At 37.1% G+C, this 72,089-nt stretch overlaps 2 protein-coding genes across 5 annotated transcripts in view; one reads left to right on the forward strand and one right to left on the reverse strand.

Moving 5' to 3' along the window:
• Positions 1 to 7,445: 7,445 nt before the first annotated feature.
• Positions 7,446 to 34,402, forward strand: LOC124233913 (zinc finger protein 484-like). Of its 4 annotated transcripts, XM_046651201.1 has the most exons (5): positions 7,449 to 7,674; positions 14,691 to 14,735; positions 22,425 to 22,551; positions 22,820 to 22,915; positions 28,630 to 34,402. In XM_046651201.1, exons 2-5 carry the CDS (start codon positions 14,721 to 14,723, stop codon positions 30,918 to 30,920), a joined length of 2,529 nt encoding a protein of 842 aa, XP_046507157.1. In that variant the 5' UTR covers positions 7,449 to 7,674; positions 14,691 to 14,720; the 3' UTR covers positions 30,921 to 34,402. The 4 variants fall into 4 exon arrangements, with proteins under 4 accessions (XP_046507160.1, XP_046507158.1, XP_046507157.1 ...); XM_046651203.1 differs by lacking the exons at positions 7,449 to 7,674; positions 14,691 to 14,735 and adding an exon at positions 23,333 to 23,456 and having other exon boundaries at positions 22,532 to 22,551; XM_046651204.1 differs by lacking the exons at positions 22,425 to 22,551; positions 22,820 to 22,915 and having other exon boundaries at positions 7,446 to 7,674.
• Positions 34,403 to 65,335: 30,933 nt separating this feature from the next.
• LOC124233893 (hippocampus abundant transcript-like protein 1) overlaps positions 65,336 to 72,089 on the reverse strand; it is a 56,922-nt gene continuing 50,168 nt past the window's right edge. The window contains exons 9-12 of the mRNA XM_046651168.1: positions 71,314 to 71,426; positions 69,727 to 69,824; positions 67,825 to 67,967; positions 65,336 to 67,124 (exon numbers count right to left, since the gene is read on the reverse strand). Coding sequence (XP_046507124.1) covers positions 66,873 to 67,124; positions 67,825 to 67,967; positions 69,727 to 69,824; positions 71,314 to 71,426 — 606 coding nt within the window. The 3' untranslated portion in view covers positions 65,336 to 66,872. The remainder of the gene's footprint in view (positions 67,125 to 67,824; positions 67,968 to 69,726; positions 69,825 to 71,313; positions 71,427 to 72,089) is intronic.

Raw genomic sequence — 72,089 nt, forward strand, 5'->3', positions numbered from 1 at the left:
GAATACTTACCCCATATACTTCAATAAGTGACAATCTCTTGTCACCTAGTTTTGAGAATTTTTTTTAAAATCATGAACAAGTGTTAGATTTTGTCAAATTATTTTTCTGCATCTATTGATATAATTTTTTTTTTAGCCCATTGATGTGATGGATTACATGAATTGATTCCTAGTGTTGAATCAGCCTTGAATATCTGTGATAAATCTCCTTTGGTTATGGTGTACAATTCCTTTTATATACTGTCAGATTCAACTTGCTTATTTTTTTCTGAGGATTTTTACATGTATGTTCATGAAAGATATTGGACTGTAGTTTTCCTTTCTTGTAATGTCTTTGTATAATTTAGTATTAAGGTAATGTTGGCTTCATATAATTATTTAGGAAATATTTCCTTCTAGTTTCTGGAAGAGAATATAGAGAACAGCAACAATTTCTTCCTTAAATGTTCATTAGAATTCATCAGTGAAACCTTCTAGATCTGTTGCTTTGCTGTTTAGAAGGCTATTAATTCAATTTCTGTAACAGGTATAGGACTATCCACATAATCTATTTCTCCTTGAGTGCATCTTAGCAGCTTGTGCCTTTCAAGGAATTGGTCCATTTCATCTAGGTTATCAAATTTGTGTGCACAGAATTGTTCATAAAATTCCTTTAGTGTCTCGAGAGATATTCAGAAGTATCTTGAACTAAATGAAAATGAAAACACAACTTATTAAAATTTGTGGTATGCAACAAAAGCAATGCTTAGAGAGAAATTTATAGCATTAAATGCACATATTAGAAAAGAAGAAAAATCTAAAATCAATAATCCAAGTTTCCGACTTAGGAAACTAGAAAAAGAAGAGCAAATTAAATCTAAAGTAAGAAGAAGAAAGTAAATAATAAGAATTAGAGCAGAAATCAATGAAATTAAAAAGAATATTAATAGAGAAAATCAAGAAATCAAAAGCTAGTTCTTTGAAATGATCAATAAAGTTGATAGGCCTTTACCCAGGCTAAGAAAAAACAAGAGCTACAAATAACTAATATGAGAAGTCAGAAGTGAAAGAGATGATATCACTACAGATCCCAGGGACATTAAAAGGAAATAAAGGAATATTATGAACAACTCTATGCCTACATTTGATAACCTAGATGAAATTGACTGGTTCCTTGAAAGATACAAACTGTCGAAACTCACACAAGCAGAAATAGACAATCTGAAAAGGCCTATACTTACTAAAGAAATTTAATCAATAATTAATAACCTTGAAATCAGAAAGCACCAGGCCTAGATGGGTTCACTGGGGAATTCTACAAAAAATTTAAGAAAGAAATTATACCAAATCTTTACAATCTCTTTCACAGGATACAAGCAGAGAGAATACTTCCCAACTCATTCTATGAGAAACAATATTATCCTAATACTAAAACCAGACAGAGATATTACAAGAAAAGAAAACTAAAGGCCAATATTTCCCATGAACATAGATGCAAAAATCCTCAACAAAATATTAACAAATCAAATCTAACAATGTATAAAAAGAATTATACAGCATGACTAAGTTGGATTTATCCCAGATATGCAAGGCTAGTTCAACACTAGAATATCAATGCATACAATCCATCACATCAATAGGCTAAAAAACATCCATGACTATATCAATAGATACAGAAAAAAGTGACAAAATCTAGCACCTGTTCATGATAAAGACTCAGTAAATTAGGAATAGAGAGGAACTTCCTCAACTTGATAAAGAATACTTATGAAAAACTACAGCTAACATCATACTTAATGGTAGAAACTGGAGGCTCTCCCACTAAGATTAGGTACAAGGGAAGGATGTCCCTTCTTATCACTTCTTTTCAACATTGTACTGGAAGTCTTAGTTAAAGCAAGAGACAAGGAAAGGAAATAAAAGTTATACAGATTGGGAATAAGAAGTAAAACTGTCTTTGTTTGCAGATAACATGATCATCTATGTAGAAAATATAAAAGAATAAACAAAAAAAACTTATGGAACTACTATGCAATTATAGCAAGGTTGCAGGATATAAGGTTAATACACAAAACTCAATCACTTTCCAATATACCAGGAATGAATAAGCGGAATTCGAAATTAAAAACACAATACCATTTACATCAGCACCCCCCAAAATGAAATACTTAAGTATAAAGCTAACAAAATATGTACAAGATCTATATCAGACAAACTACAAAACTGATGAATGAAATCAAAGGAGAATTAGATAATTGGAGAGATATTCCATGTTCATGGATAGGAAGACTCAATATTGTCAGGATGTTGGTTCTTCCCAGCTTGATGTATAGATTCAATGTAATCCCAATCAAAATCCCAGCAAGTTATTTTGTAGATACCAACAAACTGATTCTAAAGTTTATATGGAGAGACACAAGACCCGGAGTAGCCAACACAATATTGAAGGAGAAGAACTGATACTACCTGACATTAAGACTTACTATAAAGCTACAGTAATCAAGACATGTGGCATTGGTCAAAGAATAGACACATAGATTAATGGAACAGAATAGAGAGACTACAAATAGATCCACATAAATATAGTTAACTGATCTTTGACAAAGGAGCAGAGACAATAAAATGGAGCCAAGATAGTCTTTTCAACAAATGGTGCTGGAACAACTGGGCATCCACATATTAAAAAAATGAACCTATACACAGACCTTACTCCCTTCACAAACTTTAACTTAAAATGGATCAAAGAGCTAAATGTAAAATACAAAACAATGAAACTCCTAAATGATAACATAGGAGAAAACCTAGGTGACCTTGGGTATGGTGATGACTTTTTACATACAACACCAAAGTCTGGACCATGAAAGAAATAATTGGTAAGTTGGACTTCACTAAAATTAAACTTCTGTTCTGCAGAAGGCAATGTCAAGAGAATAAGAAGACCAGTTAGACTGGGAGAAAATATTTGCAAAAGACGCATCTGATAAAGGACTGTTATAACAAAATACGCAAAGAACTGTTAAGACCCAACAATAAGAAAGCAAACAGCTTGATTAAAAAATGAAAAGATGGTCCATATCATATGTCAGCAGGGAAATCCAAATTACAACAACAATGAGATGCGACTACACATCTATTAGAATGGCTAATATCCAGAACACTGAGACACCAAATGCTCTCGTGGATGTAGAATAAAAGGAACTCTCATTCATTGCTGGTGGGAATGCAAAATGGTACAGCCACTTTGGAAGAGAGTTTGACCGTTTCTTACAAACCAAACATACTATTACTATATGATTGAGCATTTGCATTCCTTGGTATTTACCCAAAGCAAGTGAAAACTTATGTCCACACAAAAATCTGCACATGGATGTTTATAGTGGCTTTATTCATAATGGCTCAACTTGGAAGCAACCAAAATGTGCTTTAGCAGGTGAATGGATAAATAAACTGTAGTGCATTCAGCCAATAGACTATTGTTCCATGCTAAAAAGAAATGAGCTATCAAGCCATGAAAAGATATAGAGGAACCTTAAATGCATATTACTAAGTGAAAGAAGCCACAAGCTACATATTGTATGATTCCAATTGTGTGACATTCTGGAAAGAGCAGAACTATGGAGACAGGAAACAAGTCAGTGGTTTCCAGGGGTTGGGGTAGGGGAAGGGAGGAATACGCAGAACACCGAGGATTTTTCACGGAGGATACTGTAAGGATCAATACACGTCATTATACATTTGTCCAAACCCAGAGAATGTACAACACCAAGAGTGAACCATAATGTAAACTATGGACTTTGGGTGATTATGATGTGTCAATCTAAGTTTATCAGTTGTAACAAATGTACAGCTCTGGTGGAGGATGTTGATAACAAGGGGAGGCTATACATTTATGAGGGCAGGAAGTATATTGGAAATCTCTGTGCCTTCCTCTGAATTTTGCTGTGAAACTAAAACTCTAAAAAATTAAATTCTTAAAAAATTCTTTTCTTGTCCTTTTAATATCCATAGGATCAGTAGTGATGTCCTCTCTTTCATTTCTGACATTAATAATTGTGTACGTTTTCTCTTTTTCTTAGCATTGCTAGAGGCTTATCAACTCTATTGATCTTTTCAAAGAACCAACTTTTGGTTTTGTTGATTTTTCTCTATTAGTATCCTGTTTCAATTTAATTGATTTCTGCTCTAATTCCTATTTCTTTTCTTCTGTTTGCTTTAGTTTTATCTTTCTTTTCTTTCTCTAACTTCTTAAGGTGGAAGTTTAGATTATTGATTTTAGCTCTTTCTTCCCCTCTAATCTATGCATTTGATACCATAAATTTCCCTTTAAGCACTACTTTTAATGAATCTCATAAATTTTGATAAATTATATTTTTGTTATGATTTAATTAAGAATGTTTTTAAAATTTGAGACATTTTTTGATGCATGTGTTTCTTAGAAGTGTGTTGGTTAGTCTCCAAATATCTTGGGATTTTCCAGCTCCTTTTCAGTTATGGATTTCTAGTTTAATTCCACTGTTGTCCGAGAACATGCTTTGTATTCTTTAAAGTTTGTTAAGATGTGTTTAATGGTCCAAAATGTGGTCTATCTTAGTGAATGTTCCATGTGAGCTCGAGAACAATGTATAGTCTACTGTTGGATAAATTATTTTTATAAACATCAATTAGATCCAGTGGGTTGATGGTGCTGTTCATTTCAAATATATCACTACTGATTTTCTGCCTGCTGGATCTGTCAATTACTGATAGAGTAATATTGAAGTCTCCAATTATAATAGTGGATTTGACTATTACTCCTTGAAGTCCTACCAATTTTTGACTGACACATTTTAGCTTGTTTTTTTTAGGCCCATACACATTAAAGGTTGTCATGTCATCTCAGAGAATTGACCCCTTTATCATTATATAATGTCCCTTTAGCCCTGATAATTTTCCTTCTTTTGAAGTCAGCTTTGTCTCAAATTAATAAAGCTACTCCAGCTTTCTTTTGATTAGTGCTAGCATGCTATATCTTTCTCCATTACTTTTAAACTCTGTCTTTTTTGGTAAAGATTTTAAAATTTTTAATCTTTTTTCCCTAGCTTTATTGAGATATAATTGACATATAACATTGTATAAGTTTAAGGTGTACAATGTCATGACTTGATATGTGTATATATTGTGCAATGATTACCCCAATAAATTTAATTAACACATCCATCATCTCACATGACCACAATTTTTTTTACTGAGATGTAATGGACATATAACATTATATTAGTTTTAAGTGTACAACATAATGATTTGATGTACAGTTGGCCCTCCATATTCTTGGGTTCTGCATCTATAGAGTCAACCAACTGCAGTTCAAAAGGCCTGTGATGCTTATGTCTGTACTGAACACGTACAGATTTTTCTATGGTCATTATTTCCTAACAACTGTTTACATAGCACTTACATTGTATGAGGTATTATAAGTAATTTAGAGATAATTTAAAGTACATGGGAAGATGTGTGTACGTTGTATGCAAATGCTATGCCATTTTATATGCAACTTGAGCATCTCTGGATTTTGGTACCCACGGGGTATGGGGGGGGGGGGTCCTGGAACAAATACGCCTTAGGATACTGAGGGATGACTGTATGTATATATTGCAAAATGATCACCATTATGAGTCTAGTTAACGTCCATCACCACGCACAGTTACAATTTGTTTTCTTGTAATGAGAACTTTTAAGATCCACTCTCAGTAACTTTCAAATATACATACAGTATTATTAATTATACATTATTATTATACATACAGTATTATAAATATACATACAGTATTATTACATTTCCAGGATTTGCTTATCATAACTGGAAGTTTGTACCTTTTGACGACCTTCACTCAATTCGCCCAAATCCTGTCCCCACCACACTACAACCACCAATCTGTTCTCTGTATCTATGAGTTGTTTTTTATCTTTTTAGATTCCAAATGTAAGTGAAATCATACAGTATTTGTTTTTCTGTGTCTGACATTTCACTTGGCTTAACGACCTAAGACCCAACCATGTTTGCAAATGGCAAGATTTCCTTCTATTTATGTCTTAGTAATATTCAATTATATATATACACCACATTTCTTTACCTGTTCACACACTGATGCACGCTTAGGTCCTTTCCATTGTCAACGAAAATAATCCATAACCAATCTATAAATGAAAATTTGGGAGAGTTTATTCTGAGCTAGAATGAGAGGACCATGGCCCAGGAGAGTCCTTCCACAAAGGAACGGAGCACTCCAAAGAAGTGGGGGTATACAGGGTGGTTATATACCCTCAAAGAGGGTGTTTCACATATGATTGAAATGTCCCTCTTACAATAGTCACAAGATTGCCCTGTCGGCACAGCACTTGATGGACACAGCAGGTTGTGGGTCTGCTATCTCCATGGGCGCAGCAGGAAGCAAGTCTATTGTCTCGAGCTGGGTGGTCACAGGTGAGCACAGCAATCAGTTCCTAGCCTAAGGAAAGATGCTGCATCATTAAGGAAACGCCAATGTTGGGGGGGCAGGGAAGTTGCACCTTTATCTCAAGGGTCTTTGTTCTTGCCATAGGAAATGTCTAAAGCAGATATACAATGCCTGCTCAACGGCCACAGTCAGGCCTTTTTGGAAAAACAAGGTCAGGCTGAATTAGGTTTACACCAAATGGCTTCCTCATATACTCCAATATCCTATTGCTTGCCATTTCTATTTGTCACCATGTTTTAGCCATTGTGAACATGGGGGTGCAGTTATCTCTTTGGAGACACTCATTCCAGCTTTTTTCTTTCCTCCATTGTTTTTCTTTTTCAATTTCATTGTTTTCTGCTCTTTACCATTTCCTTCTTCTTGCTTTGGGTTTTTCCTTCTTTTCTAGTTTATTGAGGTGGGAGCTTAGGTTATTTGAGAATTTTCTTCTTTTCTAATGTAAACCTTTAGTGGTATAAAACCTCCTCTTACCACTGTTTTAGCTGCAACTTACAAATTTTGATACGCTGTGTTTTCATTTTCACTCACTTAAATGTGTTTTTAAAATTCCCCTGAGACTTCTTTGACGCGTGGATTACTTAGACCTGCGTTGTTTAACTCCGGGCGTTAACTTCCCGCTGTCTCTCTGCTACCGACTTCTGGTTTGGTTCTAAGCGTCTAGAGCCCCTACGCGTGTGATTCTCAGTTCTGTGAACTTGGATGAGATGCGATGTAGCCCCGGGTTCAGGCGGATCTTGGAAAACGCGCGCGGGCGCGCGAACAGAGCGGGTCCTGAGGGGAGTAGCCGCCCTCGCCGTCCGGGTTCGCGGGAGCCGGGAGAGGCCTGTGAGCAGGCGGGACAACGGCCCCGGTCGTTCAGCGCTTAGTCCCAGGGAGCACGTCTTCCCGCCGCTTGTCTTCCCGACAACTCAGCGAACGGCCCCCACGTCACCTCAACATGGCCGCGCGCAGGCCGAGGGCCCGCAGGGCGCCGCCATGTTGGCGCCAGTGACGGCCTCCGGGGCGGGGCGGGGCCGGGCGAGGTTCGGCGGAGCTCGGTGCTGAGCGCGCGACCTCCGGCCTGAGGCCGCTGCTGAGCATGCGCAACCCAGGCGGCGCCGGCCGGGGTCCGCGGCGACCGGAGGGATCGAGAAAGAGGAAGTGGGTCGTTTCGGTTCTGTGACCGTAGTCACCGCTGTCAGGGAGCGCGGGTGAGCGGCAGGTGAGTGCGGCCATGGGCGCGTCCGGGCTGAGTGAAGAAGCGTCTCTGAGGTGCGTGACGAGCCGTCGGGTCAGTGACGGGGGCGGTCATGGATGCAGCGATGGGGTCGATGTGGTCTTGATGGTGGATCCGCGGGCAGAGAGGTGGGGTCGGTGGGGTCTTGGTGGTGGATCGGAGGGCGGAGACATGGGTCTGTGGCGTCTTGATGGTGGATCCGTGGAAAGAGATATGGAGTCTGTGGGGTCTTGATAGTGGATCCGCGGACGGAAAGATGGGGTTCGTGTGGTCTTTGATGGTGGATCGGAGGATGGAGAGGTGGGCCCGTGGGGTCTTGGTGGTGGATCTCCGGAAAGAGATAATGGGGTGTGTAGGTTCTTGATGGTGGATCCATGGAAAGAGATGTGGGGTCTGTGGGGTCCGTCGGGGAGGATAACTGTGGGGTCTGTAATGATGGATCTGAGGGGTGGGTGATGTTGTATCTTTATTGATTTCGTCTCTCTTTTATGCTTACTGGTTTGTTTCTATGTCTGATTTATTATCATCATTTGTTTTGCTAGAGATTTAAAAAATACAATGCCTTAGGGTTGCATATATTTCCATTTAGCTTATTTTGATTCCTTCTGTATCCAGATTAGTAGCTACTTTGTCATTCCTAATATAATGTTTATGTCATTCGTCTTTCTCTTTTTTATTGTCAGACATCTTAAGGTTTATTTTTTTTGACCATTTCGAAGTACCGGTTGTATTTATACTCCCTACTCTTTTTATGTTAATTTTCTCTTTTCCTTTTTAGATACTGTCCTTGATACTGTTTCCTTTTGATGTAAATTGTCATTCTTTCCCTTATTTTCCCAGTTTTATACTGGATACATTTAGGGGTATAAAGTTTTCTCTAAATACATCTTTATCTATGAAATGTATAAATTTCAACTTGATGTTCCACTTTGATCCTGAGTTATGTAGGAGAATTTCCTCATTTTCCCACTATTAAGATATGTTCTAATTGTTTAATTTTAATTTTATTGTATTTTCATAAAATGTGGCTTGCAAAGTCTCAACTTTTAAAAATTTATCGAGTTTCTTTGAAGCCAAGTTGCACAGTGAACTTTGTTCAATGGATATAAGAGAAAGTATATTTTCTGTTTGTATGGTTCAAAGTTGTCTTTATGTATATTAATGTAGGCTGCTTGTATTTTTCAAGTCTTCTTTCTCTTTCCTACTTGTACTCTACTTGATTCATCATATTCTGAAAGAGATATAGTAATAATCTGTCACTGACAGTTCTCTTTGTAGTTCTATGTGCTTTTTTGCTAGGTTGATTTGTGTGTTTGGGGCAGAGGCATACATACACCTAAGGATTAATGCATTTTGCATAATTTTTTCATTTATTGGTGCTATTATTAAAGGATTCCTCTTTTCAACAAAAATGCACTTTTAACCTTGATTTCACCTTGATGTTTATATTGCGATCCCTGCTTTCACTTTTTTTGCATTTGGATGATGTATCTTTGCCCAGGGCTTTATTTTATATTCCTGTTTGTCTCATTGTTTAGGTTAACTACTAGTAAATGATAGATACATTTTGGTTTTTTCAAATCCAACCCATAGTCTGTGTTTGTCAATAGGATAATTTTCCCTCTTCAATTTAGTGGAATAATGATTTATCTGACTTATGTCTTCCATTTTAGTGTTTACTATTTATTTTAGTTCATTATTATTTTCTGCTTTTTCTTTTTCGTGGTTTCATTGGATTGATGAAATTTCTGTTCGTTATTTCCATTCTATATCCAATATAACCTCTGTTTTTTCCTGAGATATTTAGAAATGTTTTGTCATAGGACATTATTAATTTTCCCTTTAATGGCCTCCATATCACATCATCGTTGTCCCTTTTTATATTTATATATCTCTTGCAAAAATTATTCCCGAACAGTATTTTTCTATTTGAGATTTGTTATGTGATTCATTTTACATTTATTTGGAATACTGTTTTAGATATTTTCCACAGATAAAGATAGAGATACTTTGTAAGTGCTTTTATTTCTGAAAATGTCTTTCTCTGGCCCTAACAGAGAAGTGGTCTTTTAGATGCTATTTCTGATACCATTCAGCTTTCATTGAGCAGATGAGGCATCTTGTTTCTTAACTTTCTCAGTAAATAATGTGTTCTTTCACACATGCTTTGGATTTACAAGTGTTTTAGATTTTTAAATTTATGTTTACAATTCAAGAATATCCCTAGATTTGTTCATTGGGTTCCTTCCTCCGTGTGTGTGTGTGTGTGTGTGTGTGTGTGTGTGTGTAACTTTGTGGGAAGGGCTAATGGTGCAGGCCTAGGGGTGTGAGTGATGGAGTTGTGTGTGAGTGCTTTCTCAGGGCCCGTTGCAGGTACAGGTGTGTCTGGGATTGGGGCTCTTGCGATTACTGATGGAGATGCACCGTGGGTAGTGGTAAAGGTGTGGAGGTCAGTAATGGAGGTATGTGATATTGTGATATAATGAGAAATATATATTTTGGTCTTTGTCCATGGTTCCCAGCACATAGTTCCTAAAACCTTTGTAATTTCTTAAGTGAGAAGAGCTATAAGGGCATCTTTTGTTCCTGGTTCCTGAGATAGCTCCCGACGGATAAAAGTGAAATAGGTGTTTTTCACTTTTCATAATAAGTTCCTTTCAACCAGACCTGAGTTTATGTTAATGAAGTGATTATTGGAAAGCCCTTAGGTAACCACTGGATCGGGGCTGGTTGCCAGGGCAACCAACCAAATGATTAGAGGGTTGGAACTTGAAACCCACCCCCTGGCTGGAGGTTGAATCAATCACCAATGGCCAATTATTTAATCAATCATCCGTATGTAATGAAGCCTCCATAAAACCCCAAAAGGATGGAATTTGGAGAGCCTCTGGATTGAGCACATGGAGCTGCTGGGAGAGTGGTCCATACCTTCTCAAATACCTTGCCCTATGCATCTCTCTCATCTAGCTGTTCCTGATTTGTATTCTTTTATAACACATTGGTAATCTAATAATAATAAGTAAAATGTTTTCCTGAGTTCTGAGAGCTGCTCTAGCAGATTAATGGAGCCGGCGAACAAGGTCCTGTGATCCTCTTATTTGTGCCTGGTTGGTCAGAAGCATAAGTAACAACCTGGACTTGTGATTAGCATCAGAAGATGGGATGGAGCAGTTTTGTGGGACTAAGCCCTTAACCTGTGTGATCTGATGCTAAGTCCAATAGTTGGGTCAGAATTGAGTAAAACTGTAGGACACCCAGCTGGTGTTGCAGAATTACTTGTTGTGGGGGCCCCTTCTCCCTTCCCCCCAGCACACAGCACACGTTTGGTAACCAGAAGTGTTGAGAGTAGAGGAAACAGGCAAGAGAAGTTTTTCCTTGGCAGGGCATGGGCTTGATTAGTGGAGAACCAGGACTGTCAGAGCAGAGGTATTGGAGGCTTTGTCTCCAGGGACTGTAGAATGAGTGACTTGGGGCCTGTGGGCAGCAGCACGTGGAAACCAGTGATTCTGAGGCATGAGTAATGGCTCTTGGGGGGAGGTCAGTGTGTAGCAGTTGCCAGTTGTAGCAGATTGAGGAGTGGGAGTGAGGAATTAGGTGCCCGAGTTGTTGCTGACTTGAAGGGCCTGTGAAGTCAGGTGATATTTGATACAGTAATTGCATTCTCTGTGGATTACTGGTTTTGTAATAATAGTGATAGCTAATATTTAATGAGTTCTTATGTGTCACACATGGGCTGAGTGCTTTTCAAGTTTTATAAAATAGATTTGTTTATCTAAAAAGTGTAAAGATGAGGAAACTGAGACTGAAGGTGGAAGAGTTGGGGTTCAAGTGTACATCGACTCGGCTCACTCCTTGTATCTGCCCCGTGCCACCCTGTTCCGTACTGTTCTGTGCACTCTTGGGAGGATGGCTGAGTGGCTGTCACTGTGGTGCTCTCTCTGCAGGATCCCTTTGTTTCCACAGAGCCCTGAGATCACTCCACCTAGTTGAGCCCTTCAGGATCTCTTTTCAGACTCCAGCCCACCTTGGCCCAGTATTGCTGGCAATCTTTGCATCTTCTCTCAGCTTAGGGGTCCTGGGAAGATTGGAGTTCTAAGATATACAGAGGTGAGGACTGTTGTGCACACACCAGCCAAGGAGAGCTTGTCCCTTGGGCCCAGACCCAGCTCATATTCTGGCTCTGCAGGAATGTGACAGCTCCTGTGATGGGGAGAGTGAGTCCCAGAAGCAGGAATTTTCTGGGAGCTGGACCTGCCTCACCCTTTTAACAAAGTGCAAGGTGAACAGTGTACCCCGAGACTGTTTCCTATAGTGGGAGAGATTTTATTTTCAAGTTTTTATTATAGAAAATTTCACCTATTCCTTCCCACTTACTTTGTTTGGGAGAGAATATTCTAAAACACATCTTGAATACCATATCATTTCACCCACAGATACTCAGTGTGCAAGTACAACGGATGTGGACAATGTTTTTTTTTTACATAGCCACCATGGCATTACCTGCCTAATAAAAGTTACAGTAACTCCCTAATATCATCTGATACTCAATCTATAGTCAGATTTCTCTGATTACCTAAAAAACAACTTTTTAAACTTTTAACTATGAAAATTTCAAAAATACAAAAGTAGAGCAAATAGTATAATGAATCCTCATATACCCCTCAGTCAACTTCCACAATTATCACTCATGCCCAGTTTGTTTGTCATCTGTACCTTCCCTTCTCCCACATTTTTTCTCATCTGATGGTTTATTTTGAAGAAAATTTCAAGCATTGTGTCATTTCATCCATAAATATTTCATTATATAAATCTAAAAGTAAGTGTTTGTAATAAAAATAGCCACAGTGCAGGGCCAGCCCAGTCGTGTAGTGGTTAAGCTCGTATGCTTCGCATCAGTGGCCCAGGGTTTGTGGGTTCAGATCCTGGGTGTGGACCTAGCACTGCTCATCAAGCCATGCTGTGGTGGCATCCTACATCATAAAGTAGAGGAAGACAGACATGGATGTTAGCTCAGGGCCAATCTTCCTAACCAAAAAAAAAAAAAAAAAAAAGCCACTGTGCTATTATACACCTAAAAAAATTACAGTACATTTTGAAATACCATTTTAGGTGGGTTAGATTGGTAGGTAGATTTAGAGACTTGATCAGATTCAAGTTCCTTTTTTGTTTTTTGGGGGCAAGACTACTTCCCAGGTGGTATTGTATACTTCCATCAGGAGGCACATACTGTCTGGTTGTCGCTTTCTGTGATGGAGCAGCCATTGATGATTGTTTCCTAGATCCACTATTTTGTTAAGGGTGCAAAATGGACATTTCCATTTCTACCATTCCTTCACTTATTAGATGGAATAATTATGTAAAGAGAAAAGGAAACTCCTTTATGAAGTGTCTGGTTACCCTAAGGTATAGCTATGTAAGAGAGGCCTCAGAAATGCTTGACTTTTTTTTTGCAAGTTTCAAAAATAATGATTTGATGCCCTAACACTTTCCAAAGGTCCTAGAAATGTTTACTGTCTTGATCTGGATGGCAAATGCACAGATGTGGAAAATAGGAAGAAATGCTATAATATTTATGTACTTTGTATAAGTTATACCACAATAAAAAAATTAACAAAGAAGTAGCCAAAAATATTGTTTGTATTAGAAAAGTATATTTAATAGGAATATTTCTAATATGAAAGTTCAAAACAAAAGTAAATTTTAAAAGTCCTTCATGAAAAAATGTTGGGGAGGACAGGTCTAGGGTAAAAGGGATGCAATGGCCAATGTGTAGCCTTGATTGGAACCTGCTTCTGAACCAAACAGCAAGAAAAAGTGTTTCTGAGATAATTGGGGAATTTTGAAGATGAGCTGAATATTGAAATGATAGAATTACTATTAATTCTCTAAATGATAGAAATTTACTCTAAATGATAGAATTTACTATTAATTTTCTCAGGCATGATAATGATCTTTTAGGAGATTTTTGTGATGTATTTAGGCATGAAGTGTCATGACATCTGCAACTTCCAAATGGTTCAGCAAAAAAAGTGTGTATGTATAATATATGTATGAGTTTACATGTGATTGTGTGTGTATAGCAAGATTAAGCCAATATGGCAAAATACTAATTGTTGAAATTAGGTGGAGGGTATATGTGTGTTTCTTGTACTAATCATTCAACTCTTTCTGTTCGAAAACTCATTAGAAAATTGGAAAACAATGGCCTCAGTCAGTAAGAGACTTGGCTCAGGTCTTACAGTTTGTTATTAGCTAGAACCAAACACACTTACTACATCGTAGCCAAAACAAAATTTCCACTGAAAGTTTCATTTTAAGACCTCTAAGCAAAGGAGAACAGTGAAAAAGCTAGAAAGCTCCCTTTTTGGTCTTTCCTATGAATATTCTCACTACTTGGGATGGGCTGGTCACAGAAGCTCAGAGCAACATCATTATATTCTTTAAAAGTGGTTACTTTGTTTTTTACTAACAAATGTGAATACAAACATCAAAATTACCTAAAATTTTACCATCACCCAAATATTATATCTACTAACATGTTAGTGTATTTCCTTCCAGATAATTTTCTCCATGTATGTGCGTGAATGCATTTGCATATGTGTATATGTGTGTATGTGTACATGTGTACATACACACATATTATTCAATGAAAATGGAATCATTCTGTTTGGTACATCTTTTTATTTTTACTTGGCATTTTAACATATTTTTCTACAGTAGTTTAACTGTACATAATATTATGTCCCTTGGATGTCCTATAAAGTATTTAAGCAGTCCACAGTTACTGGGTATCAAGATGGTTTAGCCCTATTTTTGTTATTCACTATTCTGTGGTGAAACTCCTGCGTTTAAGTCTTTGTGCAGTGCAGGGTGATTTTTCGTGATGCAGTTCTAGAAGTAAGCTTTTGAGTCAGGTGCATGGACACTAACTGATGTGTGTTCATGTTGACATTGGCACATTTCCTTCTCTCATCTGTCTCTCTGTCCCTCTGTTTTGTCAGTTCACTGCCCCCTTCCCAGAAGAGCCAGAAATGACCAAGTCCCTGGTGAGTACTTATTTGTTTATATATTTATTTGTTTCTTTATTTTCTAGTGGATTTTAGGAAGGATTTAATTACCCATGTAGTAAGATGGACAAGTAAGAATAAATAAAAACCAAGATCAGAGAAAATAAGGAAGAGACTATCAATTCCAAGTCAAACTTGGAAAATAGAGATATGTGAGTTGTGTGGTTTCACAAAGTTATGAACTTTGAACTGTAGAATTGTCTCTGATCTTCCTGAAAGGCATGGAAATGAGATCCATGGTTTATATTGTTGACAGATAACTTATTTGATCTATAATTTCCTGGTTCCTGATGTTTGAGAAAATCTTTGGTAGATCTTCAGAGGGATGGAGACAGGACAGTGTCTTCAGCAACAGCCCTGTTGAAGTGCGCTAACAGCTTTTCTGTTGTTGTCTTAGAAAGCAGTGCTTCTCACACTTGTACGTGACTTCAGAATCTGATTTAGTAGGGCTGGGTTCTCATGGATGTCAATGCTGCTCGTCCAAGGACCACCCTGTGAAGCACAGTTTTGAGGCTTTATTAGGAATGGGTGTTGAATTTTGTCAGATGCTTTTTCTGTGTCAGTCGACATGGTTGTGTTATTTTGCTTCTTTAGCCTGTTGCTATGGTAGATTTTCAGATTTTCAGATATTGAGCCAGCCTTGCAACCCCTGAAAAAACCCCACTTGGTCATGGCATACATATATTTCTTTTTATATATTTGTATTTGTTAATATTTTCTTAAGGATTTTTGTATCATATTTGTGAGAGATATTTATCTATTTTTTCTTTCATTATTACTATGTACGGATGAAAGCCCCAACTCTCCACTTGGCTTTTTCCCACATCACCCCTCTGGAGAGTGAAGGGGCACCTCTGTTCAACCAGGCAAGTGTGAGAGTCTAGGCTATCCCTGGGGTCTTTGCTCATGGGCCTGGGAGCAGGCCCAAAGGTTTTTGTTTGTTCAATCTGTTGTGTTTGGCTGAAGTATGTTTTCTCTAAAAGTTTTCTCTCTTTCTAGGTTGCCCCTTTCCTGGTCTTTTAGCTAGAGAGAGCAGCCCTCTCTGTGCATTTTTCTGTGTGCACTTATTGGTGTTTCTGGGTTGTAGTCTTTTCCAGCTCCTTGTTCAGAGCTGAATGAGGCAGCAGAGTTCAGGGAACTCATGCTGTGGAATTCCTTGGTTTCTGGGGTCCCTGGCCAGTTTGCCTTTTTCTCCTGTGACTTCAGAGTCTTCTTATGTTTATTTTATGGATAACGTCTATGGTTTGTGGATGTTCTGAGTGAGACGAATAGGGACAAGTGCATCTACTCCATCTTCCCAGAATTGGAAGTCACCGTATTGCTTTTTTAAGGACGACTTATTTATATATTAAGCGTAGTCTTATATATATATATTTCAATTGTTTACCTCTTTGTTCTTTGCATTTTAACTTTTAAAAGTAAGTATTTAGTTTTAGTGTCATGGAAGTTAAACTTGTATTTACTCATATAGTTCTTTGAGGCTTCATAGGAAAAAACAGCTGTCATCTACTCCCTTCCCCTCAAATTCCAACTTATCAAAACTTATCTCCCTGAGCTCAGTTGAACTGATTCTTTTTGTATTTATTTTCGTATGTCTGAATAACACGTTTATATGGGTGCCTCTTGGCTTTCAATTTTAGGTATTATCTACTGACTTACCACAATGGAAAATAAAGATTTAAGTCTCTTTCAGACACTTAGGTCCTCAGCACTCACATGCACATTTCTTATGTCCCCTCCTTCTAGTATAGGTATATCATAATTTTGGGTAAATCAATAGAGTGTGTTTATTATGATGATTATTTTAATTATATTTACAGCTGAACCGTTTACCTTTTGTGCACGACTTCTTGTTTTACCTGGAATTAATAACTGGTTTAATCACTTGTTTCATTTTCTGTATACATATCACTAATTCAACTCCAAATTCTTCCCAGGTGTATAAATGTCTTCTCAGTATGTCAAAATATGTTAGATGATAATAGGCCCGTAACCACAAACATTAATATAATGCTTACTGTATGCCAGGCACTATAAGCTCTCTCTCTCTGTTAACTAATTTAATTACAGCCTCTGTGAGGTATCTATAATCATTATCTGCATTTCACAAAGGAGGAAACAGATCCACAGAGAGCTTAGGTGACTTGCCCAAGATCACGCTGCCAGTAAATGGTGAAGCCAGGAGTGAAACCCAGGAAGTTTGGCTCCAGAAAGTAGGCTATTCATTTCAGCTCTAAAGAAACTTCTTATAGTCTTCGGTCGGCTTGGTTTCTCTCTATTTGGTACTCACTATTTATTGACTTGGGAATTCCCCTTGGCATGGTACTAGGAATTCCTTTCATGTCTCTCAAGTGTTAGATCTCTTGTTTTCTGTCTCTTTCTTAATGTATGCTTTTCATTTTTAGAGCATATCATCCAGTAGATCTCTAGAAAGAGTGTGTGGGAAGCAGATTTTTTGAGACCTTGCACATCTTGAAATGTCTTTATTTTACCCTCAGTAACTTCATAGCTTGGTTGGGTGTATAATTCTAGATTGTAAATCATTTTTACTCAGAATTTTGAAGTCATTCTTTTTTACTTCGACCATCGCGTTTTCTGTTACTGGATGTTGTAGGCAAAATAATGGCTCACAAAGATGTCCATGTCCTAATGCCTGGAACCTGTGAGTCTGTCACCTCACATGACAAAGGGGACTTGCAGGTAGGATTGAGTTAAGGATCTTGAGATGGGGAGATGATCCTGGATTACCTGGGTGAGCTCAGTGTGATCACAAGGGTCCTTATAAATGAAAGACAGAAGCAGCAGAGTCAGAAAGAGGGACAGATTTTAAGCTGCTACCCTGTTGGCTTTGAAGATAGAGGAAGGGGCCATGAGCCTCCAGATGCTGGATAAGGCAAGGACGTAAATTCTCCTACAGAGCCTCTGGAAGGAATGCAGCCCTGCCCACACCTCGATTTTAGCCCAGTAAGACCCATTTTGAACTTCCGACTTCCAGAACTGTAAGATAATAAATTTGTGTTATTTTAAGTTTGTGGTAATTTGTTACAGCAGTAATAGGAAACTTATAGACTTTGATACCCAGAAGTGGGGTGCTGATATAACAAATACCTAGAAATGTGGAAGTAGCTTTGGAATTTGGTAATGGGTAGAAACTAAGAATTTTGAAGCGCATGATAGCAAGAGCCTTGATTTCCTTGAGCCTGGTAGTAGAAATATGGATGTTAACCACTCTGCTAGAGGACTCAGAAGGAAGTCTGAGGAGCGTAGTAGAAAAAGCTCTGCATTGTTTTAGAGAATACCTAAATTATTGCAAACAGACTATTGATAGAAATATGGATGTTAAAGGTACAACTGGTAAAGACTCAGAAGGAAGTGGGGAACGTGTTACTGAAGAGGGCATCCCTGTCACACAGTGGCAGAAAGCTTAGCTGAATTTCTTCCCATGGTTATGTGGAAAGCAGACTTGTCAATGATGAACTTGGATTTTTCTCTAAGGAGATTTCTGAGCAGCGGCTTGAATATGCAGCCTGGTTTCTTCTTCCTGCATGTAGTAAAATGTGAGAGTTAAGACATAGATGGAGAGAAGAACTGTTGAGCAAAAAGGAACTAGACTTGAAGATTTGGGAAATTTTAGGCTATCAAGATACCAAAAGATGCTAAAATTAGTTTCACTGTCAGAAAAGTGTGCTCTTGAGAGAAAGCAAAGGGTGTGGATGGATGCTTTATGTATTTTTCTAGGTTTTTAGGTACTTAGCAGGAGGAATAGCGTGAAATACACTTACTGTATTTTTTTTTAGTACTGGAAGTCTGAATCTTTGCTTTTAACTTGAATATTTAGTCTATTTACATTTAATGTAATTACTGATATATTTGAATTTATATATACCACCTTACTATTAGTTTTATATTTGAACTATTTAATATTATTTTTCCATTCCTTTCCTGACCTTCTTTTAGATTACTGAAAATTTTATTTTTTCCTTTGTTAACTTGTCCATTATATATTCTTTTATTGTTACCCTAGATATTACAATATCCATCTTTAACTCAGTATTATTTTACCTCTTCTCAATAATTCTAGGATACTAAAACACCTTAATTCCATTTACTGCCTCTTACTTTTACATTATTATTTTTATCCATTTAAATTCTACGTACGTTTTAAACTTCACAAGATATTACTGTTTTGCATAGTCAGTATTTACAGTTTTTTAAAGTAGGATTTGAGGAGCTTCTTGAATGTTTGGGTTGGTGTCATTTACCATTACCTCTTCAAATATTGTTTCTGCCCCATATTCTCCCTTTTATCTTCTCAGACTCCAGTATGTTACTCCTTTTCACTGTCATACATGTGACACGTCCCATACTCTTGTGTTTATTTTCATTAAAAAAAATCTCTGTGCTTCAGTTTGGATATTTTCCATTTGCTTGTCTTCCATTTCAGTAATTCCATATTCTGCTGTTAACCCTATCTCAGTTCTTAATTTTAGATAGTGAATTTTTCAATTTTTGAATTTTCATTTGATTCTTTAGTATAAATTCCACTTGTTTAATGAAATTGTCCTTCTTTTATCTAACTCCAGTTCCCTGTAGGACTGTTTCTATTGAATATATTTTTTCTCTAGTTTTGGATATTTGGCCCTGTCTTTTGGTGTGCGTATAATTTTTTTTTTATTGTGTGAAACGGAGTGTAAAGCATTGTAGAGGATCTGGATGATGATATCTTTCCCAACAGAGGATTCATCTTTCCGTTTCTTAGCAGATAGAGTGGAGGATGAACACCTTTATCCATTCAGGCACTGTTGAGTTGACTCAGGGCTAAGTTGAGGCCCTAATAAGACTCAGTCTACCTCTGGTTCACCCTGCCCATCCAGGATTTTCTGCTGAGAGCCCAGTTTGTCCTCTGTGGATAGTCCTCCTGCTTTATGCCCAACTCTGTTTTCTTACCAGACTACTAAAATTTTGCTTTGCTTTTCAGAGGCTATCTGCGTAAGTTTTTAGTCTTCTGCCCACACAGCCCTAGAATTCTGCAGATGTCGTGAGGGGAAAACTTGCTGTGTGTTTGAGTTCCCCTTGTTTCTCTGTCACCCAGCTGCAGCCTTCTGCTGGTTCAAAGCTGGATTCTCACCTTTTGCCCACAAACAGAATTGGTGAATACTCCCAGTGTAAAAGTGGCTGCAGAAGTTAGCTTAAATCTTCAGTGTTCTCTCCAGAGTCTTAGTCCCTAACAGCTTTCCAGTGCTTTCAAATGGATGATTTCACTATTTCTTCTGGCGTTTATAGTTATTCTTGCGAGAAACGTTGGACTGCCACAAGCTATTGTGGCCAATTCAGAAATTGCAGTACCTCAAAAGAGCCCCCTTCACATACCATACGGTTCGCCCATTTAAAGTGTACATTCAATGATTTTTAGTATGTTCAGAGTTGTGCAACCATCATCACAGTTTTAAAACATTTTCTTTGCCCTTCCACCTCCAAATTCGTACCTTTTAGCTGTCACCCCCTGATCCTTTCATTGCTCCTTGCCTTAGGCAACCACTAATCCTCTTCTTCTGTTTTTTTTGGTGAGAAAGATTGGCCCTGAGCTAACATCTGTTGCCAATCTTCCTCTTTTTGCTTGAGGAAGATTGTTGCTGAGCTGACATCTGTGCCAATCCTCCATTATTTGTACGTATGATGCCATCAGCATGGCTTGATGAATGTGTGTAGGTCCGTGCCCAGGATCCAAACCCACAAACCCTGGACCACCAAGGCAGAGTACATGAACTTAACCACTATGCCACCAGGCCAGCCCCTAATCTTCTTTCTGTCTCAATAGTTTTGTCTCTTGTGGACATTTCATATAAATGGAATCGTACAATATGTGGCCTTTTGTGACTGACTTCTTTCACTTAGCATGTTTTCAAAATTCATTTACACTGTAGCGTGTATCTGTACTTAATTCCTTTTTATGGCTAAATAATATTGTATTTTATGGGTATACTGTATTATTTTGTTGTTGTTGAGAAACATTTGCCCTGCGCTAACATCTGTGCCAGTCTTCCTCTGTGTTGTACATGAGTCACCACCACAGCATGGCTAACAAGTGCACAGCATGGCTAACAAGTGCACAGCATGGCTAGCAAGTGGTATAGGTCTGTGCCTAGGATCCAAACCTGTGAACACAGCAGCTGAAGTGGAATGCACTGAACTTAACCACTACACCACAGGGCTGCCCCATACCACATGTTTTAATCCATCATTAGTTGACAGACAGTTGGGTTTCTGTTTTTGACTATTATGAATATTGCTACTATGAACATTCATGTATAAATTTTATGTGGATAAGTGTTTTCGTTTCTGTTGGGCATATACCCAGAAGTGGAACTATTGGGTCATTTTGTAACTCTTATGTTTAACCTTTTGAGGAATTGCCAGATTGTTTTACTAGGTGGCTGCACCATTTTGCATTCCCACCATCATTGTATGAGGGTTCCAGTTTCTCCACTTCCTCACTAACGCTTATCTTTTTTATTGTAGCCATCCTAGTAGGTCTATTTCCCTGATGACTAATGATACCGAACATTTTTTTGATTATAGTCATCTTAGTGAATTTAAAGGGGTATCTCTTTGTGATGTGAATTTCCATATCCCTTATGGCTAAAGATATTAAGGATTTTTTCAAGTGCTTTTTGGCTGTTTGTATATCTTCTTTGGAGTAATTCATATCCTTCCCCCATTTTAATTGGATAATTTGTCTTTTTATTGAGTTGTGGGGGTTCTTTATATGTTCTAGATATAAGGCCCTTAGCACGTAAATACTTTGCAGAAATTTTCTCCCAGTCTTCGGGTTGTCTTTTTCACTTTCTTGATTGTATCTTTCTAAGCACAAAGTTTTTAATTTTGATGAAGTCCCATTTATCTATTTTTTCTTTGGTTGCTTGTGCTTTTGATTTCATATTTAAGAAATCATTGCCAAATCCAGCATCACAAGATTTAAGTTTTGGCTAAACATAAGAATATTTATGCCTTTGGTCCATTGTGAGTTAATTTTTTTATATAGTATGAGGTAGGCGTCCAACTTCATTCTTTTGCATGTAGATATCCACGTGTCCCACTACCATTTGTTGAAAAGACTGTTTTACTGTTTTGGCACCCATGTTCATCAATTGACCATAAGTATGTGGGTTTATTTCTGTATTCTTGATTACATTCCATTGACCTATGTGGCTATCCTTACGCCAGTGCCATATTGTTTTGAAAAAAGAGCCTATTTTGATTACCTTTTTAAAAGAAGGAATTGATTTACTCTGGGTTGTTGAGTGCAAAATGAATGGCAGAGTATATATATATTTTTAAGTAAAATATTAATGAAATATGGCATGCATAGAAAAGAAAGTACAAATCATGTTTATACAGCTTGTTGAAGTTTTACAGCTTATCCTTTTGTAACCAGCACACAGATAAAAACAAAACAAAAAACTGGAATATTAGTAGTACCATAGAAAGAATGGCATGATATTTTAAATGATTCATTTTTTCCTTAAAAATAATAATGTAAAATATAGGTGTTTAGTGGGAACCATATATGTTGTATCATATTAAAAATGATTAAAAGTAAGTTCCTAAGTATCCTGGTCCCATTCTGCAATCCTGATCCTTCAAATTGAATAGGAGTGTGTTTTACAGGGATCTGTGTCGTTCAAGGATGTCACTGTAGACTTCAGCAGAGAGGAGTGGCAGCAGTTGGACCTCGCTCAGAAAAGCCTGTACAGGGATGTGACGCTGGAGAACTATTTCAACCTGCTCTCAGTGGGTAAGCACAGCCCTGCTGGGTGTAAGGCTGTGCCTAATTGAGAGTATCTTCTTTCTTAGTGGAATTTCTGAAATCTATGGGATTTCTGAGGTATGTGGGACTTCTAAAGACTGCAGGACATCTGAAGTTTTGTCCTTATTTTGTCCTATGTTCTTAATCATCTCTTTTGGGTATTATGAATACACTTCTGTGCCCATGAACTTTTCCGAAAAGTAAAGGGAGTGATTCATTGTATGGCCTCTGAAACCAAGTCTTCTATCGTTAATAGGGTGTCAAGTTCCCAAACCAGAAATCGTTTTCCACTTGGAGCACGGAGAAGAGCCGTGTCTGTTGGATGGTGAAATCTCAAGTCAGAGCTGTCTAGGTGAGTAGGGGATCAGGAGCATGGGGACAGTATGACTGAACTGCAGCTGTACTGGCAGAGGCTGGCAACTTCGAAGTGCTGTTGATAGAACTTTTCTGTAACATTCCAAAATTCTGGAACTGCATGGATAGAGTTGATATTGGCCCGTTGGATACCTAAATGCCTCTCCCCATATCAGTATCTTCTTTCCTTGACCTTTTAGAAGGGTTGTGCTACAATTACTGGTACTTTGGATCTAGGATCCTGCTTTTTGCTTTTTCTCCCTTTCTCTAGCTTTTTTATTCTTTTTACCTCCGTCACATCAAGGTCTTAGATCCGTTTCTTACGCATTCATGTACTCATAAATTTGCCTTTTTAAAAAGTTACCTTTGGTCACACTCCTACTGGTTTCTTTTCGTTTTCTCTCTGTTCCCTTAGTGCTTCAGACTTGTCATCTAAAGGTGGCCTCATTTTATCCTCTCCCATGCGTCTCCTCCAACTGTTGACCTTGAGGGTATCACTACCTACGTTAGAAGACAGATTTTTGCTGTATATGACATTGGTAATTTTGCTTCTTGACATTTTCATCCTACTTGGCTGGTGTAACACAACACTGAGTTGGTCTTTCTAACTAATTTATTTTGATATTTTACAAAAGTTTTTGTAACTCGTGCAGGAAATTGAGTTAGAGTCCTCAATTTGTAGTTAATGTCATCATCAATGTGTTTAACCTTCCTTCTTATTTTATTTCTTTATTGATCCCTTTTAATCCTCACTACTCATACTTAATTTTTACCCTTCCCAGAGGCAACTGCTCTAATATATTTGATATGTTTGCTATCTATCCTTGAATTTGTGGGGTAAAATTTAAATTGTTGGCATTTTTAATTTATGGAAATGGTACTGTGCTATATTTCCTTTTTTTCTCTGTGAGCCTGAAATTGGTTCAGGTTGCAATGTGTTTTTCTAGTTCATTGCTTCTAACTGATGCATAGCGTTCCGCAGATGTATACCGCAGTTTACTCGTCCAGCTTCCTAGCTCCTGCAGACAGTACTGAGTAAATTCTTCATGAACTGTTCTTATAGGAAACGAGGATTTCTCAGGGAGACTAGTGGGTTGCTTCATCCCTGGCTACACTCATACTTTATTTGACTTAAGTTTAACCACATTGTTTCCTAGATTGGATGTATCATTCTGCAATCCCCTCAGTGTACAAAGGGATCAGTTTCTGTACATCCCTGCCCATATTTCTAATAATTTGGCTAATCTAATGGATTTTAATTTCCAATTATTGTTTTAATTTGTGTTTCTCTAGTAACAAAATATTTCCAACATCTTATGATGTCTTTTTTTTCTCCCCCAAAGATTGGCACCTGAGCTAACATCTGTTGCCAGTCTTGTTTTTTTCCTTCTTCTTCTCCCCAAAGCCCCCCAGTACATGGTTATATATTCTAGTTGTAGGTCCTTCTGGCTGTGCTATGTCGGCTGCCACCTCAGCATGGCTTGATGAGCGGTGCCACATCTGCGCCCAGGATCCGAACCAGTGAAACCCTGGGCTGCTGAAGTGCAGTGTACAAACTGAACCACTCGGCCACGAGGCCAACCCCTATCATGTATCTTGTAATAGATTCTGACTTCATTTCTGACGTTTGACTGCTGATATCTTCTAAGATTCACCCCTCTTTCTTCGCCTTCTGCGCCATATCTGGGCAAACTGGTAAGAAAGCTGAGAGGCTCCCTCCCTTGCTGCTGGTGGGAGGTTGCATGGAAATGGTCAGCCTGGCCTCACCCCCAACCACCATAAAAAACCAAGCCAATCTCTTCTTCCTGCCCTCTCAAGCCCCTTTCGGATCTGCTTGGAGCTCTCCCTTAAAAGCTCGTTACTGAGTAGTGAACCTTTTCATATCTTCTCGGTGTGTGTGTTGCATCTCGGTCTTGACATCTGAACCAAATTTGGAATGGAGTCCATTCTTCCTTTGCAGGTGACTTTTGCAAGGCTCTGTCATTTTTATAACCAGCTGAAGTTGGAAGTTGTAATTGGCAGTTAGGGACAGATGTAAGGGATGGAACCCTCCTTAAAGTGGCCCTGGGTTGTGTGGCTTGGCCTGGAACTCTGTGTGTCTCACATTGAATCATGCATCTCAATTCCAGCACAAGTTGTGAGTGACGCCAGGCTCACAGGAACAAGTCTTACTGTGTCCCTGTTGTTTCTGTGTCTCAAGCAGGCACTGCCCCTGTTATGGACTCTCAGGGAAACTGCTGATACCTTACGTGTGTAAGGGCCCATCAGGTGGCCGCTGGTGGAGGAAGAGCAGTTACAATGCAGATGCCAAGCGCAGTTTTGTCATATTCTGCTGTGATTTTTGACTTTTCCATGTGACTCATCTTCTCAAACAGTTCTTTCTGCTCTTTCTACTAGTTTTTCTCTTTCTAGAAATATCTTTTAGATACCTTCCTCCTCTTACTTTCCAGTGATACCACCTAAAACCATGTCTGTATTTTCTCATGCCTGGATTATTCTAACCCTCTTTGGATATGCTGGTCTCTCTTTTTTTCCCAGTAGTTCATCTTAGATGCTGCTGATAGGTTTCATTGCTTAAAACATTGTGTTTATCCTGTCGTAGCTGTATGGAGCAAAACTGAAGTTACTTCCTGTTATCTAACACATGACAAATTCCTCTCTCAGTGGGTTTGTAAGCTACAGAAAGAAAATGCCTCATATTTGCAATTCACATTTGTCTCTGTTTAGTTTCCATAATCACATTTACTTCATTTTAACCTTTTCTTTAATAATCCCCCTGCATCTGACCCTCTGATTGTTTTGTGATTTGTCTGCCTATTCAGATAATATAGGTACTTGTCCTTTGTGCTCAGGTCTCCCTTGCTCCTTGAATTGGCCCTAATGATTACGACACACAGTGCTTTTTTCCTTTTCTAATTCTCCAACCCACAGAAGCTCAGAGAAAATTACCATTAAATTATGTGATAACTGAGTCTTTTACCCCTGTTTTTGGTTTTTAATGTTTCTGTTGAGAATGTTTAGTAAAATTAAGTCTTGAATTTATGTGATAGGCAGAGGAGGTTACTTTTTTTTATTTCAGAAGGATTTTAAAAAATTTCTGCTGAGAGCAATTTAAAGGGCCAATAATTGTGGAAAGGGGAAGATAACTGCATGAAATTTTAAAATTTCAGCCTCTGTGCATTGAGCATTTATTCTGGTGCAGGTCTGTGCCAATTAAGCATGAACAGGAGTGGCTCAGGATATCTAGTCTTTGTTTGCCTTTTTTAATTTAAAAGAAAAGAAAGCCTCTGTAGAGTTATGTTGAGATTTTGGATTTGTTTTTAGAGCATAAAACCGTAAATGATCTGTGAATAACAACGAATGTTGCTTAGGAACAGAGGATCAGAGAAAGGAAGCTTAGTGGGGAAAAGGAAAAAGAATATATGTTTGGATTCAGTAGTAAAATATCCTGTAGTGACCAGTGGAAAGACAGCTTACATATGCATGTTTTATTGGCCTGAATTATGATTCTCTATTTTATTGAATGAGTGAATCATTGGGGACAGAAATTATGTGTAATTAAACTTTTTAACAGCGCATTTTTTTACCTTGAACGTTGTTGGTAGTAATGTAAATGTTGTCAGACATAGCAATGGGTTTGTAAGCTAAAGAAAGTGAAAGCTTGTGAAAGGTCAAAATCCATGTTTAGGAATCCAGTATTAGATGTCCTCAGGATGAATGAAAAGCCATTAATATGTGTGAGTAAAAATGTAATATAGCAGTTAAAGAATGTGTATGGGGACATGACGAGGCTCTGGAGAGAATAAAATGGATGTGAGGTTGGACTGTCTGTGTTCAAGAACTCTAGTAGAATAAGAGAGTTGTATAATTTTTGTGTGTGTGAGGAAGATTTGCCCTGAGCTAACATCTGTGCCAGTCTTCCTCTGCTTTGTACATGGGATGCTTCCACAGCATGGCTGATGAGTGGAGTAGGTCCTCACCCAGGATCTGGGCCCACGAACCCCAGGCCGCTGAAATGGAGTGTGCAGTACTTTAACCACTCGGCCATAAGTCCAGCCCTGTATAATCTATTTATTATGTAAATATTTACTGAGAATCTACTATATCTTATACACTATTCCAGAGTATGGAACATTAGTGATTCTTACTCTGGGCAAGAATAGTATCTTGGAGTAAAGCCAAACTCCTGTCACTAAGAGACCCTGAGAAACCGTGACTTAGGGAACATAAACACTGACCCATCACATGACAGTTATAAGGTGAGTGGTCCAGGTCTGCCAGGCAACTCTGCTTCCAACGGCTATTCAGTGATGTTACTAGAACGTCATTGCACCATCAACCCCTGGAGCAGGGGTTGGCAAACATTTTCTGTGAAGGCCAAGAGGTAAATATTTTAGGCTTTGTGAGCTATATGGTTGCTGTCATAGCTGCACAGTTCTGCTGTTGTGGCCTTACAGCAGCTGTAGACAGTATGTCAATGAATGAGTGTGGCTGTATTCCAGTAAAAACTTTACGGACATAGAAATTTGAATTTTGTATAATGTTCATGTGTCATGAAGTATTATCATTCTTTTGATTGTTTTCATCCATTCAAAAATTTAAAACCTATTCTTTGCTTTTGGGTATGGGCCTGGATTTAGCCTGAGGGCCATAGTTTTCTGACCTCTGCCTAGGGCATTGCCAGCTGCGGAGAGCTAGGTGCTGCAAGTCTGGAATATAGCAGTGAGAAGAGCAGAGGGTTGTGGGAGACACATACACTTCCTTAAGACATTGGCCTTGTGACAACAAATATGATTTTTACTCCCATTTGATTGGTGAGAACTGAATTACTTGGCTTCACCTAGTGTCAAATGAGGCTGGACAGATCTGTTGTTCTGAGGCAGCCATATGCTTGGCCACAAGCTTAATACTGCTGAAGGAAGGGGACAGATTTTGATGGACAACTTTCAGTCTCTGCTTCAGATGGCTGACCCTTTCTGGTCTTAGATGCTTCCTATTAGATGCATGTGTCTGTGCACCCCAACCAGGGCTAAAGAATTCAGTCATAGACATCCACTTACTGTTTGGCTAAGTCAGGGTGACTGAGGCTACAACAGTTTTACTATACAGAGATGAGTTTGTATTTAGGGCACAGTGGTTAATAAGGAAAAGAGAAAGCAGGGAGATTAGTGAGGATTTATATGTGAAGGGTAATAAGAATCTAGACTCAGAAATACTTGTTTTAAGCCACAAGTTTGTCACTTTGTTCTTCCGGCACCTTACTGTGTAGTTCTGCTACATACGTAGACCTGATATGCTTCAGTTTGAGTCTTATCTTCCCCAATTACTGAACATTTGATTTTGGCAAATTACTTAACTCTTCTGTGGTTCAATTTCCTCATCTGTAAAATCGGGACAATAATAATACCAACAGCAAAGGGTTGTGATGTTTAAATGAATTAAGACAGAATTTAGAACAATGCCTGGCACATCTAAATGCTACTGTTTATCATATGGTAAATGTAACATAAGTGTTCATTTTATTACTATATATTATTACATATAAATAGATTATTACACTTATATGTTTACATATTTATATATATTTGTTATTTATATTTATATAGAGCCTCTCCTATTTTTCCATGTTCACCCTGAATCAGCTCTATGTATCATTCCTTCTGTATTCTGTTAACTGTTCGTAATATGTTTTATTTTTTCTTTCTGTTTTAGGTGGGAATATTGGCTTCAAAACTTCATTACAGGGAATGTCTGAAGAAGTTTCAGTCCAGTTTGAGAGAATTAATCTCTTCACAAGAGATGACCCATATTCCATTTTAGAAGAATTGTGGCAAGGTGATGAACAGACAAGGAGATATGAGGGAAACCAGAACAAACATTTAAGTCATGTCACCTTCATCAACAAGGAAACACTAACTAATGGGAGGGACTGTGAGTGTAAGGACCTTGGGAAAATAGTTCCTGTAAACACACACCTTGTTCCTTCAAGAAAAAGACTCTGTAGCCATGACTCTTTTGGAAAGAGTTTGAAGCCTATTGTAAGCTCATGTAATTATAATGAAAACAATGCAACAGAAAATCTTGATGAGATTGTGGGATGTAGTAATATTTTCACTCATATGAATTCTCATACAGAAATGAATGCTTGTGAATGTAATCAATGTAAGAAACTTCTGAGTCATAAGCAAGTTCTCATTCAACATCAAAAAGTTCATACTGGGGAGAACCTCTGTTTATTTTCTGATTGTATAAAAATTTTCACCCAGAAGTCACACTTCTTTGCACTTCAAAGTATTTACACTGAAGAGAAACAGCTTGATTGCAGCAAATGTGAGACAGTCTTCACCCAGAACTCCCAACTTCCTGTACCTCAGAAGGTTTATACAGGAGAGAAACCCTATATATGCGCTAAATATGAGAAGGACTTTTCCCTCAGGTCAAACCGTGAGAAAACTCATACTGAGGAGAATCACTATAAATGCAATAAATATGGAAAAGTTTTTATCCAGAAGTCAGATCTGTTTAGCTACCAGGGAATTCATACTGGAGAAAAACCCTATGAATACAGTGAATGTGGGGAAAACATCTCACAGAATTCAAACCTCAATGTACATAAAAAAAAAATTCATACTGGAGAGAAGCATTTTGGATGTACTGAATGTGGAAAAGCCTTCACAAGGAAATCAACACTAATTATGCATCAGAAAATTCATACAGGAGAAAAACCCTATGTATGCACCGAATGTGGGAAAGCCTTTATCCGGAAGTCACATTTTATTACACATGAGAGAATTCATACTGGAGAGAAACCTTATGAATGCAGTGACTGTGGGAAGTGCTTTATAAAGAAGTCACAACTCCATGTGCATCAGCGAATTCACACAGGAGAGAATCCTTTCATATGTTCAGAATGTGGCAAGGTCTTCACTCACAAGACGAATCTCATTATACACCAGAAAATTCATACTGGAGAGAGACCCTATATATGTACTGAATGTGGGAAGGCCTTTACTGACAGGTCAAATCTCATTAAACACCAAAAAATCCATACTGGAGAGAAACCCTATAAATGCAGTGACTGTGGAAAATCATTCACCTGGAAGTCACGGCTGAGGATACATCAAAAATGTCATACTGGAGAGAGACATTATGAATGCAGTGAATGTGGGAAAGCATTCATTCAGAAGTCAACACTAAGTATGCACCAGAGAATTCATAGAGGAGAAAAGCCCTATGTTTGCACTGAATGTGGGAAGGCCTTCTTCCACAAGTCACATTTTATTACACATGAGAGAATTCATACTGGAGAGAAACCTTATGAATGCAGTGATTGTGGGAAATCCTTCACTAAGAAATCCCAGCTCCATGTACATCAGCAAATTCACACAGGAGAAAAACCCTACAGATGTGCTGAATGTGGAAAGGCTTTCACTGACAGATCAAATCTCTTTACACACCAGAAAATTCATACTGGAGAGAAACCCTATAAATGTAGTGACTGTGGAAAAGCCTTCACTCGGAAGTCAGGCCTCCATATACATCAGCAGTCTCATACTGGAGAAAGACATTATGAGTGCAGTGAATGTGGGAAAGCCTTTGCAAGAAAATCAACACTAATTATGCATCAGAGAATTCATACAGGGGAGAAACCCTACATTTGTACTGAATGTGGAAAGTCCTTCATCCAGAAATCACACTTAAATCGACATCGGAGAATTCATACTGGGGAGAAACCATATGAATGCAGTCACTGTGGGAAGGCCTTCATTAAGAAGTCACAACTCCATGAGCATCATCGAATTCACACAGGAGAGAAACCATATATATGTGCAGAATGTGGAAAGGCCTTCACCATCAGATCAAACCTTATAAAACACCAGAAAATTCATACTAAACAGAAACACTATAAATCCACTGACTTTAGAAAAGCTTTAAACTGGAAGCCACAACTCAGTATACATCAGAAATCTGATACTGGGGAAGCTGAGTGCCCAGTGCCATGATCATGGTATGGAGATACAAAGTTTTGAGAGGCTACAGCTTGACCAAGAAGCAGGAGGTAACCAAAGCCAACTTTCCTCTATCTAGTCAGAAGTATGAATACCTGGATCACACAGCCAATGTCCAGTTACACATATGGAGAGATACTTTGCAGAGAGTCTTTAAGCACCGTATGATGGCCGTGGTTGCTTACTTGACAGATACTAGGGTCGTCAAGCCCCTGAAAATAGTAGTAAATATGCAAGGAGATGCCTTGACAATCTTTCTGGCTTCATGTTTTGGATAAGCAGCTTTATAAATTTAGGCCTGTTGAGTTTTTCATGCCCTGGGTAGCAAAAATATTCACTATTGACCAAAGGAATTTCTTAATGAGTAGAGTGCTAAGAAAATTTTTTGTTGTCTAGGCACCCTATGGACACTGAAATCAAGGAAAAAGTATAGACAATTCAGGTCTATAATGAAGAGAAGCCAGAAGTTTTTGTGAAAATTGACATTAAAGACACAAAGAAAGGACTCTTTTTTTTCTTTTCTTTGGGAAGTCACTATTATTTATTGTTTATAGTATTTATTAGCATGTGGAAACTTGGATTAAAAAATTTTAAATTTACAGTTTCACTCAGATTGGCAAATCAGGTCTGCAGGCTTACCTCAACATTCACAGACATCTTTAGGTAACCAGTATGTTCCCTCTTTTATTAATTCTCTGCCATGGCAGCAAGTAACTTCCACCCAAGAGGTAGAAAGTGCTCCCAGCCTGTTTCCCAAAAATGATCGATGATGTAGGCAGTAGCCCCATGGACTAGTTGTCACCTTAGAACTGGCCCTGAGATCCTGGAACTTAGCTACAGATTACAAATCTAGATATCAGCACTGGAGTCTCGGCCTGGTCCACAGAAACCTAGCTGTTTACTGATTTCTCTTTGAAAAAGAGACAAGTTATGAAAATGGGTTTCAAAACCTAGAATTCTTTCCTTCCAATTTTGTTAATACATTCTCTTCATATTCATTACGTGGTAGGTTATTATGGGACACAGTTGTCTTGCATTTGAGCTTGTTTTCTTAGAAGACAGTTGCACATTTGGAAGAGTACCCCTCCCATGCACTCCCAGTCTGCAAATTAATCTTATTTAATTGTGTTCTCAAATCCTCTATATTCTTATGGACTATTCTGCCTTTTATTCTATCAGATCCTGAAAGAAGTGTGTTATAATCTTCCAGGATAATTGTGAATTTGTCTCCTTTAGATCTACCAATTTTTGCTTTATATATTTTGAGTCTTTGTTTTTACATACATTCAAATTTAAAATTTTTATACTCTTCCTGGTTAATTGAAACTTAAACATTATGAAATGTCCCTTTTTATATCTAGTGATGCTTTTTGTCTTAAAATTTACTGTGTCAGCTGTTAATACAATATGCATACTTTACTTACTAAAGGCTAATATAAATTAGTATTCACCCCACTTCCTGGACAAGCTGAGGAGTTACAGCATTGTCTGTTTATTTACTTCTGGACGTGTATGGTATTGATGCCGTGCATTTGAATTCTGTGTGTAGTCAATGTGGCCATTGTTTCAGTCAATTTTTATTTAGATTAGTCCACACATTTATGCTTTTCATTACTTTTTTATTCCTTCTTGTCCTTTAGGTTTCCCTCTAGAATCATTTTCCTTCTGACTGAAGAACCTTTTAGTATTTCTTTTAGTATGTTTTTGCTAGTGACAAATTCTGGGTTTTTTTAATTTGTTGGAAAATGTCTTTATTTTGCCTTCATTTTTGAAGGATATTTTTACTGAATATAGAATTCTAAGTTGGCAGTTGTTTTCTATTAGTATTTTGAAGATATTTTGTTATGGTTTGTCTTCCATTGTTGTGTTGAAAAGTAAGCTTTCACTTTAATTCTCTTTGAAGGTAATGTGTTTTCCCCTCCCTTCTTTTCTCTCACTCCTTTAAAACTTATGCCTTTATCTTACGCTGGCAGCAGTTGCAGAATGATATGTGTAGGTGTGATTTTGTATGTATATAGCCTGTTTGGGGTTTGCAGTATTTTTTAAAAATCTATAGCGTAGTGGGGTTTTTTTTTTTTTCACATTTTGGGAAACTTCTAGCTATTATCTATTCAAATTATGGGTCTACTTCATTATCTTCCTCTGGTTCTAGAGAAAGCCCCATTATCTAGATCCCCTGGTGACCTTTTTCTATTGGTAGTTGTTTCTCTTGGGTTTTGGTGATGTCTTCCCATTTATCTGGTGATTTAAAATCAAGTAGCAGACACTATATATAAAAAAAATTGTAGAGATAATTAGATTGCCTGGATGATATCTTCCAGAGAGGATTTGCCTTTCCTTCTAACAGGTGACTAGGCCAGGAACACTGGCAATCCCTGATTACCAGTCCCTGTGAAGGTCTGTCTATATTTTTTCACTCTTATTCCTAGAGGATACCCTTAAGACTTAGGACTTTGGGAGACTTATCAGGCCCCTGCTCCTTGGAAAGACCTTAATTCTAGTACTTTTCTCTTTAGTCCCATAAATTTGTCAAAAACTGTCTTAAGCCTCTCTTGCCCAGTATTTGCTTTAAGAATTAACAAATACCTCTTCTTAGTAAATTGTTCCAAATTCCAGAGGTTAAGTCTCATGTCTAATCTTATTCCTGCAGTTTCTTACTTCCCTGGTAGTTCTTTAGTGCCATCCCAAAATTACATGTATTTAGTAGTTTCTTCCACGTTTTTTAGTTCTCAGGTGAGTGCTGGTCTGTACCACCCACCCACTTTGCCATTAGCAGAAGTTTTCAAATCACTGAGATATTTAAGATATTTAATAATTCTTATTTAAGGAGTATGGAGTCCAGAAATATATACTTTTTAATTACCAAAACTCTCCAAACTGAAAAATGAAAATGCTTTGCAACAAGTTTATTCCCAGTTTTCGTTGCTAAAAGTTAAAGACATTTACTCTTTTGTTAAAGACTTTATAAACTTTGATACATAAAAGAAAATTACGTCTGGTGGTGTCAAATTTTATTATGGTAGCTGCCAGACTTTAACACCTGGAGGAGATTGACTTAGAGCCTCTCAAATTTCTTCTTTAATAGTATGTTTTTTCCTTTGGATAATAATAGAAAATTAAGTTAATGAAGACTAGTTTAAGGACCCAGGAGTTTGAAAGTAAGAATTTCAAAGATTAATTTAGTAGGATTACTGACGTAGTGATTCTCAACCTTTTTATTCTCAGGCACATTTTAAAAAATATAATTCTACATTATCAAGCCAAAAAAGAAAAAGACAAAAGAGACATTTTACCTTTTGTCAACACAGTATTAATCTCTAGGAGAAAGGCAGACTTTCTTTTGTGGGCCTCAATGTATCTTAAGGTGTACCTGGGAATTGATTGAGGAGTGGATGATGGAAAATTATGAGTGGTATGGAAGAGCTCAACCTTAATTATGTTGAACTCTATGGTCAGTATAGATTGGAGGCATGTGGGGTGTAGACTTGACTTGGGAAAGTGTTGTGAATTAGCTGTATCTTTTTATGACAGTGCTGTAATACAGTTCATTTGTACTTAGAGCAAAACTGTTTTAAAAGTTTTACAATCTAGAGCCAACGCCAATGGCCTAGTTGTTAGAGTTCAGCGTGCTCCACTCTGGCGGTCCAGGTTTCATTCCCAGCGCAGAATCACACCACTCGTCTGTCAGCCATGCTGTGGTGGCGGCTCACACAGAAGAAGTAGGACTTACAACTAGAATGTACAACTATGTACTGGGGCTTTGAGGGGAAGAGAGAGTTTTACAATCTAAATTTTTAAATAAAAAATACACTTTAAATTTTTCAAAAAGGAATTTCATTCTAAGAATTCAGTAAATAGAAGAAAACTTTCACTCAAACCAACATTTAATTATACATTAGATAATTCATAGGGGAGAGTAATTTCCTGTCTTAGTAAATGTAGGTAGGGTTTCATTCACAAATCGTGCTCTATTACATAGCCTAGAATTCATGCTGGAGAGAAATCTTATGAATACTATAACTGTAGAAAAACATCCACTGAAGTCAACTCCATGAACATCAGCAAATTCACACATGAGAGAAATAACAGGTCAAATCTTTTACTCCAGGAACTCATTTTGGAGATAAAAACCTGTAAAAGAAGTGACTGGAAACCCTTCACCTGGAAGTTACCGGGAACTTTCTGCTAGAAGGAGACAAAATAAATGCACTTGATGTGAGAATAGCTTCATTCAGAAATCAGTTTTCAGTATTCTTCAGTATTTATACATGAGTGAAATTGTGTATTTCCTGAAAGTGAGAAATTCTCACACAAGTCAGAACCAATTATAAATTACTCATGTTACAAAGAAGCCCTATGATTATTGTATATTGTATAGTGTATTTTGAATGTCAAAAACTCTGTGTCCATGAGTTACACCTTACTTGACAGATAAAAATTGAGAATAAGTCTTCTAAGAATACATCATTTTCTTAAAATGTCATAAAATTCACTCTGGGAGGGAACTGTAAGTTTGATACAGTGAAAAAGTCTTCCTGTAGAAGCAAATTCCACAAGAAATATAATTCATGTTGTTATTTGGTTTAATTGTATGCCCATGAGTCTAGAATCAGTGGGGACAAATAGACCAGTCCAACAATTACCTTTCTTTTAATTAAATATATATTTAAACATACACACGTGCATACACATAAAACTTTGTTCAGTCAGGCGCTGCAGAACAATGTTTTGGTCAGTGACTGACTGCATATACCAATGGTGGTCCTGTATAGCCTAGGTGTGTAGTAGGCTATACCATCTAGGTTTGTCTGAGTACACTCTACAATGTTTGCACAAGGACAGAATCACCAAATGACACATTTCTTGGAATGTATCCCCGTCATTCAGTAATGCATGAATGTATAAATGTGACTTTTATAATATATTTTACCTCTTGAATTTTGTACTTTCTCCATTCTCATAGCACCTCCAGCTAGAGCAACAGTCTGTCAACGGACAAGCAATGCTAATCAACTTCATATTTTTATTTTTACTCACAATCACGTACAGACACATTAATATGTTATCTGTGTTCACATATGACTATGTTTTTATGGTCTTAAAATGAGATTATATACACTTTTTTTGCATCTTTTGTGCTCAACAATAACTAGGTGAAAAAGAGTCCATGGTGTAGATGTGCCATAATTTGTTCAAACACTTTGCCATTGTTCATTCACATTTTCTCAGTAGGAAAAATGGTCTGATAACCATCCTCAAGAGGTGGCATAACGTGATGGGTTAGTGGACAGACATGAGTTTCTTTTACCTACTAGAGCCTTTTTTTTTTTGCCCCTGTAATGTAATTCTGGCAGTGAGATTCATGGATTGAGTTGTATTTTTTTATTTTCATGGAAGTTGCCAGATTTCTTTGAAATGGGACTGTAGTGTTTCATCTTTCCAGCATTAGTGTATAAGTGTACCCCTGCCTCTCTACTAAAAGTAGCTGTTACTCTTTAACCTTGAGAAGTTTTATGATCTCAAACTGATAACTAATTTTATTTTAATTTACCTGTTAACTTACCTCTTTAAATGTTTCTTGGACATTTGATTTGCTGTTCTGTAGGTTGCGTTTATAAACCATTTATTCATACATTTTTCTTTTTGGATTGCTTGTCTTGTCAATTTTTAACAGCTTTAATATGTTAAAGGTAGTAACTCCTTTGAAAAAAAAACCAACCATTGCTTATTTGTTGACTTTGTATATGCTATTTTTCCGTTTGCATAATTTTATTTTTTACATGTTTAAATATGTCAGTCTATTCTTGTACAGTTTCTGAATTTCTAGTCTTATTTAAGCTTCACATATTATAAGATTTTTAAGTGGGGTTTTTTTTTAGTATATTTTGTAAATATTTTGGGAAATTGATTCATTTTTTTCTTGGACGTGGATAGCCACTTTCACAGTTGTAGATACTGTTGGTATGCGAGCACTTCCAGTACTCCTCTCTCACTACTTACTCACTTCATTAGCGTCTTTTGAAGCTGCTAGTGGTCAAGTGACCTGACTCAGGTCAAGAGAAGCAAAACACTGGTAAATGTGTTCTGACAAAACCTTTGCTTTCCTAAGAAAAAGGACAGACTTAGCTGCTGCCGTCAATTTACCCTTCCTCCTGCCTTGTACATGATGTCTGGGGCAGTGACAACCTCTCAACCACAGGGGAAAAGTCAAAAGAATCAGAGACACTGGTCCTGACAGTATTTAGTCAACACTAGCAGCAGGTTAACTCCAGACTTCTGCTATGTCATAAAAATAAACGTGTTTTGCATAAGCCATTCTATTCTAGGTTTCTATTGCACCTGAAAGTATGCCTACTTTTATTCAGGCATCAATATTTATAAAGTAATCCATCTTTTCTCTATTAAAATAAGTAGAAAAGACTTTTTTAAACCCCTGTAAACTAGACACTACACACAAACCTAAGTAAGGTAGAGAGAGAATAAAATTACACATTTGTAATAAGTAAAAAGAACCACAGATACGAGATCAATTAATAGGATCAGAAGAGATCATTACCTAGAGTAAATGAATGATTTTCCAGCAAGATATAATTGATCAAAATTTAAAATGATGAAAAACTGAAAAAAGTCGATAACCATAAAAGATGCTGTAAATGTTACAGAGCAACCATTTAAAATGTACCAGGACCATAGGAAAAGATTCCTTAGATAGGACACATAAATAATGAAGTATAAAATTTAAAAATGATAAATTTAACTTCTCAAAATTAAAAACTCATTCTTTGAAAGGCATTGTTAAAAAAATGAAAAGCGAAGACAGAATGTGGGAGAATATTTCCAATAGATATCTCACAAAAGATTCGTATTCTGAAAATATAAAGAAATTTACAACCCAATTGTAAGAAGGCGAATAACCCAATAAAAAATGGCGACAAATTCAAACAGACATCATGAAAGAAGATATGAAATGGCGACTAAGGACAAGAAAGGATTTTCAACATTGGGCCATCAGGGAACTACAAATTAAAATAATAATGAGACACATCTATACCCTCATTAAAATGACTGTAATTTAAATGATTGACAGCACCCAGTGTTGGAAGCTGTGGAGCAACTAGAACTCATACATGGTGAGTAGGAATATAAAATGACACAAGCACTTTGGAAAATAGTTTGGCAAACTTTTAAACAGTTAAACACACAGCTGCCATACAACCCAGTCATTCCACTTCCATTTTTAATCTAAGAGAAATGAAAACATGTCCATACAAAGACTTGTACATGAATGTTGATAGCAGCTTTATTCATAATAGCCTCAAACTGGAAGCAGTTCGCATGTCTGTCATCAAGTGAATAGATTACCAAAATGTGGTATATCCATAAATGAATACTACAGTACTATTCAGCAATAAAAGGAATGGACTAGTGACACGTTACAACATAGATGAATTTCAGTCATTTTAAGTACAAGAAACAAGACGAAAGTATGACATACTGAATGAATGCATTTATATGAAATTCTAGAAATGCGAACTAATAAATAGTGAAATGAAAAAAATCAGATCAGTGGTTACCTGGGGCTAAGGGCAGAGGGAGGGATGGCCCCAAAGGGGTACAAGAAATCTTGAGGATGGTGTTGTGTTGATTTTTTATTGTGTTGTATTTTTATTGTGTTGATTTCACAGATGTGCACAATTATCAAAATGCATTGAACACAATGGATGCAGTTAATTGTATGTAAATTCTATCAATAAAGCTGATTGTAAAAAATAACATGAAAAGATGGATTCACATTTGATTTTAGTTCATGTCTAGTTCAAATTATTCCAAGTCCTACAGAAAGAGTATTTCCCAATACATTTTGTTATTTCTTCACATTGGTCCATTGAAATTTTAAAACATGCCATCACTATAAGACCATCATGGTGGTCTAGTGGTGAAGACTCGGTGGTCTCACCACAGTGGTCCAGGTTCATTTCCCACTCAGGGAACCACACCACCCATCGGTCAGTTGGCATACTGTAGCAGCTCCCTATTGCTGTGATGCTGAAAGCTGTGCCACTGGTATTTCAAATACCAGCAGAGTCACTCATGATGGACAGATTTCAGTCAAGCTTCCAGACTATGACAAACTAGGAAGAAGGACCTGGCCACCCACTTCTGTTAAAATTGGCCATGAAAACCCAATGAATAGCAGTGGAGCACTGTCTGATATAGCGCCAGGTGAGGGGATGGCGCAGAAAGTCCTGTGGGGTTCACCCTGCTGTCCACAGGGTCACTATGAGTCGGAATTGACTGAAGGGCACTAACAACAACAAATAAGACCATGGTAGTAAATACAATAGAAAAATAAGGAATTATTGACTTGTGTCACGTAGGACCACAGATGCAAAAATCCTAAACATTTTAGCACATATAATCTTGCAGTATATAAAATTAAAATTAGTAATGATTTTAATTTTAAAATACAAGAGTGATGGAATGTCAAGAAACTAGAATAACTACTTTAAAAAAGAAAAGCAATATGTTTATATCAATATTTACTGAAAAGTGTTTGATTAATTCAGGATTCTTTACTAACAAAATACCCATGGTCGAAAACTACTTAAATATAATTATTTCTCTAATAGCAACAACAAATATTTTAAATGGAAATAAATAGAGGAATCAAAATCAGTAGTTAGGATTTTCCACTGGTACCATTATTATTTAACAGTATTAGAAAATATGGCATATGAAATAAGATGAGAAAATGTAAGTATTGATATAAACATTGGAAACAAAGTGTTAAGAATAGATTTCAGTGTCAGGAGGGTTTAAAACAACAGACATGTCATTTAATTCTGTGAGAAAATACAGTTCATCTTTTGCCAAATTTTTTCTGAGTCTGATATCTGAAAAAGGTAACAATGTATACATATTTTAATATGAATGTGGTAGAGTTTTTTGTGTTTAGAAGCCATTTTTTAATTCCTTATACAGTGAACTGCCTGCCCATTTCCTTTTCCCATTGTTTTATTGTTTCTTTGTTGATTTCATATATTTAGGAAATGATCCCTTTATCATATACCTTGCACATGTTTCTTACCAATCTGTCATTTCTCTATTGATTTTGCTTGTGATATATTCAGCTATGCGTTTTTTCTTTTAAATGTTTATTTTGACATAATTTCAGACTTAAAGAAAATTTGGAAGAACATCACCAAATTCCCGTATATTCTTTACTCAGATTCCCCAAATGTTAACTTTTAACTACATTTATTTCAACTCTCTACCCATTAGTATATGCATACATGCATGCACACACACCTCACTGTTTTGGGAACATTTAAGAATTAATCGCAGACGTAATTCTTTATCTCCAATTTTTCCATTTGTGTTTCCTAAGAACATAGGAAATTCTCCTAAATAACCACAGTACAATTACCGAAACAGCAATTAATATTGATTCAGTGCTATTACCTAATCCACAGACCTTCCTCACATTTTGCCACTTGTTCAGATAACGTACTTTATAAATCCAAGATCATGTATTACACTCAGTTATCATGTCTTTAGTGTCCTTTAATCCACAACAGCTCCTCAGTCTTTTTATGTCCCTCGCGACGTTTTTCACAAAGAGTATAGAGCAGTTATTTTGTAGAATGCCTCTCAAATTGTTTTTATCTGATGTTTCCTCATGATTAGATTCAGGTAATTTTCTTTCAAGAATACCATAGAAATGATTCTGTATTCTAAGTTCATCATATTAAGATGCATGAGATACTGATTTACTTCATTACTGGCTATATATTAGCGTTGATCACTCGTTAAGGGTGGTGTCTGCCAGGTTGTCCCCTGTAAAGTTTCTGTTTTCCTCTAATATTATAAGTTCCTTGGGGTGGAGATTTTTTGGGACTGTGTAAATATCCTTTAACTCCTCAAAGATTCATCCACTACGCTTAGCATTTACTGATGCTTCTTGCCTGAATCAATTATTATTCTGATGGCCGCAAAATGATAACTTTCTAATTCCATATTTCTCATAATATATTAGAGGATTTCCTATTTTTTAAAATTCATATTTTATTTTTCCAGCTTTATTGAGACATAACTGACATATAACATTGCATAAGTTTAAGGTGGACAATGTGATGATTTGATACACGTATATATTGTGAAATGATTACTACAATAAGGTTAATTACATCTATTATCTCACATAATGACCTGTTTTTGTGGTGAGAACATTTAAGAGCTACTCTCTTATCAACTTTCAAGTATATAATATGGTATTGTTAACTATAGTCTCCATGCTGTACATTAGATCCCCAGAACTTATTCTTACAAGTGGAAGTGGATACTCTTTGACCAAATCTCCCCATTTCCCTGCCCCAACCCCTGGCAACCACCGCTGTGCTCTCTGTTTCTATGAGTTCAGCTTTATTAGATTCCACATATAAATGAGATCATACAGCATTTGTCTTTCTCTGCCTGGCTTATTTCACTTAGGATAATGCTCTAAAGTTCCATCTATGTTGCCACAAATGGCAGGATTTCCCTCTTTTTTATTTGTGAATAATATTCCAGTGTGTGTGTGTGTGTGTGTGTGTGTGATGTTTTCTCTATCATTGATCTATTGATGAACACTTAGATTGTTTCCCTGTCTTAGTTATTGTGAAAATGCTGCAATGAACATGCGAGTGCAGATATCTCTTTGAGATACTGATTGCATTTACTTTGGATATACACCCAAAAGTGAAATTGTTGGGTTGTATAATAGTTGTATTTTTAATTTTTTGAGGAAGCTCCAAACTGTTTTCCATAGTTGCTGTACCAATTTACATTCCCACAAACAGTGCATGAGGGTTTCCTTTTCTCCATATCCTTGCCAACACTTATCTCCTGTTTTTTTTTTTTTTTTTATAATAGCCATTCTAACAGGTGGGAGATGATATCTTGTGGTATCAGTTTGCATTTCCCTGATGATAAGTGATGTTGATCATCTTTTCATGTAATTATTGTCCATTTGTATGTCTTCTTTGGACAAATATCTTTCAGAACCTCTGTCCATTTTTTAATATAATTGTTTTTCTGCTACTGAAATGTATGCCTTCTTTATGTAATTTGGCTATTAATTCCTTATTGGGTATATGACTAGCAAATATTTTCTCCCATTCTGTAGGTTGCCTTTTCATTTTGTTGATTGTTTCTTTTTCTGTGCAGAAGCTTTTTAGTTTGATGTAGTCCCACTTGTTGAGTTTTGCTTTTGTTGCTTGTGCTTTTGGTGTCATATTAAAAAAATCATTGTCAAGAGCTGTGGCAAGGGGCTTCTTCTCTCTCTTATCTTCTATGAATTCTATGGTGTCAGGTTTTATGTTTAGTCTTTAGTCCATTTTGAGTTAATTCTTGTGAATGGCTTGAGGGAGTGGTCCAACTTTATTTTTCAGTATGTGGTTATCCAGTTTTCCCAACACCATTTGCTGAAGACTATCCTTTGCCCAGTAAATATTATTGACTCCTTTATCAAATATTATTTTACCGAATACGCATGGGTATTTATTTCCAAGCTCTCAATTCTGTTCCATTGATCTATGTGTCTGTTTTGATGTCAATGTCATAATGTTCTGATTACTATAGCTTTGTAATATAGTTTGAAATCAGGGAGCATGCTGCCTCCAGCTTTGTTCTTTCTCAAGATTGCTTTGGCTATTCAGGATCTTTTATGGTTCCTTCACAAAAGGGGAAAAGGTTGAAAGAGAAAAAGCCTTCAACCTTTCACCATCGAGTAAGATGTTAGCTGTGTGCTTGTCATATATGGCCTTGATTTTGCTGACATACATTCCTTCTATACCCAATTTGTTGAGACTCTATCATGAAAGGATGTTAAATTTTTCAAATGCTTTTTCTGCATCTATTGAGAGGATTATATGGTTTTTATCTTTTGTTCTACTAATGTAGTGTATTACATTTATTGATTCTCATATGATGAACCATCCTTGCATCCCAGGGATAAATCCCACTTGATCATGGTGCATGATCCTTTCAATGTGTTGTTAAATTCAGTTTGCTAATATTTTTATAAGAATTTTTTCATCTATATTCATCAGGGACATTGGTCTTTAGTTTTCTCGTCATGTCTTTATAAGACTTTTGTGTTAGGGTAATGTTGGCCTCATAAAATGACTTTGAGGGTGTTCTCTTCCTATTCTATTTTTTGGATGACTTTGAGAAGGATTGGCATTAATTCTTCCTTAAATGTTTGTTGTGATTCACTAGTGAAACCATCTGGTCCTTGGCTTTTCTTTGTTAGGAGGTTTTTGATTACTGCTTCAATCTCCTTAATAACAAACTGCATTAGTTTGTTCAGATTTTCTATTTCTTGATGATTCAGTCTTGATAAATTGTATGATTCTAGAAATTTTCCATGTCTTCTAGGTTATTCGATTTATTGATGTATAATTGTTATAGTAACCACTTATAATCCTGTGTATTTCTTTGGTGTCAGTTGTAATGTCTCCTCTTTCATTTCTGATATTATTTACCTAGTCTTCTCTCTTTTTTCTTTGTTAGTCTAGCTAAAAATCTGTCAACTTTAGGCATCTTTTCAAAAACCAGCTCACAGTTTTGTTGATCTTTTCTTTTGGTTTTCTGGTCTGTATTTCATTTATTTCTGCTCTGATCTTTGTTATTTCCTTCCTTCTGCTAACTTTGGTTTTTGTTATTTCTTTTTCCATTTCCTTGAGGTGTAAAGTTAGGTCATTTATTTGAGATCTTTTTTTCTTTTCCCCAAAGCCCAAGTGCATAGTTGCATATCCTACTTGTAGGTCATTCCAGCTCTTCTACATGGGATGCCGCCACAGCATGGTTTGATGAGCGGTGTGTAGGTTCACACTCAGGATTCAAACCAGTGACTCCTGGGCTGCCAAAGCGGAGTGCGTGAACTTAACCACTCAGCCACGGGGCTGGCCCCCCTGTTTTTCTTAATGTTGGTGTTTCTTGCTATAAACTTTCCTCTTAGAACTGCCTTTGCTTCATCCTATTTTGGTATGTTGTGGTTTTGTTTTTGTTTGTTTGAAGATATTTTCTGTTTCCCTTTTGATTTCTTCTTTGGCCCATTGATTGTCCAAGATTGTGTTGTTTAATTTCCACATATTTGTGAATTTTTCAGATTTTCTCCTGTTATTAACTTCTAGTTTCATACCATTGTGGTCAGAAATTATACATGATATGATTTCAGACTTCTTCATTGCTAAGACTTGTTTTGGGACCTAACGTTTCATCTGTACTGGAGAATGTGCTTTGCGTGCTTGAGTAGGGTGTGTGTTCTGGTTCTGTTATATGGAATGTTCTGTATATGTGTGTCAGGTCCGTTTGGTCTAAAGTATAGTTCAGGTCCACTCTTTCCACTTACTGGATGATCTATCCATTGTTGAAAGTGGGGTATTAAAGTCCCCTACTTTTATTATATTGTCTCTTTCTCCCTTCAGATCAGTTAGTATTTGCTTAATATGTTTAGGTGTGCTGATGTTGGGAGCATATATATTTACAATTGTTATATCTTCTTGATGAATTGACCCCTTTATCATTATATAATGACCTAACAGCCATTCGTGATAAAAAATATTTAAACAATTTAGGAATAGATGGGAACTTCCTCAACTTGATAAAGAACATTTACAAAGAAACTTACATCTGATGTGGTGAAAAATTGAATCTTTTCCCCTGAAAATTAAGAATAAAACAATGATGTCTACTCTCACTACTTGTATTCAACATTGTACTGGAGGTTCTAATCAGTGCAATCAGACAGGAAAATAATAAAAGATATCTTGATTATAAAGAGGTAAAAGATTATATTCTGTATCTAGGAAATCCTAAGGAACATACACATACACTACTGAGATAAAAAATGAGTTCAGCAAGGTTACAGGATACATCAACATAAAAAAATCAATTGTATTTCTTTATAATACCAATAACCATCCATAAAAGTAAGAAAATAACCTCCAGGGGAAGGCTTGGATGGTAATTGTTACCCTTGGTCAATTTCAGCTCTTAGCACAGCAGCAGGTACTCCTCCTCTATCCCCACCTGGCAGCTGTGCATATTTTTCTACAGCAACTTGCACACAGCTTGTGAGAGCCAGGGTGGGCAAAAAAGACCCTGTCCTCCAAATGTTGGGAATCAGTGCTCTGATTGTTGATTGCTGCTTCTGATCACAGAGGTGCAAAGAGTAGGCAGGCATTGCTGCACCTCTCCTCGTTTGCAAGTCCCACCCCCTCTGGCTGAAATAACTTCCAAAGGATTTAAAGGGCTGGCACCCTTTTCATACCCCCTCTCCATTTTTCTTTTTCCCCTTTTGGGAGATAAGCACTAAAGACTAAGATTTTCAAAAGCAACTGCATTAACAGGAAAATTTAGAAGACATAATGCATGCCCAGGGAAAGGTACAGGCTCAAAAAAGACCTCAAAAGGCCTTAAGTTTACACCTCAAGCTGATCCTTGACACAGAGACAACATATAACAATAATAATAATAAACAATAACAAAAAACAGCAAACCTTTGGGAAGGGGGAGAGTCTTATCTCCAGAGTTACATATTATTTGATTCAAATGTGGAATTTTGAACAAAAAAAAATGAAAGGCATACAAAGAAACAGATCCTTGAAAAAGACCTAATGGCAAATCTACTAAACAAAGACTTCAAAAACCATCTGAAAGATGCTCAGAGAACTAAAGGAAGATATGGAGAAAGTCAAGAAAATGACATATGAACAAATGGAAATATCAATAAAGTTCCACAACTAGAAGGACCCACAAGTAAAATATACAACTATGTACTGGGGGGATTTTGGGGGGGAAAAGCAGGGAAAAAAAAGATTGGCAACAGTTGTTAGCTCAGGTGACAATCTTTAAAAAAAGAAAGAAAGAAAGAAGGAAATATCAATGAAGAGATAGGGAACCTAAAAGAAATTCTAGAGCCAAAAAGTACAATAACTGACATGGAAAATTCACTAGAGGGATTCAAAGGCAGATTTGAGTAGGCAGAAAAAAAAATCAGCAAACTTGGAGATAGGACAATGGAAATGATCATGTCTGAGGAACACAAAGAAAAAAGATTGAGGGGCTGGCCCCATGCCCAAGTGGTTAAGTTTGTGCACTCCGTTTTGGTGGCCCAGGGTTTCGCCAGTTTGGATCCTGGGTACAGCCATGGCACTGTTCATCACGTCATGCTGAGGTGGTCTCTCACATGCCACAACTAGAAGGACCCACAACTAAACATATACAACTATGTACTGGGGGCTTTGGGGAGAAAAAGGAAAAATAAAATCTTTAAAGAAAAAAGATCGAAAAAATGTTAACAGAGCCTAAGGGGCCTGTGGGATATTATAAAGTGAAGTAACATACTCATTGTGGGAGTCCCAGAAGGAGAAGAGAGAGAAAGGAGTAGAGAGAATATTTGAATAAATAATGGCTGAAAACTTCCCAAACTTGATGAAAGACATTAATATGAAATGAGGGAATAAAGAGCTATAAATCATATAGAAAACAAGCAGCAAAGTGACAGAAATGTCTCTCCTTGTCAGTAATTAGTTTAAGCGTAAATGATTAAACTTTTCTATCAAAAGACAGAGATTGGCAGAATGGATAAAAACACATGATCCAACTATATGCTGTCTACAAGAGGATCACTTGAGATCCAAAGACACAAATAGATTACTTGAATCAATTGCTCCTAAGATGGTTTCCAAATGGTGATTTTCTATTACCATCATTCTTTCTATCTTTGTTGGTTGTCATTCTACTATAACAATGAACTTTCCCTTTCTGCCTATCTATCTATCTTTCTATTTATTTTTATCAATATAGATCCATGGATTCCTATTATATTCAATGTCTGTAATCTATTACTATCATTATTTTGACGCTAAAATTTTCCTAATTTTCTTTTGCCAGTTTGAACCATTTCAAACTGGTTTCTCTGTCCTTTTTACTTGTCTTTATCATACTTTGAGCATTTATACTTTTTGGCACACATAAAACATCCAGACTTATTTTGTACTTTCTGTGCCACAGCCCTGGGAATATAGTTCCCTTGCCCCCCAATCATACTACTACCTGCTCCCACAGCTTGGTGGCTCTTGCAGTCTCTGGATCCATCATGTCCTCCTCAGGCCTGGTGGATCCTCAACCCTTGACCCTCAGTCTCATTGGCTACCGGCTCCACCACTGACTCTTTGGTCCCAGTGCCTCCTAGGCTGTGGTCATGGCCTTGCAGTTCCTGTGAGGGAACCATATCAGTTTCCCATTGCCACTATAACAAATTACCACAAACTTAGTGATTTAAAACAACAGAAATTTATTGTCTTCCAGTTCTAGGGGTCTAAAGTCAGGGTATTAGAATCTTCAGGGAAGAATCCATTTTCTTGCCTTTTTCAGTTTTTGGAGGTCACCTGCATTACTTAGCTAGTAGTCCTTTCCTTGTATCGCTCCAGCCTCCTGCTTCACTCCAACTTCTTGCTTCTGTCATCACATCACTTGTGTAGCCAAATCTCATTCTTCCTTCCTTTTATAAGGATACTTGTGATTACATTTAGGGCCCACTTGGAAAATTAAGGATAATCTTCCCATCTCTTTTGTCATATAAGGTCACATTCACAGATTCTGGGGATTAGGATGCGGAGATCTTTGGAGGCATTATTTAGTCTACTACAAGATCTTGAGGGAAATATGGAAAAGAATAGAAATGAAAAGGAAAGAAAGGAATGAGGAAGAAAATGAGTTTTTATAAACATTTAAGTATGGAGGTTTTCAAACACAGGGTAAAATAGAAGAGTACATTCCTAAGTACTCCCCATCTAAATCAGTGGTTCTCAATAGCACAATTTTTCTCTCAGGGAGCATTTGGTAATCTGGAGACATTTTTGGTTGTTACAACTGAGCGGGTAGGGTGGGGTGTTACTGGCATCTAGTGGGTAGAGATCAGGGATGCTGCTAAATATTCTACAATGCATAGATAGGATTGCCCCCTACAGCAAAGAATTGTCTTGCCCAAAATGTCAATAGTGCCAAGGTTAAGAAACTCTGACCTAGATCAACAGTTGTTAAAAATTTGCCATTTATTTATTATCCTCCAATTTCTATACATAGCTTTTCTTTTGGAGAGGGGCTAATATCACACTTCATCCCTAAACAGAAATAAGAAAATTTCCCTACAAACTTCAATACCATTACTTCACCCAAGATAATTAACAATAATTTCCCAATATCATGTAATATCTGGTCTGTATTTGAATTTCCCCTTAAATGTCTCCAGAATGATATTTATAGTTATTTGCTGTTGTTCAAACAAGAATCTAACCTAGGCATATACATTATCTTTATTTGTTACATCTCTTCAGTCTCATTTAATCTAAAATAGTGCCCTCCCCCAATAATGTGTGCTTGATTAGTTTCAAGTGACACTTATTTTTAAAAAAGAATGCTCTATAGGGGATGCTGTGAACTTTATCTTGCATCACAAAATTCAAAGAGTGACTGTTCATATCACCAATATTGATGCTAAAATTGATTATCAGGCTCAGGTGGAGTTATCACATGATTTCTTCATTGTAAAAGTGCATTTTTCCATTTTTGACCAAGAAATAAAATATCCAGGCCTCCATCAAACTTTCTTGTAATGATATTGCTTGCATCAGTTATTTCATTAGTAGTTATAAAGCAGTGAATTTGTAATTCCATCATTGTTTCTAGTTAGAATTCATCTAGCAAGAAGAGCTGTCATTCATCAATTGGATCTCTTCAATTACTCTCTAAAACAGTTATTAATAGGTAAAATAAAAGCTTGATAATTCCCCTTAAAATTTCTGGAATAATTTTAGATTCACAAGAAAGTTGCAAAGATAGTAAAGAGTATTCCTTTCACCCAGTTCCCTGTAATGTTAACATCTTACATAACTATGGTACGTTTGTCAAAAACTGAAATTAACATTGGTGCAATATTGTTAGGTAAACTATAGATTTTTAGATTTTACCACTTTTTCCACTAATGTCCTTTTTCCTGTCCCAGGATCCTATCCAGGACACCACATTGCATTTAGTCATCACATTTCCTTAGTCTCCTCTGATCTGTAACAGTTTTCCAGTTTTTCCCGGTTTCTCATGACTTTGAGACTCCTTTTTGAAGAGTATTAATGAAGCATTTTGTAGAATGTCCCTCAATTTGGGTTTGTGTGATGTTTTATTATGATTAGACTGGAATTATGGGCTTGGGGGAAGAATTCCACAGAGGTGTATTCCCCTTTTCATCACATGTGAGGGATACGTGATAACATGACATCACTGGTGATGTTGACCTTGATCGTTTGGTTAAGGTGGTATGCCAGGTTTCTCTACTGTAAAATCACTATTTTTCCCTTTCCATACTTTCTTCTTTGGAAGTGAGTCATTAAGTCCAATCTAGACATAAGGAGAGGGAAATTAAGTTCCATCTCCTGGAGAGAGGAATATCCACCTATTATTTGGAATTCTTTTCTAAGGAAAATTTGTCCCTTCTCACACATTGAACTCAAATAACCATCTTATTGTGCGTTATATTTGCAATTAGGCTTAGGGCTAGGTTTAGGGTTAGAGTTAGGTTTGTGGTTGAAGTTAAGGTTATGGTTGTTATTAAGGTTAGGTCAGGTCTAAAGCTAGGGTTAAGAGTAATCTTAGGGCTATTGCGAGTGCCAGGACTAGGGCTAGAGCTAGAGCTGCAGCTAGATGCAGGGTTGGGGCTATATTTAGGGCTAGGGCTATGTCAACTTTTGACGTTCAAGGTCAGGATCCGAGAGTGGGTCCTATTTCAAATTATAGTTCCTATATCCAGGTCAGGTCTAAATTCAGGTCCAAGATCCTGGGTCCAAAGAATAGTTTTAAGTTAAGGTCAAAAACCAGAGGTATGTCTAAAATGATATGATCATATGATTTTTCTCTTTTAGCCTGTTGATATGATGGATTTCATGAATTTATTTTTGTATGTCAAAACAGCCTTGCATGTATGGGACAAATTCCACTTGGTCACACTCTATATTTCTTTTTATACTTTGTTGGATTAGATTTGCTAATTTTTTTTGAGAAATTTTCATCTGTGTTCATGAGAGATATTAGTCTTTAGCTTGCCTTTCTTGTAATGTCTTTGTCTGGTTTCAGTAGTAGGGTAATGCTGGCTTCATAAAATCAGTTAGGAAGTATCCCCTCTGCTTCTATCTCCTGAAAAGGATTAAGAGAATTGGTGTGATTTCTTCCTTAAATGTTTGGTAGAATATACCAATGAACCCATCTGGTGTGGTGCTTTGTTTTTTAATGTTATTAATTATTGATTCGATTTCTTTAGTAGATATAGGCCTAATCAGATTGTCTATTTCTTCTTGAGTGAGTTTTGGCAGATTGTGTCTTTGAAGAAATTGGTACATTTCATCTAGGTTATCAAATTTGTGGGCATAGAATTGTTCATAGTATTCTCTTATTATCCTTTTAATGTCCAGATCTGTAGTGATGTACCCTCTTTCATATCTGATATTAGTAATTTGTGTTATTTCTCCTTTCTGTTAGTCTGGCTAGAGTCTCATCAATTTTATTGATCTTTTCAAAACAGCAGCTTTTGGTTTTATTGATTTTATCTATTTACTTTGTTTTCAATTTAATTGATTGCTACTCTAACTCTTATTATTTTCCTTCTGCTTACTTTGGATTTCATTTACTCTTCTTTTTCTAGTTCTCACATTGTTAAATTATTGATTTTAGATCTTTCTCCTGCTATGTTCATTTAGTGCTATAAATTCCTTCTAAGCCCTGCTTTCACTGCATCTCACACATTTTGATAAGTTGTGTTTCCATTTTCATTTAATTAACCATATTTTAGAATTTTTCTTGAGATTTCTTCTTCTATCCATGTGTTATTTAGAAGTGAGCTGTTTAATCTCCATGTATTTTGAGGTTTTCCAGTTATGTTTCTGTTATCGATTTCTAGACTAACCCGTCCTGTTCTTAGAGCAGATACTGTATGATTTCCATTTTTTAAAAATTTGTCAAAGTATTTTCTATGGCCCAGAATGTGAACTATCTTAGTGAATGTTCCATGTGAACTCAAGAAGAATATGTATTCTGCTCTTGTTGGATGAAGAAGTCTGTGGATGTCAACTATATCCAGTTGATTGATGATGTTGTTGAGCTCAGCAATGCCCTTACTGATTTTATGCCTGGTAGATCGATCCATTTCTGTAAAAGGGGTGTGGAAGTCTCTAACTATCATAATGGATTAATCTATTTGTCCTTGCAGTTCTATCAGTTTCTGCCTCACATACTTTGACTCTCTGTCATTAGGCACACACACATTAAAGATTATTATGTCTTTTTGCATAATTGACTCCTTTATCATTGTGTAATAATCTTCTTTATCCTGTTAACTTTCCTTACTCTGTCTGAAATTCATATAGGTCTTCCTGCTATCTCTTCTAAAATTATTTTACTGAGGTCATATTGGCTTATAACATTGTGTAAATTTCAGGTGTACATTATATTTCAGTTTATATATAGACTGCATTGTGTTCACCAATAGTCTAGTTTTTATCCATCACCATACATATGTGTCCCTTTATCCCTTTCACCCTCCCCCCACCCCCTTCTCCTCTGGTAACCTCTAATCTGTTCTCCTTATCTTTGTGTTTATCTTCCACATATGAGTGAAATCATATGGTATTTGTCTTTCTCTGTCTGACTTATTTCACTTAGCATAATACCCTCAAGGTCCATCCATGTTGTCACAAATGACACAATTTTGTCTTCTTTTCAGCTGATTAGTATTCCATTGTATATATATATATATACACACCACATTTTCTTTATCCATTCATCCATTGATGCACACTGGAGTTGCTTCCACATCTTGGCTATTGTGAATAATGCTGCAATGAACAATGGGATTCATAAATCTCTTTCAAATCATGTTCTTTGGATAAATACCCAGTAGTGTGATAGCTGGATCATATGGTATTTATATTTTTAATTTTTTGAGAAATCTCCTTACTGTTTTCCATAGTGGCTGCATCAGTTTGCATTCCCACCAGCAGTGTATGAGGGTTTCCCACATCTTCTCCAACAATTATTTCTTGTCCTGTTAATTATAGCCATTCTGATGGGTGTGAGGTGATACCTCATTGTAGTTTTGATTTACATTTCCCTAATAATAAGTGATGTTGAACATCTTTTTATGTGCCTGTTGACCATCTGTATATTTTGCTTAGTGTTAGTGTGGTATATTTTTCTCCATCCATTTACTTTTAATCTATATGTATCTTTATATTTAAGTAGGTTTCTTGTAGACAACATCAGTTGATGGGCACTTGGATTGTTTCTGTGTCCTGGGTTATAGTGAATAGGGCTGCAATGGACATAGAGGTGCATATATTACTTTGGATTGTTGATTTCAAGTTGTTTGGGTAAATACTCAGTAGTGGGATAGCCGGGCCATATGGTATTTCTACTTTTAGTTTTTTGAGGAACCTCCATACTGTTTTCCACAGTGGCTGCACGAGTTTGCATTTCCACCAGCAGTGCATGAGAGTTCCCCTTTTTCCACACCCTCTCCAACATTTGTTATTTTTAGTCTTAGTGATTATAGCCATTTTAACAGGCGTAAGGTGGTATCTTAGTGTAGTTTTGATGTGCATTTCCCTGATGATTAGTGATGTTGAACATCTTTTCATGTGCCTCTTGGCCATCTGCATATCTTCCCTGGAAAAATGTCTGTTCATATTCTCTGCCCATTTTTTGATCGGGCTGTTTGTGGTTTTTTTTGTTGTTGTTCAGTTGTGTGAGTTCCTTATATATTATGGAGATTAACCCCTTGTTGGATATATGATTTGCAAATATTTTCTCCCAATTAGTGGGTTGTCTTTTTGTTTTGATCTAGTTTCTTTGGCCTTGTAGAAACTCTTTAGTCTGATGAATCCCACTTGCTTATTTTTTCTTTTGTTTCCCTTGTCTGAGAAGACATGGTATTGAAAAGATCCTTTTAAGTTTGATGTCAGAATGTACTCCCTATATTATCTTCCAGGAGTTTTATGGTTTCAGGACTTATCTTCAAGTCTTTGATCCATTTTGAGTTTATTTTTGTGTATGGCATGAAATAATGGTCTACTTTCATTCTTTTGCATGTGGTTGTCCAGTTTTCCCAACATCGTTTATTGAAGAGACTATCTTTTCTCCATTGTATGTTCTTGGCACCTTTGTTGTAGATTAGCTGTCTGTAGATGTGTGGTTTTATTTCTGGGCTTTTACTTCTGTTCCATTGATCTGTGCGCCTGTTTTTGTACCAGTACCTTGCTGTTTTGATTACTATGGCTTTGTAGTACATTTTGAAGTCAGGGATTGTGATGCCTCCATCTTTGTTCTTTTTTCTCAGCATTGCTTTAGAAATTAATGGTCTTTGATTTCCCCATATGAATTTTAGCTTTTTTGTTATATTTCCATGAGGAATGTCATTAGGATTCTAATTGGGATTGCACTGAATCTGTATATTGCTTTGGGTAGTATGGGCATTTTAACTGTGTTTATTCTTCCAATCCCTGTGCATGGAATCTCTTTCCATCTCTTTATGTCATCATCTATTTCTTTCAATAATGTCTTATAGTTTTCATTGTATAAGGCCTTCACCTCCTTGGTTAAATTTATTCCTAGATAGTTTATTCTTTTTGTTGTGATTGTAAATGGATTTGTATTCTTGAGTTCTCTTTCTGTAAGTTCATTATTAGAGTATAGAAATGCATCTGACTTTTGTAAGTTGATTTTGTACTCTGCAATTTTACTGTAGTTTTAATCATTTCTAACAGTTTACTGATGGATTCTTTAGAGTTTTCTATACATAAGATCATATCATCTGCAAACAGCGAGAGTTTCACTTCTTCACTCCCTAGTTGTATCCCTTTTATTCCTTTCTCTTGCCTAATTGCTCTGGCCAAAACCTCCAGTACTATGTTGAACAAGAGTGGTGATAGCGGGCATCCTTGTCTCATTCCTGTTCTCAGAGGGATGGTGTGCACTTTCTCCCCATTGAGTATGATGCTGGTTGTGGGTTTGTCATATATGACTTTATTATGTCTAGGTAATTTCCTTCTATCCCCATTTAGTTAAGAGTTTTAATCATAAATGGCTGTTGGATCTTGTCAATTGCTTTTTCTGCATCTATTGAGATAATCATGTGGTATTTATTCCTGATTTTGTTAATGTGGTGTATCACATTGATTCATTTGTGTATGTTGAACCATCCCTGTATCCCTGGTATAAATCCCACTTGATCATGATGTATGATCTTTTTGATGTATTGCTGTATTCAAGTTGCCAATATTTTGTTGAGGATTTTTGCATCTATGTTCATCAGTGGTATTGGCCTTTAGTTCTCCTTTTTTGTATTGTCCTTGCCAGGCTTTGGTATCAGAGTGATGTTGGCCTCGTAGAATGTGTTAAGAACTGTTCCATCTTCCCTAATTTTTGGAATAGCTTGAGAAGGATATGTATTAAATCCTCTCTGAAAGTTTGGTAGAATTCCCTAGGGAAGCCACCTGGTCCTGGGCTTTTATTCTTTGGGATGCTTTTGAATACTGTTTCAATCTCTTTCCTTGTAATTGGTCTATTCAGATTCTCTATTTCTTCTTGATTCAGCTTTGGGAGGTTGTAAGAGTCTAAGAATTTATCCATTTCCTCTAGATTGTCCATTTTGTTGGCATATAGCTTTTTGTAGTATTCTCTTATAATCCATTGTATTTCTGTGGCATTCATTGTTTTTCTCCTCTTTCACTTCTAATTTTATTTATCTGAGCTTTCTCTCTTTTTTTCTTTGTAAGTCTGGCTAGGAGTTTGTCCATTTTGTTTATGTTCTCAAAGAACCAGCTCTTTGTTTCATTGATCCTTTCTACTGCCTTTTTTGTTTCAATAGCATTTATTTTGGCTCTGATTTTTATTAATTCTCTGCTTCTGCTGATTTTGTACTTTGTTCTTTTTCTAATTCAGTTAGGTGTAGTTTCAGATTGCTTATTTGGGATTTTTCTTGTTTGTTAAGGTGTGCCTGTATTGCAATGAATTTTCCTCTTAGTATGGCTTTTGGTGCATCCCATATGAGTTGGTATGGTATCTTTTCATTTTCATTTGTCTCCAGATATTTTTTGATTTCTCCTTTAATTTCTTCAATGATCCATTAGTTGTTCAATAGCATGTTGTTTAGTCTCCACATCTTTGTCCCTTTCTCACCTTTTTTCTTGTAATTGATTTCTAGCTTCATAGCATTGTGATCAGAAAAGATCTTATTATTTCAATCTTCTTAAATTTATTGAGGCTTGCCTTGTTTCCCAACATATGGTCTATCCTTGAGAATGTTCTGGGTGCACTTGAGAATAATGTGTATTCTGCTGTTTTTGGATGGAGTGTTCTATGTATGTCTATTAAGTCCAAGCGGTTTAACTTTTCATTTAATTCCACAGTTTCCTTGTTGATTTTCTGTTTGGATGATCTATCCATTGATGTGAGTGGAGTGTTGAGGCCCCCTACTATTATTGTGTTGTTATTAATATCTTCTTTTAGATTTGTTAATAGTTGCTTTATATACTTTGGTGCTCCTGTGTTGAGTGCATAGATATTTATAAGTGTTATGTCTTCTTGATAGAGTGTTCCTTGGATCATTATATCCTGCCCGCCCTTGTCTCTCTTTACCTGTTCTATCTTGAAGTCTACTTTGTCTGATATAAGTGTTGCCACACTTGCTTTCTTTTGTTTGCCATTAGCTTGGAGTATGATTTCCCATCCCTTCACTCTGAGCCTGTGTTTGTCATTGGAGCTGAGATGTGTTTCCAGAAGGCAGCATATTGTTGGGTCTTGTTCTTTAATCCATCTCACCACTCTGTGTCTTTTTATTGGAGAAATCAATCTATTTATGTTTAGGGTGCTTATCGATATATGAGGGCTTAATGCTGCTATTTTGTCACTCATTTTCCAGTTCTCTTTCATTTCCTTTGTTTCTCAACTTGTGTATTTTGGTCTACCAATTTAGTTATGTAGTTTTTTATGTTGTGTTTCTTTGTTTTCTCCTTATTTACTATTTGTGTCTCTGCTCTGCTTTTTTGTCTGGTGGTTACCATGAGGCTGTATTCAAAATCTCATAGATAAGATAGTTCATTTTCTGATGGCCTGTTATTTCCTTAGACTAAACCAATTCCGTCCCTTTTCTTTTCTGCTCCCAAGTTGTTTTTCTCACATATTATTTGATCTTATGTTGTGAGTTTGTGATTAAAGCGACATGATTATCTTTGTTTTTGGTATTTTCCTTCCCTTTGTCTTTTTTTTTTTTAAAGATTGACACATGAGCTAACATCTGTTGCCAATCTTCTCTTTCTTCTCCTTCTCCCCCTCCCCTCCCCCTCCTCCTCCTCCTTCTTCTTCCTCTTCTACTTCTTCTCCTCCCCAAAACCTCCCAGTACATAGTAGTACATTCTAGTTGACAGTGCCTCTGGTTGTGCTATGTGGGACACCACCTCAGCATGGCCTGATGAGTGGTGCCATGTCCACACCGAGGATCTGAACCAGCGAAACCTGGGCCACCAAAGTGGAGTGCATGAACTTAACCACTTGGCCATGGGGCCGGCCTCCTCTTCCCTTTATCTTTAATGCTATTCTTGAGTATTTGCTAACCTAATGTATAGCTACAATTTTCTGATTTTGTCTACCTATTTATCTCTTTACTCCATGCTTTGTAACCTCTTTCTCCTTTTATTTCTTCCAGGTATGAGGGTCTTCATGAGAATTTCTGGGGGGGGCGTCTTGTTGCTATGAACTCCCTTAGCTTTTGTTTATCTGGGAAAGTTATTTCTCCATCATATCTGAAGGATATTTTCACTAGATAGAGTATTATTGGTTGAAAGTCTTTGTCTTTCAAAGATTTGAATATGTCATTCCAGTCCCTCCTAGCCTGAAAGGTTTCTGCAGAGAAATCTGCTGAAAGCCTGATAGGGGTTCCTTTGTAGGTAATTTTCTTCTGCTGTATTGCGCTGAATATTTTTTCTTTGTCATTCACTTTTGCCAGTTTCACTACTTTATGCCTTGCAGTAGGTCTTTTTACATTGATATATTTAGGAGATCTGGTAACTTCTTCCACATGGATTTCCATCTCTTTCCGTAGGTTTGGGAAGTTCTCCACTATTATTTCTTTGAACAAGCTTTCTGTTTCATCCTCCTTCTCTTCTCCCTCTTGAATATCTATAAATCTTATGTTGCATTTCCTAATTGATTCGGATATTTCCCAGAGACTTTCTTTTTTTTTTTTTTTTGGAGGAAGATTAGCCCTCAGCTAACTACTGCCAGTCCTCCTCTTTTTGCTGAGGAAGACTGGCCCTGAGCTAACATCCATGCCCATCTTCCTCTACTTTATATGTGGGACACCTACCACAGCATGGCTGCCAAGTGGTGCCATGTCCGCACCCGGGATCCGAACCAGCGAAACCCGGGCCTCCGAGAAGCGGAACATGCGAACTTAACTGCTGCGCCACCGGGCCGGCCCCCCAGAGACTTTCTTCATTTCTTTTTCGTCTTAGTTTTCTTTCCTCCTCTATCTGGAGCATTTCAACATGTCTATCCTCGATTATGCTGATTCACTCCTCTGTGATGTCTGCTCGAGTGTTCAGGGAATCCATATTTTGTTTTATCTCTTCCATTGTGTCTTTCATCTCTAATATTTCTGACTGGTTCTTCTTTATAGTTTCAATCTCTTTTGTGAAGTAGCTCCTGAACTCATTGAATAGTTTCTCTGCATTCTCTTTTAACTCGTTGAGTTTTTTTATGATAGCTATTTTGGATTCTTTGTCATGTACGTATTTCTGTGTTGTCAGGACTGATTTCTGGGTACTTGTCATTTTCTCTCTGTTCTGGAGATTTAATATAATTTTTATCACTGCTAGAAGGTGTGGTTCTGTTTTTGCACATCATGGTATTATTTGGTTGCAGTTACTGCCTGTCACCACAGGTTGGGGGTCAAAGAGCCACGTATTCTGAGCCCTCTGCGTTCCACTGAGATCCCAGGCACTGGAGCTGGTGCTGGGCTGGTGGGGGGGATGGGCACTTTCTTCTGCGAGCACTCAGGGTTTTCTCATTCTGCCCTCACTATCTGCACTCCTGGGGTGTTGGCTTGATAAAGTCACCCTGCATTAGCTTTCATCTTGGTAGGAGCTTTCCCTTAGGCTGTGACGGCCCTCAGAGATCTTTGATGTTCCCATGAATGAATGTCCCCTCCCCTGTTTCTTCTCTCTTGGAGGCTGCTTGCCGTCCCAGATTGCAGTCTTTTGGGGAGGGAACAAAGTTTTCTCTTATTCATTCCACCTCCTCTGAAGGGGTCTCCAGCCTCTCCGCCTTCCATCGTGTGGCTGTGTGGGTCTCTATGACGTTTTTTGTGTTGCGTTTGGATGTCCTCTGTTGGAGTATGAATGTTCTTTTCATTGTATGCTGGAAGGGAGAGATTACCAGGGAAGCTCTCTGCCATGATGCTGACATCACTTGCATATTCAGTTTTATAAGACAGTGCCAAACTTTTTTCCCAGAGTGGCTGTAATCTTTATCTGTGTGTGTGTGTGTGTTGCAAAATGATCACCAAGATAAGTCTAGTTAACATCCATCACCACACATAGTTACTAATTTTTTCTTTTGATGAGAACATTTAAAATTTACTCTCTTAGCAACTTTAAGATATACAATACAGTATTATTAACTACAGTCACCATGCTGTACATTACATCCTGAGGACTTATATTTTATTTATTTTATACCTGGAAGTTTGTACCTTCTGACCACCTTCACTGATTTCACCACCCCCCCCCCCCCCCCCCACACACCTCTGGCAATCAGGAGTCTGTTCTCTGTATCTATATAAGTGAGATCATACATTATTTGTCTTTTTCTGTCTGACTTAGTCACTTAGTATAATGCCCTCAAGGTCCATCCATGTTGTTGCAAATGGCAAAATTTCTTTCTTTTTTATGGCTGAGTAATATTCCATTATATATACATATACTTATATATACGTGAATATATATATATAGTCATGTGGCTTTCCAACTTTCCCAACTCCATTTATTGAAGAACAGCCCATTTGCAATTGTATATTCTTGGCTCCTTTATCATAAATTAATTGTGTGGGTTTATTTCTGGACTCTCTTTTCTGTTCCATTAATCTATGTGTCTGCCTTTATGCCAGTAATATACTGTGTTGATTAGTATAGCTTTGTAATATAGTTTGAAATCAGGAAGCATGATGCCTCCAGCTTTGTTCTTCTTTCTCAGGGTTGCTTTGGCCACTCAGGGTCTTTTGTAGTTCAAAAAATTTTTAGAATTGTTTGTTCTATTTCTGTGAAAAATGCCATTGGCATTTTGATCAGAATTGCATTGAATCTGTAGATTGCTTTGTGTTGCATGGACATTTTAACAATATTAATTCTTGCAATCCATGAGCGTGAAATATCTTTCGATTTATTTGTGTCTTCTTTGATTTCTTTCACCAAAGTCTTATAATTTTCAGTGTACAGGTCTTTCACTTCCTTGGTTAAATTATTCCTAGGTATCATTTTTGATGCAATTGTTAATGGGATTGTTTTCTTAATTTCTCTTTCTGATAGTTATTAGTGTAGAAATGCAACAGATTTTTGTATCCTACAAATTTACTGAATTTTCTTATTAGTTCTAATAGTTTTTTGGTAGAGTCTTTAGGTTTTCTATATATAATATCATGTCATCTGTAAATGTTGACAGTTTCACTTTTTCATTTCTGATTTGGATGCCTTTTATTTCTTTTTCTTGCCTAAATTTTATGGCTAGGACTTCCAAAACTATGTTGAATAAATGTGGTGAGAGTGGGCATCTTTATGTTGTTCCTCATCTTAGAGGAAAGGCTTACAGCTTTCACCATTGAGTATGATGCAAGCTGTTATGTCTGACCTTTATTATGTTGAGGTACATTCCCTCTAAGCCCACTTTGTTGAGAATTTTTATCATAAATGGATGTTGAAATTTTTCAAATGCTTTTTCTGCACCTATTGAGATGATCACGCAATTTTTATCCTTCATTTTGTTAAAGTGGTGAATTACATTGATTGATTTGTAGATGTTGAACCATCCTTGTATCCTCGGAATAAATCCCACTGATCATGGTGTATGATCCTTTTAATGCATTGTTGAATTCAGTTTGCTAATATTTTTTTTTGAGGATTTTTGCATCTATCTTCATTAGGGATATTGGCCTGTGAGTTTCTTTTCTTGTGGCATCCTTGTTTGGTTTTAGTATCAGGGTAATGCTGGCCTTGTAAAATGAGTTTGGAAGTGTTCCTTCTTCTTCTATTTTTGGAAGAGTTTGAGAAGGATTAGTATTAATTCTTCTTTAAACGTTTGGTATAAGTGAAGCCATCTGATCCTGGACTTTTCTTTGTTGTGTAATCTCTACCTTGATTGGAATGTTTAATCCATTCACATGTCATGTCATTGATATGGTGCATTTTATGTTTGCCATTTGCTATTTATTTTCTATATGTCTCATGTCTTTTTTTGTTCCTCTATCCCTTCTTTATTACCTTAAAAAATAGATATTTTGTAGTGTACTATTTTAATTCCTGTGTTGATTTTTAAACATTTTTGTGTTACTTTGTTAGTGGTTGCTCTAGGAATGTACCCTAACTTACTACAATCTACTTCATGTTAATCCTAACTTAATTCAAATAAAATGCAGAAACTTTACTCCAATTAAGCTCCATTTCTTTCCTCTTCCTTTGTGCTGCTGCCAGTATATTGCATTTATACATGTTATACACCAAACAATAGTATTACAATTATTGCTTTATGTCCTTGATTTTACCTCTTAAATACCTCCCGAATCCATTCAGGTCTCTGTATCCCCACTACTACCATATCTCTCTCTCTCAGCTGGTCTCTTCACATCCATGCTCCTCATTACAGCCAGATCTATTTAAAATGCAAATCCAGTTGTTCCCATTTCAAAACAGTTCTGTTACCACCTTCGGTGGCTTTCAAATCTAGCTGCAAAGTGACACATCTTTCATTGAGAGGTGGGCTCTATGACCCCCTCCCTTTGAATCTGGATGGGCTTGTGACTACTTCAAATAGTGCAGGCCATTGGCCTTGTTCCTGGGAACACTCTTTCTTAAGCTCTGAGCTGCCATATAAGCTGACTGACTTTGCTGGAGAGATCATGGTCGAAGGTCTCAGATAACATTAGTTTCCAAATATTTGAAGTAGAATACATTAACGTATACTAGAGACACAGTTATAAAATACTTTTAAAATTCTACTCCAATATATACACAATGGAATAACTACTCAGCCAAAAAAAAGACAAAATCATATCACTTGCAACAACATGGGTGGACCTCGGGGTATGATGTTAAGTGAAATAGGCCAGACAGAGAAAGACAAATACTGCATGATTTCACTCATAAATACATGGATAAAGAGAACAGATTAGTGGTTACCAGAGGGGAAGGGGGTTGGGGGTGGGCAAAAGGGATAAAGGGGCACATATGTATGGTGATGGATAAAAATTAGACTACTGGAGGGCTGGCCCAGTGGTGCAGTGGTTAAGTGTGCACATTCCACTTTGGCGGCCTGAGGTTTGCCGGTTTGGATCCTGGGTGCAGACATGGCACTGCTTGGCGTGCCATGCTGTGGTAGGTGTCCCACATATAAAGTAGAGGAAGATGGGCATGGATGTTAGCTCAGGGCCAGTCTTCCTCAGAGAAAAGAGGAGGATTGGCAGCAGTTAGCTCAGGGCTAATCTTCCTAAAAAAAAAAAAAATTAGACTACTGGGGGTGAGAATGATGAAGTGTATTCAGAAATTGATAAACAATAATGTACACCTGAAATTATACAATGTTATAAACCATTATAATCTCAATAAAATTACTTGGAAAAAAATTATACCCCAATGCATAAGCAAAACTAACATCATAAGTCAGAAAGATCAATCTTCACATGCATTAAAACAGTCCTTCCTATAAGAGACCAACACCTCTTAGAGAAAATCAAGTGTCTTGCCTGAGGCCACTGGAGAAATCAATTAAGGAGCCAGGGGGTTTCACTCTGTTCAGCCTTGCTCTACTGAATAAACATCTTCCTTTTTTTGACATTTATTTATTTTCCAGCTTTACTGAGCTATAACTGACTTATAACATTTTTTGATATATTTATATATTGTGAAATAATTACCACAATAAAGTTGGTTAACACATCCATCACCTCACATAGTTACCTTTTTTGTGTGTGGTGAGAGCTTTTTCTTACTCTCTTAGCAACTTTCAAGTATAGAATACAGTATTGTTAAGTATAGTCACCATGCTGTACATTAGATCCTCAGAATTTATTCATTTTATAATTGCAGGTTTGTACCATCTGACCACCTTCACACATTTTCCCTACCCCTCGCCCCTCCACTCCTGGCAACCACAAATATATTATTTCTATGAGTTGAGTTTTATTTTAGATTCCACATATAAGTGAAATCATACAGTATTTGTCTTTCTCTGCGTTATTTCACTTAGCATAATGTCCTAAGGTCCATCTATGTTGCTGCAAATGGCAAGGATTTTCTTCTTTATTTCTTTGTGGCTGAATAATATTGTAATATATTAATATTATATATATATATGTATATATATCTCACAACTTCTTTATCCATTCATCCATCAACAGACATTTAGGTTGTCCCCAGGTCTTAGCTATCGTAAATAATGCTGCAGTGAACATGGTGGGGGTGGGGGGGGAGTGCAGATATCTCTTCTAGGTAATTATTTAATTTCCTTCAGGTGTATACTCTGAAGTGGGATTGCTGGGTTATATGACAGTTCTGTTTTTAATTTTTTGAGGAACCTCCATACTGTTTTTCATAGTGGCTGCATCAATTTACATTCCGACAAACAGTAAGGGTTCTCTTTCCTCTACCTTCTTACTGACACAATATTCTTGTCTTTTTTGAAAGTACCCATTCTAACAGGTGTAAGGTGATATCTCATTGTGGTTTTGATGTACTTTTCCCTGTTGATTGGTGATGTTGAGCATCTTTTCATGTACTTGTTGGACAAGACATCTGTGTATCTTTTTTTGAAAAATGTCTATTCAGATCCTTTGCCTATTTTTTAATTGGATTATTTGGGGGCTTTTGCTATTGAGTTCTTTATTTTGAATATTTACTCCTTATTCGATATATGTCTTGCAAATATTCTATCCCATTCCACAGGTTGCCTTTTCATTTGTTGATGGTTTCCTTTGCTGTGCAGAAGCTTTTTAGTTTGATGTAGTCCCACTTGTTGATTTTTGCTTTTGTTACTTGTGTTTTTGGTGTCATAGCCAAAAAACTTATTTCCAAAACCAATGGCAAGGAGATTTTTCTCTATGTTTTCCTCTAGGAGTTTTATGATTTCAGGTCTTAATCCATTTTGAGTTATTTTTTATGAGTGGTGTAGGATAGGGGTCCAGTTTCATTCTTTTGCATGTGATTATCCAGTTTTCCCAATGCCATTTATTGAAGAGACTATCCTTTTCCCATTGTGTATTTTCAGCTCCTTTATTGTAAATTAGTTGATTATATGTGCAGGTGTTTATTTCTGACTCTTGATTCTGTTTCATTGGCCTATGTGTCTGTTTTTATGCCAATAGCACACTGTTTTGATTTTTATAGCTGTGTAGTATAGTTTGAAATCAGGAAGTGTGGTGTTTCCAGCTTTCTGCTTCTTCCTCAAGATTGCTTTCGCTGTTCAGGGTCTTTGGTGGGTCTATACAAATTTTAGGATTGTTTGTTCTACTTCTGTGAAAAATGCCATTGGAATTTTGATTGGGATTTCATTGAATGTGTAGATTGCTTTTGGTAGTATGGACAATTTAACAGTATTAACTGTTCTGATCCATGAACATGGAATATCTTTCCATTTGTTTGTATCTTCTTCAGTTTCCTTCATCAAAGTTATAGTGTTCATTGTACAGAGTTTTCACTTCTTTGGTTAAATTTATTCCTAAGTATTTTATTGTTTTTTGAAACCATTGTGAAGGGGATTTTCCACTTTTTCAAATAGTTTGTGGTTAGTGTATAAAAATCCAACTAATTTTTTATGCTGATTTTGTATCCTGCAACTTTACTGAATTTGTTTATTAGTTCTAACAGTTTTTTGGTGGAGTCTTTAGGGTTTTGTATACTAAGATCATGTCATTTGCAAACAGAGACTTTACTTTTTCTTTTCCAATTTGGATGCCATTTCTTTCTTTTTCTTCCCTGATTGCTCTGGCTAGAACTTGCACTACTATGTTCAATAGGAGTGGTGAGAGTGGGCACTCTTGTCCTGTTCCTGATCTTAGAAGAAAAGCTTTCAACCTTTCACCATTGAGCATAAAGTTAGCTATGGGCTTGTCATATATGGCCTTTGTTATGTCATGGCATGTTTCTTCTATACCCAATTTGTTGAATTTTTTTAAATCATGCAAGGATGTTGAACAAAGATAGAACAAAGATATCATGAGTGTTTTTAAAAAATTGTGGCAAAATATACATAATATAAAATTGAACATTTAAACCACTTTTAAGTAGTTTCAGTGGCATTAAGTACATTCACATTGTCGTGCAACCAACCTCATCATCCATCTCCAGAACTTTTCTCATCTTGCCAAACTGAAACTCTACCCCATTAAACAGTAACTTCCCACTTCCTTTTTCCCATAGTCCTGGCAACCACTATTCTACTCTCTGTCTCTATGAATTTGACTAGATATTTCATGTAACTGGAACCATACAGTATTTGTCCTTTTGTGACTAGCTTACTTCACTTAGCATAATATCTTCAATGTTCATCCATGTTGTAGCATGTGTCAGAATTTCCCTCCTAAGACTGAATAACATTGCATTGTGTGTATATACCACATTTTCTTTATCCATTCATCTAACAGTGGACATATAGGTTGTTTCTACCTTTTGGCTATTGTGGATAATGCTGCTAATAAACATGGGTATACAAATATGTTTATGTTGTTTTCTTTTTTCTTTTTTTCTTAAAGATTGGCACCCAAGCTAACATCTGTTGCCGATCTTTTTTTTTTCCTTCTTCTTCTTCTCCCTAAAGCACCCCCAGCACATAGTTCTATATTCTAGTTGTGAGTTCTGTTGCTTTTTTAGAAAATAAAAAATAGTTATGGTCTGTGTTTGAAGGGAGATTTGGAAAGAAGTTTGTTAAAAGTCAAACTTCTTTGAAAACATACAAATCTTTTGCATTAGCTTAAGGATTAAGAAATTATTTTAGTTGGAAACTGCCCAAAAGAGAACCCAAAGATCAATGATACTATTTGCTTTAAAGAAATACAAAAGACATAAAAGTATCCATTGCAAATTTATTATGCATTAGGAAGCTTAACTTAAAAACCAACAGCATAGTAAAAAGATATGTTATCTCTGTTCATAGCAGAACAGGTTTCAAAATATATTTTCTTTTAAATGTATTCAGTCAGTACACAATCCTTTATAAAAGTTGTATATATTTTTTTCTGTCAACATCTTCATTACATTTATAAATACAAGATTTACACAGCACCCCATCAAAAAAAAATTTTAATTCCTTACAAATATCTACATATATTTCATACCTATAAAACTTTCAAAGGAGTGCTCTGTTAAAGATGGGCCCTAGTTAATGGTCCATTTACTGGTGCAGCAAAATACATATAAATCTGTAAAGTTTTCTTTGTCCATAAAACATCTCAAAAAATTAGCAAGACACTTACTGTGGATCTGGGCTTCCTAAACCATCATATTTTAAAAAGGAATTTGATGTGCATATTCCCATGAGATTCAAAAGTCAGATAAACAGATGGAAACAAAGACCGATTGAAAACAAATGCATATTACATAGCAGTTAAGGCAGGAGTGTGATGAATGAGAAAGCTTGAGAAGTAGGACATGGTAGAGGTGGAGATGAGCAAATAGTAATAACACATTACATAAGTCTGACTTGGATATAAACTCCACTGGTATCCAGTTACAACTCTTACCCTCACTTAGGAATGTTTACATTGTTGAAAACTTTCTTAGAAGCACCCTTCAATTTCTATGTTGCCACCAGAATGCTCGATGTGTGTTTTTCCTCTGTAAAATCACCTTGAATCTGACCAAGACACTAGGTCCAGGAATCTGAGTTGCTAGTTCTTCATGATTTAAATTTATAAGAATATTTTCCTTCATCTGGTAAAGGATTTCACTGATCAATATTATTAATTTCCAGAGGTGTATATGCTGAATTTTACTCTAGCCAAGAAGAGGAAGTTGAGAGGAGAAAAGGAGAGTAAGATTAGGATTTTGTTTGACCTTTGAACAGAGGCAATAGATCCCTGATACTGAGTGACTCTTGGAGCAGCCACTCATAGACACCTGCAGGCTAAGCGGGCAGTCCCGACACAGAAAGGAAGAAAATAAAAAAGGATTCTCTACGACAAATCTTGCCAGAGATGGCAGTCCCACTACAGTCCTGCACCTCATACTGAAAAGGACATGGAAAGACTGCTGTCACTCTTACTCCAGTTATTAAAGGAAAGCCATCCTTTCTACCAGAGTTACGACTTTTTCTATTTGAGTTTCAAAGTTTGAATTCCAGATAACTTTGAGAGTTGCTATTATTTGCAGGAAAATATTTCAAATCTTAACTGGTTCTAATGTACAAACAGGAAGAAAAAGAATGGAAGAAAAGGAATAGGAGGAAGAGAAGGAAGGCAGAGGGATGGAGGGGGTCACTTCTCAAACTTGGCCCTGAAGGGTGCCACTAGCATCTCCCCTCCAGCACCATGATGTCTTCATGTGGTGTGGCTCCCCCCGGCTCTCAGAGACAGCATCTGCAGAATCCTCCTTTCTGCTGAGTTTATAGCTCAGTGCACTGATTCCCAGGCTCCTCGAAGGAAGAGAGCTCCCAGATGCTGCTGTCTTGCAGCAGTGGCTCAATGTCCTCATCACTCCCCCGTTCTGGGGTGTTGGTCAGGCTGCCGCTGATGTTGTTGCTATGCTTTTGAATTCCACTGCCTTTGCTGTATTCAGGGATGAATAAGGCAACTAGAAAAGACATAAAAACTATACATGCCCCAAATAAAAACGGCGGGCCTGGGATGACAGCTTCCTGATGGGTGTGGGAAACAAACGGAGATAAAGAATTTGGTTAGTCTTTTCAACCCAAAATTAGTCCTGGATGACCCAAAAAACCATGCCAGGAAAAAAAAAGAACCATTTTGTCATAAGGAAACACTTCATTAAGTGTCAAGGCAAATTCCAATAGAGCCTGTGTTTGGAATATGACAGAGGGCAGCTAATCACTGCTTTTTGCACCTCTTCTCAACAGCTTAACTAACCCTGTAAGCGACACGAGTTTATCTCTAATCCCATCCTGTGACCTGAGATCATGCACTCCGTACACAAACATTAATTTCAGTTTTGTAAAGAAATCTACACTAAATACCGCTTAGAAGGAGGGAAGAAATATCAAAGAAATAGTAGAAAAAGCACTCTAGCTCAATTTCTAGCTGGAATGTTAGGTCATTTCATATTTTATTTGCCCTGGGCTTCTCCAAGGGACAGCATTCTGATCAGAGTAATTGTGTATGTGAAAATAGAATCTGAACAAAGATAAGACAAATCCTTTCCACAAGGTATTAAATCACTGAAACAATCCCTCCCCAGTCCCAAGAAGCACTGAACACAGCACTTACTACTGTCACATACAATATTAATATTATACAAATAACACTTTCCAAGTTTAAGGTCAGAAGATTTTGCTATAATCAGACACAATTGTTGTAAAACTAGACTTATCACCAAATTACCTGTAGGGCAGCATTGTTAGAGTTCAATTCCGGTTCCAACTCAGTCAGTTCCACATGGAACATGTAGAATATGAAGCCATACAGTGCTGGCCCCAGGCCATTACACAGTCCTCTTATTCCAGTTATGATCCCCTGGGCAACGCCTAAATCAGAACAAAGAGAAGGGAGCCAGTCTTCTCAGAAAAGCCTCTCGAGATTGGGGACTTAACAGTACTTTCTTACAAACTATGATGTATGTACTGATTCAGCTGCAACGAGTAGTCCGTGCTGAGGAAAGTAGATCAGGGACCTCACCCATCATATCTTCATTCATTGCACAAATGTTTTCTTGCTTTCATTATGTCCTTTTAATGCTGTCCTCACTCTCTGCCCTAAGATCTACAAGGAGATGAAATGACAGTGATGTTTCTGAAATCCCTTTGGGGATGAATTTCTCCCATAATAGCTAAATCTTCCTATAAACAGGGAATAATAAAATGAAAAAAACTTTAATATTCTCCATTTGCAGGCAATTTCCACTTTTCTGTGGATTGAGATTTTCCTCCTCATTTAATGGTGCTTTTACAATAAAAATCTGCTCTTTGCCTCTGCAATTGCAGCCCTGCCCGCAGATGAGTCCACAGTAGTCCTGACGCTGTGTGCTCCTGGCACCTCTGGGCAGACTCCATCCCTCATGGTGACCTCTGCGTTGCATGTGCATCTCTCTACAGACCTGCACTGAAAACCTTAGAAGAGTCAATTTCTAGATAGCTCTGGTTTCTAAGACAGCAGGTAAAAAATTAGCTTGAACCATATGAAATGGATGTTTTTTTAAGTCAAAAATGGTCAAATATAATTCAATCTAACACAATGTATTCTATTAATTTTGTCTGCTGACATTTAGAAAACATCTGTATTAATATATGAAAGCATAAAAAGAGCCAAAGAAAATTCATGTCCTGAAAGACAGGACAGTGTCTGTCAGACACTAAGGCAGTGCCCATCTCCACAGATGGCTCACGCCTTCACCCCAAACAACACCTCCCAAGGACGCACAGCTAGCGAAGTTACCATAGCCAGGGTGACACACAGAATCTGTGGTCCTCAAGTGACACTATTTAAAAATGGATATGAATAAGATGGCTAATTTCTGATATGGGAAAACAGATAGAATGAATGAACTCTCTTTTCCAATCTAATTTTTTATTGGAACTTTTTAAAGGGCTCTAAGATGTTTAAAACAGTTTCCTTCTAAAATTCACTCCTTCCTGACTGTAAGTCTTAAGTCATCTTAAGAGACGGAGAAGGAAAAGGATCAATTCTGGAGGTGAGAACTGCCTGACAGGGAAGCCAGAGGCACCAGAAGGACGAAGTGGTAGAATGCTACTCTCCACATAGTTGTCTTAATTTTGTCTTTCACTCTGAATCTTATTATCAACAACTACATAGATTTATTTGTTCTTTATCCTCTCAAAGAATCATTTCCTAAATTAAGCTAATGGACTTTAAGTGATTCCAAATTAAAGAAATTTTAGTGATTAAATAAAGAATTCACTGCTTGACTAACTAGTCTATCATTATTTAACAGATATCTGTTAAAATATGATCAAAGTCTAGTTAATTCTGATGGTAACACACAAAAGAGGAGTCAAAACTGAAAAGAGAAAATGGATAGCTCTAGTGCTGATTCTTAGTACTCTGAACTGTTGAGTCTGGATTTTAACAATAGGAGTATAAGATCAAAGCAGAGAGGAAAACAGAATTTTCTTATTTGCCAAAGTAAATAGGTACGATTGTTGAAAAGGGACCACATGGTTGTCACCTCCTGCTCTGCTGACGTGGAGAGATGCTCAGAGCTGCTCATACTTCCGACAGGTACATCTCAGCTGAAGGAGGAAAACAGTGAGGGGACAGTGACCTCACCTTGCTGATCTGGCTCTGCATTCCGAGAGACAAGGGCACTGACTGCTGGAAACGTGATGCTGGACATGGCAGCCACGGTCCCTGCTGCCCACATCATCCTGCAATGACAGGACAGGCTGCGGTCAGGCAGTAGGCCAGCTCCAAGGAGCCTGCTGTTCAGAGTACAATCAGTGGCAAACGCACAAAATGCTTTCTGTTTTCTCGTGTAAGTTGTGTTTATTTTTCCCTCTTTAAAAATGGATTTTTTTTTTTAACCCAGAAGGTTATACGTTACGTTGTTAATACTGATCACTTCACAGGCTGGGAAAGTTTATTTTATTTTGAATAAAATAAAAATTTAAAAAATCTTTCAAAATCTGCTTTTACCATATAAGCTCAGTGAAGTTCAAAACCGTTTCTTGTCTATAAATACCTTTTTCCCACCGATTTTCCACTTTTGTGTTTCTATTTCTCAAAGGCTCACCTTCACACTGCCCTCCTGCTGCTTAGTTTGATACCCTCAACAACGTGTCATGTGCCACCAATGCAAACAACAGAGACTGAAGTTCAGGATGACATCCTGTAGACTTTCAAGGCTGCTTCCTTTAGACCTTCGTCCTTTTCTCAATGGAAGGGGTTTAAGTGTATGTCAGTATTAAGTATGAGTGTGAGGAAAGTGAGACCCCAAGTGGGCTTAAAACTTGCTTGGCCAGACTTCCTTGGGGATGGCCGACATGCACATATACCCTTACTGAAAAAGAAAAACCCTTCAGCTCAACAAAATCTTTTTAACGTGGCATGAGTTTGACTGAATCAGCTACTGAACCAAAGTTCAGCACTTAGGACTAAAATCTTAAAGAACAAGAATAATTAACTACTGACCACTAAGCTGCTAAAGCATTTCTAGTTTCTCTAAATTATGTCAACCATCTGTGTATGCAAAATGAGGAACAATGCTAATATTTAAAATGGAGATATGAACTCTGGTATTTGGTAACCAGGCACATAAGGAAACTTGCCACATAACAAAACAGCACTTGAGATTCTTTTTACTTATTTGTATTCTATACGGCTTATTTTGAGCTTCCTTCCTGTTTATGGGAATCTAATATGCTCTCAGTAATAACTGCCTCACAATACACATGATTTTGGAAGAGATTTTAGTGTTCATCTAACAAACGTTTTATGTTATAAAGATTATGTCACTATCTACAGTCACTGAGCTAATTATGGCAGTGAACTCTGCCATAATCAGTCATTTTTCCTCGTCTTTCTGTTTGGTTTTTGACTACATGTGATATGTCCCTAAAAACTGACAAATGTGTTTAAAAAGTAGACATAAAATTTTGGGGGGGTTGGAGGAGGAGGCACATTCAATTAGGTAACAACTCACTGAAAGCCTGCTGAGATGAAGGCAATCTTCACTAATAATACTAAATCACCGAGCTCCACCCTTCCTCAAATTAAGTCTAAACAGTTTTTGAAATGCAGAATACACCAAACCAGTAAAATAACCCTTGCTTGCTTCACATCACACTCAACGAACTTGAGCTCCTCTAAAAGATGCGTCTGTCAGTTAGTTCATGAGAATCCAGGGGAGAGGCTTACCAGGCCTGAGATCCAAAACCGTACCAGGCTAACTGGAACATCTGGAAGCCTAAGCCAAGGAGGACGGTATTCTTATTCCCTAATGATCTCATTAAGATGGTAAGAAAGCCTGTCTGTAAAGCAAAGGAGACAATCCTGAGAAACCATGTGAACACACAGATTTAAGGCAAGCTCTCTGAGGGAAGCCCACTAATGATGACCAGGGACCTCTAAGGGCACACTGCCTGACCTCAGACTTTGAAGTCATGCAGAACTGATGCAGTTCTAAAGGGTAGAGCTTCAGGGGCTCCAGACTGACCTGGAGCTCGGGGCCTTCAGCCTCGTCTCCAGAAGATTGTTTGTCTGATGCTTTGCTAGCACTTCCCAAAAGATCATTCACCAGTTACCATGATTGAGAGGGAGACGCCTCAGTCTCTTTGGAGAAACAGCAATCACTTACCCACCAGTGAACAGCAAACCCCTGCTGAACATTTACAGAATATGTGGGATTTTGCTGGAGGTTAACAGTTCCACAAAGTTGGATTGACATAAATTTGATTTTAACAAACATATACTCAGCTAAAAAACTAGCTGAGATAGTCTGAAAAGGCACAGGATAAAAGATGAGTTTGTGCTAATTGACTAACCAGAGTTAATATAAAAAACAAACCAAAATCATGAGCAACTTGAAAGTTTAACATAATTTACATTTGCTGATACAGTTCAACAAAAAATAAAAGGCCTTTGCCTTGACGCGTTCCTATGATCTTGTCAATTCTAATTTTTGAGTAAACAGT

The sequence above is a fragment of the Equus quagga genome, unplaced genomic scaffold, assembly GCF_021613505.1.
Source record: "Equus quagga isolate Etosha38 unplaced genomic scaffold, UCLA_HA_Equagga_1.0 270_RagTag, whole genome shotgun sequence".
Classification (NCBI taxonomy): domain Eukaryota; kingdom Metazoa; phylum Chordata; class Mammalia; order Perissodactyla; family Equidae; genus Equus; species Equus quagga.

Coding starts and splice junctions, on each gene's coding strand:
- LOC124233913 (XM_046651201.1), top strand. Junction 22,552..22,819: donor TTTCAACCTGCTCTCAGTGG/GTAAGCACAGCC, acceptor TATCGTTAATAG/GGTGTCAAGTTCCCAAACCA. Junction 22,916..28,629: donor CTCAAGTCAGAGCTGTCTAG/GTGAGTAGGGGA, acceptor TTTCTGTTTTAG/GTGGGAATATTGGCTTCAAA.